The following is a 72,089-nucleotide window of genomic DNA, read 5'->3' on the forward strand; positions in this document are numbered from 1 at the left end:
CCATAACTTTTTAAATGGGTATAATTTAGTACTTTTTTATATTAATTTCAACATCACAATTTAAAATCATTTCGATTTGATCCCTCATCAATGTGTGTTGTTTAATATATTTAAATTTTTATTTGTAATTTCATATTTATTCAATTTAGTCCTCCAAATTTTATTTGCATCTGAAATTGACCTATACTTATTACTTATTTATATTTTTAAATTGGCCCATAACTTTTTAAATGGGTATAATTTAGTACTTTTTGTATTAATTTCAACATCACAATTTAAAATTATTTTGATTTGATCCCTCGTCAATGTGTGTTGTATAATTTATTTAAATTTTTATTTGTAATTTCATATTTGTTCAATTTAGTACTCCAAATTTTATTTGCATATGAAATTGATCCATACTTATTACTTAATTCTATTTTTTAATTGGCCCATAACTTTTTAAATAGATATAATTTAGTATTTTTTTGTATTAATTTCAATCTCACAATTTAAAATTATTTTGATTTGATCCCTAATCAATGTGTGTTGTTTAATTTTTTTTAAATTTTTATTTGTAATTTCATATTTGTTCAATTTAATTCTTAAATTTGTATTTTTCATAAAATTGAATCATGATTATTTATATTGTTAGTAATTTACTCTAAATCACATACAATTACAAATTGCAATTCAACGTTTGCGAAAGACGAAAATAATTAATCCAAAAATAAAAATTAACTCAATTTGAACTCAATCCGTATCTGATAGAGATCCTACCTGAATTTTATCTGCCAATGACGTGACCCGATCTGAACGAGATCCGCCTGAAGTCTATCAGAACCTAAATGAACCTGCTTCTTAACTGCTTCGGACCTGAATTGTTTTGACCTGAACTGTCAATGATCCGAACTGAAAATGACATGACCTGAACCCGATCTGGATCTGGTGTCAAATTTACCTGACTTGACCTGTATCCGATTTTACCCGACTTGCCAGGATCCGACTGAAACCTGATCGATTACCATATTTTACAACCCTACTAGGCCGAACATGGGTCCAACGGATGAGCTAAACAAAAAGTCAATCCGAAACACATGTTGAAAGATGACAGAAATACACTTAATTTCAATAACGACCCTTGACTTCATACATTAAAAGATAACCAACTACGGCAAATTAGCTCAATAATTTAGACCCAATAGTTATTTGTTTTAATACGATTAAAGTGTAATAATTTTGCAAGTAAAAATTGTTGGACCACGAAATATTACTTTGGGTAAATTATAAATTGTTATCACTAAACTTTACTATCTCTCTTATTTTGTTTACTGAACTTTAAAAATTTTCAACTCCCTCATTAAACTTAATACATTGAGGTTTTTTTGGTCATTTTCGCGTTAAAACACTGTCATTTTAGAAAAACAAATTTTTTACCAAAATGACATCATTTTGCATCTATATAAAAGCTCATTTATAATATCGTTAGTGAGGAAATGACTGAGTGACAAAAAAAACTCATATATTAAGTTCAGTGAGAAAATTAAAAAGATTAAAAGTATATTGAATGAAATAGGAGATAGAGTAAAGTTTAGTTACCAAACTTGTAATTTACCGTATTACTTTTTATCACAACGTATAACTTATAAACTAAAGGTTAATATAAAAATAAGTGTATAAATTATACTCAAAATTGACTTTTGGTACCTAAAGAATTTTTCATTAATAATGAAACGAATCAAAATTACAACGCATCAAAATATAGAGAGAAATTTAGAGACAATAATCACCAAAATACTCTACAAAACTAAAATATTAAACCTAAAGATATATACCTTCATAAAAACTCATTATATGTGTTGAATGAGATGATTTACGAAGTAAAAAATGAGTGGTGAGTGAACCAAACAATTTGATAGCATGCTTCGCTACACAATTCTGATTACATCGACAAACAACCTTTTTATCAAAAGAAGGGATTTGACTATGTGTCTACCGATAAATCAATCAGAAAATAAATATCGTGGTGGTTTTTATGCGAGAACCAAAATGACCTCAAGTGTATGCGAAAAACATACCAATTATAACCATAAGGATCGTGCCACAAGAGTAAAGAAAATACATGCCACAAGAGCAGAGGAAAAAAATGTGTCATAAGGACAAAGAATCTTTCATAATTAAAAAGACAAGAAAATAATTATAAAATACATAATATAAAAAAACAAGAGAACTAATAGTCATCGGTGGTCGGTAACCAACATTAAAATTAATATTGTCGTCGATTAAAAAAAAAGAAAAAAATGACACAAAAATATTGAAAGAAAATTAGGTTAAAAAATAGATAATCTTTAAAAGAAAACTTTCATATTATTGATTTTTAAAATGGTAAGGTGAATAATTTATTTATTCTATTAATTAAATAAAGATGTGTAATTAATAGGCTTCAAGTTGTATAATTCTTATAAACACATTAAAATGCAACTTGATAATGTGGATATTACTCGATAATCATAATTTTATAGTAAGCCTATAAGGCTCAATTTTCATCAACGAAAATGGTACTTGTAAAAGCAAATCACATCCTGTCCAGTTTTACACAATTTACCTCTTTCTTTGAATATAATCAGCTTTAAAAAAAAAGATGAATGAAGGATCATTCATGGTACTCCCATGGATGATTACGCTAACATTTCGACTGAAATCTGCAATAGCTGGCAACACATAATAATGCATGTGTAGAATCAGCAGTAATGAAACTAAAACAAGCGACATAATCATTGTGTTAATGAAGAAGTAAGGCCTTTTTCTCATGCCCTGATGCTCTTTCTGGGTTTCGAATTGAGGATTGAATAGTTCAGCTGGGTACCTGCAACTCTTTATCACACACCAGAAAGGAAGCTCATTCAGCTACAAGAAATGTGTGAAAAGCACACGTATAGAAGCAAACACACATGGTTCCCACCAACAAAAGCTATTCTTATGTCAGGCAGAGCAGCAAGAAAAAGAACGTGACATTTGCCAAATAAGTTGGTAATTTACTAGCTACATTTATGATACGCAACTTTGTAATGCTTAAAGGAATGAAAGCACTTGAATCAAAAAGAAATGTGTTCTTTGCCATATAATAAAATTGTTAAAGGAAAAATCAAATCAGTTCACTAGATTTGCCTCTTTTAAAAAAAATTCTAAAGTAGAAAATTCTTTCAGGCAATGAGTTCTGTGATTGGCCTAGTTGGTGTGACGTGAGATCACTTTTCCTCTACTTTTGCCATGGTGTAGTTCTCATCATCAAAATGCAATCACAGTGGCTCATTAAGATTAACAATTATTGGCACTCCAGAGAATCGAGAAAGCTCGTAGCAAGTTTCTGATTGGGATACTGTGAACAATTTACAGAAATCACCCTTAAGCTTCGGTCTTCGTTCCGGTTGTCAATCATTAACCAGACTTTCTGCTTTCTTTCTGGTTGAGAATCTGTTAGCTGACTCTGATAAGAGCTTGTTGAGAGACATTCCGGTTCCAGCAGTTTTTTTCTTTACTTCATACCTGTGCTTAATCCTGTCATCAAGCTTGTAACCGAGAAATGCAGGGAAAGTCAATAGCTCACTAACATCTCGGCCCATGTCCTTTGTCAAATACTCCATCTTCTCCTCCAAAGAACTAGGATTGTACTGCAGTATTTGAGGGTGTTTCTTGCTCATGTGAAAAATATCTTCATAAGAAAGACCGTAACTCAAGAAGAGGCCAATTACCTTCTGCATATTTTCACAACTAGTTCTGGTGACAGCACCCAAAGCGGCTGCAAACTCTTTTGTCCTATATTCATACCCAATCTTCACCAAAAACCCGAATTTATGAGCCAGGTTATCTTCAAAGGAAAGGGCCACAAACAAGGGGGCCCTTGTCAAGAACTTGAAAATGTCATTAGAATTAAGTCCACATTGCTTGAGAAACTCGATTCTAGGACGCAACTTCCTCTCTTTGCTGGCACTAATCACATTCGGAAACACGAGAATAATCTTGAATATTTCCCTGTCACTAAGACCAACATATAATCTCATGAAATCCACATGACCCTCCATATGCTCCAAACTATAACTCAAGATGGCGGGCAGTTTGCGCAACACTGTCCCAGTGGCATTTGCATCACCTCCACTAAGCTCTTCTAGAAACTGAATTTTTGGAATCAACTGAGAATCCAAATCATAGTTGAGAACTGAAGGACGCCTAACTATTATTTCAATGCCATGATAAGGTTTCAAGAAATTTATGGTTCTTTCAATTTCTTCAACAGACTTGCAACAAATGGCTTTGTTCAAGTTGACATTGTTGAGAACATGAGCTATCTTCTCCCTGGGAACTTCATGACGAATAAGCAGTTTAACCTTATGATCAAAACCAAGCAAGAATCTCGCATCCGTTGTAATAAAGAGGCGTTCAAGTTGTGCTGACTTGACCTTTCCTTCTAATTCATCACGCACAAAACTAATCACTGAATCAATTTCCTCAGCAATTAATACACTTGCACATTTAATGACCAACCGATAAAGACCAAACCCATTGATACCAACAGACTGTAAAGCAAGAAGCCGGGCACGTATTCTGTTCAAAGACGTCGATCTCAAAGTTGGGTTCTTGTCCAAAAGTAATTTGGTTTCCTTTTCGTTTAGTCCAATTTCTCTGAAGACCGAAAACAGTATACCTGACACAAATAACACAGTCAAATCTTGAAAGCAACAAGAATTTTGTCAGAACCTATTAAAAAAGCTTAGAAGAGTTGGGAGTACGATAAGTGTTTGACAAATTGCTTCAAAGAGATGGTAATACAAACCCTTTTCCCAGTGAAGAGAGATGACCGTGTCGACGCAGTTACATTGGATGAGAGAACGATTAGGCGGTTGGGGACACTTGAATGGCCAGAGTTCAGTACCCGAGGTCTTATTAACACTTACCAGAGAGAAGCATTGGCGTGAGCGGGCAGTTGGATTAGCACACAAAGAAACAGGGGATAGTAGTTTGGGTGGAGTAGTAAAGGTGTGATAGTTGGAGAAAACAGAAAAGGAGGAAAGCCAAAAGGAATCTGTAAACATGGTAATCGCGGTCACCATATTTGGATTGGATGAGCTCAATCTCAGCAAACGTTGGGGCTGAGAGTGCTTGAAAATAGATGGCAGGCCTTGGTCGTCACAATGGTCCTGCTCCCTCAAGATGATTCTTGTTAGCTGAAAGGGTGCACTGCTGAGCGTTGTCCGTGGCGAAAAGTATATCAGAAATAAAACCTCCACCGTGTAGAAAATGTAGTACCCTTTTTATATTAAATATTAATTAGGGGCAGGGAAGGGGATCCCGGTTCTAACTCAAGCATTCCGCATTATTAATTCAAGGGTAACATATGCAAATAATCCTTTTATTTTTTATTTGTCTGACTTTAGTCATCAATTTAAAAATTAAGGGTACATGGTCTTTAATATTATCGATCCGTTCGATTTTAGTCCCTCTCCGTCAACTCCCGTTAACCTTTTAACGGAAGTATTAAGTGACAATTAAAAAATTTAAAAAAATAATCTTTTATTACACGTCACTTGCAGCTAGTGACTTATGTATATTTATTTATTATTTTTTAATAGTCACGTAATATTTTTGTTACTTACAGCTTGTAGATTTATTTATTATTTTTTAATAGTCACGTAATACTTCCGTTAAAGGGTTAATGGATAAGGGACTAAAACCGAACGAACCAATAACGCTAGAGATTCAAAATGAATAGATCGATAACGTTAGGGACCATGTAACCTTAATTTTTAAATTAGTGATCAAAGTCGAACAAACCGAAAACAAAAGAAACTATTCACATAATTTACCCTTAATTCAAAGGGGAGTAAAACTCGATTTTTATTTAAAATAAATAAAACTTTAATTCAACCCCATGTTAGAAAATGTAACTCTTAAACTGATTCAATTTTTTAAGTTATACAAAACTTTAATTAATTAATTAATTTTGAAGTCTGAATTGAATCATTTAATTTTAAATGATAGATATGTATCGCATATGAAGAAAATATATGTATATCATATATAATTATATAAAAGTTGTTTAAATTGAAATCAATTAATATCACAACACTATAGATATTTACAATTAAATTTAAACAGAGATTCGAACAATTCGACTAAAAAAATTCAAATACAATTTAAGTTACAAAATAAAACTCTTTAACTAAACTCAATTGAATACTCCCCAATCAAATGAACTATCCCATTCGTATCAAGTTTGAAATGTTATTTTCCTATTCACAAATATTACTTTTTTTCATATTTATATTAATATTTTTAATTAAATATAAATTCGGTCCATCCCAAATAAAAAAAAAACCATAATTGATCAAATTTGCACAATGGTTCCAATCTCTCATCTTGTGCATTAGGTAATTCCATAATTGATTCTGTTTACAATGAGCTTCTGATTGGAACATCCAACATGACCATCTTCTCAAATCTAAATATAAATTTCCATATTATTTTTTATCAAGTAAATACCTGACCCACAGGCTTGAAGTTAGGGGCCAATTTTAGCCCCAAAACCTCAGACATAGCCATTTGAATCCCATCCATCCACCAATAGGAGCAAGGCATACTCAAAATAGAACCAATTGCTGGCTCAACTGCAGAATTGGGTATTTTACCAGACAGGCTTGATGGATTTATAACGTTTTATATTTCCTCTGTGAGTCCTTCAGGTTCATGGCAAGCTTTCCTCCATTTTTCTTGCCTGTAGGAATAGCCTTCATAAGGATAACAGAAGAACCTCCCTTTCCTGATTTCCGAGGTAATCTGGAGTAAGGAAACCTGGATGAATTAAATTTAAACCGAAGACAAATCAAGTAAATAAAAATGATTGATTAATGGAAGAAAATATGAAAGAATGAAAGAAAAAGAACTGTGGTAATTTGCTGCTCTGCTTGCCTATTTCTAAGAACTTGGGTAAGACCATCAGCTGCCTCATTGTGAACTTCTTCCCTTTTGTCATCTGGAGCATTCCGTCCCTTGCATAGAAGATGAATATATAAAAAAGTTAAAACCACTTTTCATTAACCTCATGCTGGTTTACTGACAATGGGGGCATTCTCTCCACTGTGTCAATCATCAAAAAGCTATCAACATACACATATAAATGACCGACCCATAAAAACCATATTCAACTGGCGTTTCAACTGAAGAACACATACATACATATATAACCAACATTTTCAGTGAATAACTAAAAGAGTTAACTTTTTTATAAGAAAACAAAATTTACTTCCAGCAAGGGGCAAACTGAAGATCAAACCAAATGTTTCAAGGAACTCAAAACAATAACTCAACAAGAAGGAACAACATTCAGGATAGTTGAATTCATATAATATATGATTTTCAAAACTGACTGAAAAAACTGATTATCGTTAGCCTCTAAATCGCGGGAAGCAAAATTGTAACTAGACACATTTATCATGACTGGCATAAATAGAAAAAGTGTTATACAGAACTGAAGGCATACTTGAAATTCAAAGGAAGCGTCTCCATATGAAAGAAGCATTTATAAGAAGCTCAATAACCAAATTGCTATGAGTGACTTTCAGAGTGCAGAAAACAATAAAAAAAACAGGTATTATATCTCTGTTGTCATTTCTCAAAACCAAAATTAAATCATTTGCACCTTAGAAAATTCGAACCTTCCTGTCACTTTGCATCATAAGTTTAATTAGTAACTACCTATATATTGAACTATGTTTTGATTTAATCACCAAACATCAAATTAGAATATCCCCGTAGAATTTAATAAAACTGAAACATAAAACTGAATACTACTATGTTACTAAAACTATTCATTTGTAAAGTACTCATGTCCAATACACATTTTGACATAGCTCTGTGCTATGACTTTCCAAAAATATACCCATATCAAACACATACACGTATCCAACATTGGCACAGCAGACTAAGTTACATGGGAATTCTATCCCCTCTTCAGCAGAAAAGAAAAAAAAAGCATCAAGAATAGCTGAAGTTAACAGCATGAACAACAGCCTACCGCTGTGGAAAGAATTAGAAAACAAGCATATAAGCTATCGAGCCCAGGGTTCTCAATGTTATAAGGTAACATGTTAAGATAAATAGAAAGCCAAAAATATCTTCAGTGTTTTGAATAGCTTAAAACAACATCATACTTAGACAGCTTCAATCAAACCCAGAAAGTGTACCAGGATTGTATCCACTAGTGTGCAACATTGTCATCACTCCCATTTAAGTAACCCAGAAAAGTTTACCGGAGTAGTGTGCTACATTATCATTATTCCCATCTAAGTAAAGTCATTAATTTACATAAACAACATAGAACATTGAGTCACAAATGCAATACTGAACTCTTCAATGAAAGACTGAACTTTTAGAAGCTCTCACAATGCATATCAATAGACAAAGCTGAATCCAAGTTAACAAAATAGCAGTGATCGATTTAAAAGAATTATTAGAAAGGGCATGTAACCTTAAATCTTACACGATTTATAGGCGATCCACATTGTGTTCTACTGGTTTCTATCAGCTCCAAACTCGAAATCTTTGGTTTCTTATTACAAACACAATTGTCTTGAGATGGAGGAGGTGGTTTCCTCTTCTTTCTACCAATGGCGCGTGACTTTCCTTTCTTGTCTTTAACTTTCCAGATATTTTTCCTCTTGAAGATAAGCTTGTCAGCTTTCCATTCCTTGCAGCTCGTGTCTATTACCGTAGCTTCACTTCTCGAGTACCCAACCAGTTCCCTCTCTGCTTCTCCTTTGTCTTCTCCTTCTTCTTCTTCTCCTTCCACGTTGTTATTTTGGCTCCTTTGTTCCGATTCCCTCTTCGCTTCTTCCCTTGAACTCAACGACCTCGTTGAAACGAGGACGTCCTTGTCTTTTCTCACGTTATCCGAACTGCTTTTCCGTTCCTCGGTAGAATTAACGTCGGGGGTATTGAAAATGCAAATTCTAGGGTTTGTTTGTTTCCTGGAAGATTTTTTCTTGGAAAACCTGGAGGTTGGGGCTTGTTCGCCCATGTTGAAGAGCTCCGACAGGACATTGGTCATTATACCAAACCATTTCTTGTCTCCGGATGGCTCGGCGGATGTCACCTCCGGAGGTGGTGGCGGCGGGTTGGGATTTTGGAGTTGTTTGTCGTTGGAGTGAGTTGACTCGGCGTTTGAATCCGGCGAATCGGAGGCATTGATGAGCGGAGAAGCGGGAGGGTTGGGATTCGAGAGGAAATGGTCGAGGTCAAGGTTGTCGGCGGCGGGGAACCCCTTGATCGAACGAAGCCGGTCCAGCCAGTTGGAACCGGACTTAGCGGTCGGGATAGAGCAGAGCATTGAGTAACGTCAGATTGAGGTGGTGTGAGAAACATAAAATAAAATAATATTGGGGGTTTTCTTACCAGGATAAGAAAGGCCTGGGGTGAGTATGTACTTGATTATTAGGTCCATTTCATAGCCCAATTTAAAGGGCCTCTTTTATTGCTATTTCTTATTCTGATATCCATTTTAAATTATCTTTTGAATTAATATTTACTTTTATCATAAATGATACTACCGCGTCACATGAAAAATATCTTTCAAAATACGTTTTGTAGGATGTGCCTGACGAATGCATATTAAACTAAAATAAAAAATCCGTCAACTTCAAAAATATGAAAGAAACTACAGATTTTATAATAGTAGATAATTTATTTTTTATCTAGTGTATATTAAATTAAATTTAAATTATTTTTAGAGGAGAAGGAAAAAGAAATTCTAGAAAAAGTAAAATAAATATCATTACTGGATCTAAAAGTTATACCTTAAAAGAATATAAAAACAATTTAATTATTTTTTATTAAGTTAAACAAAATAATATTTATTTTAAATAATATCAACTATTTTTCAATGAATGTCCAATCATATTGCTGTAGTTGTTGGAGCTTAAACCCATACTCTCTAAGAATAATGACAACTTTTTTATCCACTAGAATAAATTGATTTGTACTAATTTGGTTAAGTAGCTAAATGTGATTGCTCGAGTATATCATAATATTGGGAGTTTGCGAATAGGTAAGGAAATATATTAATAAACGGATGATCCTAAAAAGAGTAGTGTGATTGCAAAAGAATGGCTTCGCTCTCTCCCCAAAACCCTATTGCGCCGCCCATTAGTCAGCTAGTAACTATATACATATCACTGTTTAATTTAAAAATCATTTAAAACCAGTCATAATAATATTCATTCATAAATACGATTCTAACTAAAATTAACCAAAAATCAAAACAATTATAAATTAATATTACAAATTCCTTTTTAAAATAAATCTGATAAGGCAACCCAACGAATATAATGTACATGCCACTAAAAAGTCAAAGTTAGGATGTCTTACTGATACAGTCACTAAGTTCGATTTCCATAAGATGCTAGCAAACTACTCACTTCACGTCCTTTACTTTATTTGAACCTACGCATGAAAATCATCACGCGCTAAGTAAAACTTAGTGAGGTAGAAATATAACTAAAATATAAAATTTATAAAATATAAGCAATAAACTATAATTTAAATATTAAAACTTCAAACCGATCTTTTCAAGCCGTATTTTTCCTCATCAGAAACTTGAAAATCATGCTCTTATAATTTCATCAAAATCACAATAATCAACATAAAAAATAGTATACTTTGCATATACTTTCCATTCGGACACATTTCAAAACTTTCATATTATTCATTTTTATATTTTTTTTTCCTTTAAGTCACTTTCAAAACTTTCCTTATTTCATTTTCATAGCCCAATGTATATTTATGAGAATGCAAGGTACATGAGTCAGACGAGTGAGCGCAATAATCAATTCAGTGCTATCATCATAATCAGAATATATAAGCACACACAATGCTATTATATCAAAATCATAATGTGCACACAAAGTGCAATCAGATCAGAATATATATACTAGTGCACCCACTAATACACCACAATATATCAAAATCGGAACATATAAACACACACAATGCTATCATATCAGAATCGTAATATGTACACAAAGAGCAATCACATCAAAATATATATACTAGTGTACCTTCAGGTAACACCACAGTATAACAGAATCACTCCACCTCATGTACCCACGACTCTCAATGCAACATACAATGAACTTTATTTTGATTCATAACCACTTAATAAATATCATGCCAAACCAGAATTATTTTCAAATCATAACCGCAAAATATAACATGGGCAGTTCATACCTGAAATCATTCATGAAACTTGATAAAATATTATAGAAATAATTCCAAAATTAAAACACAAACTATACTTTTAAAATAAAACAATACGAGGTTGATTTACCACAAGTCGTCTTCAATCAGGATAATTAAATAATTAAGTTGCACTTACATTAATACTTTATATACAAATCAAAACATAAACCTCACCAAACTTTAATCTTAATTTCTTGCTACCAATTCACTTCTTCACGAATTTTTCCAATGGTCCATATTATTTTCCATCATTTTAACATTTGGAAATAATATTTCTAAGCTTAATTTAACGCCCTTCAAATTTTCCTGAAATTTCTATTCGATTCGATTTATCAAATTTTTAGCAAACTTTAACACTTTCTAGTTTTTAACATAAATTTCGGATCAAGATTCTAATTTCAATAAAACCCCACTCTCAAGAGTAAACTATCCATTTATGGAATAAGAATTCTTTTTGGTAAAATTACCAATTAGGTCCCTAAACTTTTCCTAATTTTATGCTTTGGCCATTAAACTTTCAAAGTTTACATTTTGGTCACTAACCAAAATTTTGGGTATTACAATTATTCTCCCTTATGAAAATTCATCCTCAAATTTTCAATACTTACCTGATGTAAATAGATGAAGCATTGTTTTTTTCATATATTTCTCCTTTGTAATTAGCTTTCCAACTTTGATTTGTTTTACAAGCTTTAATAAATATCGATTTCATATCATAAGTCAAATTCTGACTGCATCTTTATATCCTTCACCACTTTAAGAAACACTTTAATGAAATATCTCTTTTTCTTTTTAAATTCGAGTAAGACTTTTGTTGATCGACAACAATCTTGAGATTGTCTTAAATAATCTTTTCCAGTTACAAAGTCTATTGTAACTCGTTCTTATTCCAACTAAGGGATAGAAATCAATTATAATAATCCAGAAGGCACTTGATACTATACTTTAACTCGTTGACATGTCAACCCTTTAGAAACAAGCTTGGTGATAACTCTTTTCATACCTATTTCTAATATCAACTTTTTCCTCGATAATATAAATATCAGTAAGACTTAACCTTAACGTATTTGGTTTCACCTTTTTTTGCTTGTTCTATATTTGATAAGAACATTCCATCTTTTCTTTGAAGATGCTTTATTCGATCTAGCAACAGAAGCTTTAACTTTAGTTCTATAATGAGAGCACCATCTTTCCTTAAAATAATAACGTATTAAAAAATCTCATAACTGAAATGTCTTTTGGCTTTATCGTATCAATAACCTCATTAATATTTCCTGGTGGTAGTCGTGACGTACATCATCAATCTTTAAGGAATTTAATCCATTTCCTTTATTTTCACATATTTTGACTTTTGACTTTTGAGATTCACATAGATATAACGTCACTCGCCATATAGATTGTAGCATTAAATCAATGATGTAAACAAAACTGTTGCCAATTCAAGATCACGAGTCAACTAATTTCTTTCATGATTCTTTAGTTTCTTTGAAACATAAGCCCTAACGTTTCCTTTTGCACGAGTATGCATCCAAACCATTATGAGAAGCGTTACTATAAATCACACAGTCCTTCCAAATCCTGATTACATTGACTTTGGAGCTTATGTCAATATTTTTTTAACATCTTGAAGTTTTCTTATCATTTATCTGTCCAAATGAATAACACATATTTCCTCAATAGCTTGGTTAGAAGGAAGATAATCATCAAAATTTTTTGTATGAACCTTCGATAGTAACCAACAAGTCCCAAGAAACTTCGAAATTCGAAAACATTTTTTTGGACTTTATCATTTGACTATATCTCATTCTTCCTTTATATATATATATATATTCTTATCCTCTCGTCTGGGACCACATGGCCAAGGAACACAACCTTAGACAACCATTATAATGTTGGGACCGTCAGTGCCCCCATGCCGTAGAAAAAACAAAACGTGAAGGTCTCACCAACGATCCAAGTACGTTAAATCCAAAATTAGGAGGAATAGATGCGATTACTTACATTGGGTTCCTTGAAAATCAACAAATACAACACGACTAACGGAAGTCACGAATAGTTCGAATCCTAGACTCCATGAAATTTTGTCCTAGCCTCTACTTAGTTCACTAGGTTGAATAGCAATTAAGAGCAAAACCTTTCTAGGAATTTAGGGATTTTTCCAAAAAAAAAACATTCAAACGGCTATTAGACCAATATATCCCTTATATATGTGTCACGCTAGCTATTAGGAGTTTTAAAATTTCGAATTTAATTAGAAATACAATTACTTTAATTACATTATTAAATATGGTATTTATGTGTAATTAAAATTACTCACACATATATATATATATATATATATATATATATATATAATATATATATATATATATATATATATATATATATATATAAATATTACACATTTTATTCATGTGCAATCAAATTGTACATATGTGACACATTTATTAGTTGCTCTCTTTTTCAACCATTGGGTGCGACCCTTTAGGTTCCTGTAACGTTAGTAGTAATAATTAGAAGTATTCTAATATTAAAAATAATGAGTGATATCTAGCAATATGTCATTTTTACCTAAGTTATGGGAAGTCATTAATCTACATAACATATCCGTGACTAACTCTTTCAATGTATTATATCCTTTTGTCCTTTATATCTAGAATAAGCACAAGTCTTGGAATAGTCACACTTGTATAGCCCATCTATTATTCCTTGATATCTAGAGTAGACTATAATAAACGAATAATTTGTGATATCTCATATCAACTTATTCGAGCATGGCCATGCGTTTTTTGTCTCACTCAATCAAGTGGCCTGTGATATGTTTCCTATTATGTAAGAAGGACAAATCCTATCTCGATCATTCACACCCCTCTATGTATATCGTGATATATTCAATATGTTGTAACTTGTAGGTTCCTGTACTCTTCGTACATTTTAAATTTAGTAATCCTAATTTTGCTTTTATGAAATTAGGTAATTATTAAAATTGGAATATGTAGTTGGACATATTAAACTCTACTTCTCTATACCTAGGGTAGTGTTAATTCCATGTAATCAAATTATAACATTTTGATTTAACACAATCACTAAGTCGATTGAAAATTTTAAATCAAACACTTGTAGGAAGTCATTTTCACTTTCTTTTATAGACGATTAAGTTCCAAAGCCTTTAGGAGTACGAGATATACTTCAGAACTAAAAATAAATTATATGAACAAACAATTTTTATTAAGAAAATATTAAGTAAAGTTTTTTTAGGAGCTAAACATTATACATGTTTACAGTTATTTTGGATCATGTCCCGATTTAGTTCTAGAACACCCTTTTTTATGTAATATTGATAAAATACTTTTGTTTAATTTACATGATTCAAGTTTGTAAACAATCTAACCAAAAATTTAGCTAGCCATGCCATATGTATAAGAAAACACAAGCTAATCATAGAAAGTAAAGGATAAATTAAAAAATGCTTGATTGAAAATTTTGGTTGGTTGTAATTTTCCCAACCATCTCTATATATTCGAGACTAAACAAAAGGAAAAACCATTCCACCTTCAAGTGAATACAAAGTAAAAGAGATGCCAATAAATTTTAATGTTGTTTGTACAATGTATATAATATTAAATTTATTCCTTACAACCATGGAAGCTCAAGCAGGTTCTCTTGATGTCGTAGCTAAGTTTGGCGCAAAGGCAGACTTGAATGCAGATTTGAGTAAGGTAAGAAAAATTATAGCTCACTTTAATACTCTAACAGTGAAAAATATGTATAACTTTTTTATTAATCTATATTGTTATAGCCATTGTTGGATGCTTGGAAAGAAGCTTATGCTTCACCAACTCCAACAAAAATTGTGATTCCTGAAGGGACATATTTATTAAGTCAAGCAACCCTGGAAGATCTTTGCAAGGCTCCAATTGAGCTTCAAGTTCAGGGAAATATAAAAGCACCAACTGATCCTAAATATTTCAAGGAGCCTAAATGGGTTAGCTTTCTTCATGTTGAGAACTTTAAATTGTTTGGTGGAGGAGCTTTCGATGGACAAGGGACCACTGCTTATAAGAGAGAAGGTTGAGAAAAACACGACTTCTATAGTAACCTCCCCATCGTAAGGTTTCTTACATTTCACAAGAATTAGATATTATTTTTAATAGTTATAACTAATACATATTTTTTTCTCGTGACTCTTTTAACTCCAAAATTAAATAGAATATCAGGCTTGATTTTTTTGACCAATGCAATGATACAAGATATAACTATTAGAGATAGCAAACAGTTCCACGTAAATCTTTTGGGATGCAAAAACATTACTCTCGAACATGTCACTGTATCTGCCCCTAAAGATAGCCCAAACACGGATGGGATTCACATCGGAAGATCAGAAGGGGTTAAAATTATAAACATAGATATCAAAATTGGTGATGATTGTATTTCAATTGGGGATGGTTCCAAAAATCTGGTCATCACATGAGTAACTTGTGGACCCGGACACGGCATCATCGGTAGTCTTGGAAAGTTCTCAAATGAAGAACCAGTTGAAGGAATTAAAGTATCCAACTGCACCCTAACTAATACTTCAAATGGTGTTAGAATCAAGACTTGGGCAGGTCAATTTCCTGGCACTGCATCGGATATTTATTTCGAGGATATCACCGTGACGAATGTTAGTTGCCCCGTCCTAATTGACTAGAAATATTGCCCATGGAATAAATGCAAAATGAATGTATGTACATACTTATCAAATACCCAATACAATTAATATAGTTAATCAATCATTTAACTAGTAGATTGATCTTGTAGGAAGAATCAAATGTTAAACTAAGCAACATCAGCTTCAAGAACATTCATGGTACGGCTGCACTTCCAGAAGTTGTCAAACTTGTTTGCAGTGGTACTTTTCCTTGTGAAAATGTAGAACTCGCCGACATTGACATTACTTTTAGTGGACCGGATGGACCTGCAAAATCTGAATGTAAAAATGTTAAACCAAAAATTACTGGCAAACAAAATCCTGCTGCATGTTCTACTCCTGTACCAGAAAACCCTACCCCTACGGTTTAAGTGTTGGCTTGCAATAAAAAAGTGAACGTAACATATGTATCTTTTCATTTTATATAAATGCATCCATTTCATATTAATTCTAAGTTATTAAGAAATATTTATATTAATTTTTAAAGAAAAATAAACCTTAAATGAAAGAGTAACAACACGTATGTGGTAATATTTTAAGTATTTTGACTAATTCGTTTCGGATGTGTGCACTACACTTGAATGTAAACGATCTTTCAAATATATTTCAAATATATTATCTAATTTTGAATAAAATATTTTTTTTTACAAAATTGGCTCTTGTTTGACAACTTTTTAACTTCTAATGAAATTGGTTATATTTTGATTTATGTCTCTTCATTTAATTTCATAAATTAATATTTAATTTTTAGGACATCTTATAAATATTATTTGTTTATGAAAGTCATATATGAAATGTCTTATCATAAAATAAGTAGAAAAAAATGTGTCATAAAAACTTTTTCTAACAAATTTGTAGCTTTGATGACATCGTTGCCTTCAAAATGGATAATTATCAAGAATATATTTATTATGGAAAATGTTACAGTATGTTGTAACTTGTAAGTTCCTGTACTCTTTGTACATTTTAAATTTAGTCATCATAATTTTGCTTTTATGAAATTAGGTAATTGTTCAAATTGGAATATATAGTTGGACGTATTAAACTCTACTTCTCCATACATAGGGTAATGTCAATTCCATGTAATCAAATTATAACATTTTGATTTAACATAATCACTAAGTCGATAGAAAATTTTAAATCAAATACTTGTAGGAAGTCAATTTCACTTTCCTTTATAGATGATTAAGTTTCAAAGCCTTTAGGAGTACGAGATATACTTCAGAACTAAAAATTAATTATATGAACAAACAATTTTTATCAAGAAAATATTAAGATTTTTTAGGAGCTAAACATTATACATGTTTACGGTTATTTTGGATCATGTCCCGATTTAGTTTTTAGAACACCCTCTTTTAAGTAATTTTGATAAAATACTTTTGTTTAATTTCCATGATTTTTGCAAGCAAACTAACCAAAAATTTATCTAGCCATGCCATATGTATAAGAAAACATAAGCTAATCATAGAAAGTAAAGTCTAAACATATTATTTACACACGTCGGTTAAATTAGAAAAATGTTTGATTGAAAATTTTGGTTGGTTGTAATTTCCCCAACCATCTCTATATATTTAAGACTAAACAAAAGGAAACACCATCCCACCTTCAAGTGAATACAAAGTAATCGAGATGGCAATAATTTTTAATCTTGTTTGTGCAATGGGTATAATATTAAATTTTTTTGACCAATACAATGATACAATATATAACTATTAGAGATAGCAAACAGTTCCACATAAATCTTTTGGGATGCAAAAACATTACTCTTGAACGTGTCACTGTATCTGCACCTAAAGATAGCCCAAACACGGATGAGATTCAATCGGAAGATTAGAAGGGGTAAAATTATAAACACATATATCAAAATTGGTGATGATTGTATTTCAATTGGGGATGGTTCCAAAAATCTGGACGTCACAAGAGTAACTTGTGGACCCAGACACGACATCAATATCGGTAGTCTTGGAAAGTTCGCAAATGAAGAACCAGTTGAAGGAATTAAAGTATCCAACTGCACCCTGACTAATACTTCGAATGGTGTTAGAATCAAGACTTGGGCAGGTCAATTTCCCGGCACTGCATCGGATATTCATTTCGAGGATATCATCGTGACGAATGTTAGTTACCCCATCCTAATTGACTAGAAATACTGCCCATGGAATAAATGCAAAATGAATGTATGTACATACTTATCAAATACCCAATACAATTAAAATAGTTAATCAATCATCTAACTAGTAGATTGATATTACAGGAAGAATGAAATGTTAAACTAAGTAACATCAGCTTCAAGAACATTCATGGTACGGTTGCGCTTCCAGAAGTTGTTAAACTCGTTTGCAGTGGTACTTTTCCTTGTGAAAATGTAGAACTCTCCGACATTGACATTACGTTTAGTGGACCGGATGGACCTGCCTAATCCGAATGTAAAAATGTTAAACAAAAAATTATTGGCAAACAAAATCCTGTTGCATGCTCTACTCCTGTACCAGAAAACCCTACACCTACGGTTTAAGTGTTGGATGCAATAAAAAAAGTGAACTAACTTATGTATCTTTTCATTTTATATAAATGCATCCATTTCATATTAATTCCAAGTTATTAAGAAATATTTACATTAATATTTTAAAGAAAAATATACCTTAAAAGAAAGAGAAACAACACATATGTGGTAACATTTTATGTATTTTGACTTATTTGTTTCGGATGTGTGCACTGCACTTGAACATACATGATATTTATCTTTATTTCAAGTAAAAATGCTAAGCAATCGTCATTAAAGCTATATAAAACTACACGATGTGTCAAACATACAAAGTTTACTTATTCAAACTTTCTATTAGATCCGTTTCAAAATTCCAATAATATATTGAAGTCTCAAAGACATACTACTCTAACGCTTACTCCGGGTGCGAGTCTGATTTTTTTTGTTGAAAATTTATTAAACTATTTTGAAGATTAACCTTGAAAAAAATGAAATACATAATTTTGAGCCTTGAGGTTAGACTTTTGTTTACTTTACATGTGCAAGGCTATAAAACAAAATATTGTCTCAGTATGTTAAAATTTGTCAACTTAACTATTCATTTTTAATTAAATATCAAACAATTAATTCCAATTTTTAATATTATTTTAAAATATAGGTCTCGTTTGAATATATTTCAAATATATTATATAATTTTGAATAAAATATATTTTTACAAAATTGGCTCTTGTTTGCCAACTTTTTAACTTCTAATGAAATTGGTTATATTTTGATCTATGTCTCTTCATTTAATTTCATAAATTAATATTTAATTTTTTGGACTTCTTATAATATTTTGTTTATCATATCTGAAATGTCTTATCATAAAATAAGTAGAAAAAATGTGTCATAAAAACTTTTTCTAACAAATTTGTAGCTTTGATGATATCGTTACCTTCAAAATAGATAATTATCAAGAATATATTTATTATGGAAAAGGTTACAATATGTTGTAACTTGTAAGTTCCTGTACTCTTCGTACATTTTAAATTTAGTCATCCTAATTTTTCTTTTATGAAATTAGTTAATTATTCAAATTGGAATATGTAGTTGGACGTATTAAACTCAACTTTGCCATACCTAGGGTAATGTCAATTCCATGTAATCAAATTAAAACATTTTGATTTAACACAAGCACTAAGTTGATCGAAAATTTTAAATCAAACACTTGTATGAAGTCATTTTCACTTTGTTTTATAGATGATTAAGTTTCAAAGCCTTTTAGAGTACGAGATATACTTCAGAACTAAAAATTAATTATATGAACAAATAATTTTTATCCAGAAAATATTAAGTAATGTTTTTAGGAGCTAAACATTATACATGTTTACGATTATTTTGGATCATGTCCCAATTTAGTTCTAGAACACCTTTTTTTTAAGTAATATTGATAAAATACTTCTGTTTAAATTACATGATTCAAGTTTGCAAACAAACTAACCAAAATTTTATCTAGCCATGTCATATGTATAAGAAAACACAAGCTAATCATATAAAGTAAATTCTAGCCTTATAATTTACACACGTCGGTTAAATTAGAAAAATGTTTGATTGAAAATTTTGGTTGGTTGTAATTTTCCCTACCATCTCTATATATTTGAGACTAAACAAAAGGAAAAACCATCCCACCTTCAAGTGAATACAAAGTAAAAGAGATGTTAATAATTTTTAATGTTGTTTGTGCAATGTCTATAATATTAAATTTATTCCTTACAGCAATAGAAGCTCAAGCAGGTGTACTTGATGTCGTAGCTAAGTTTGGCACAAAGGCTAACTTGAATATATATTTGAGTACGGTAAGCAAAATTATAGCTCACTTTAATACTCTAACAGTGAAAAACATGTATAACTTTTTTATTAATCTAATTTGTTTTAGCCATTGTTGGATGCTTGGAAAGAGACTTGTGCTTCACCAACTACAACAACAATTGTGATTCCTGAAGGGACATATTTATTAAGTCAAGCAACCCTGGAAGGTCCTTGTAAGACTCCAATTGAGCTTCAAGTTCAGGGCAATATAAAAGCACCAGCTGATCCTAAAGCTTTTAAGGAGCCTAAATGGGTTAGCTTTCTTTATTTTGAGAACTTTAAATTGTTTTGTGGAGGATCTTTCGATGGATAAGGGACCGCTTCTTATAAGAGAGAAGGATGCGAAAAACACGACTTCTGTAGTAACCTCCCTATCGTATGGTTTCTTACATTTCACAAGAATTAGATATTATTTTTAATAGTTATAACTAATACATATTTTTTTTCTTCTTGTGACTCTTTTAACTCCGAAATTAAATAGAATACCAGGCTTGATTTTTTGACCAATGCAATGATACAAGATATAACTATTAGAGATAACAAATAGTTCCACGTAAATATTTTGGGATGCAAAAACATTACTCTCGAACGTGTCACTGTATCTGCACCCAAAGATAACCCAAACACGGATGGTATTCACATCGGAAGATCAGAAGGGGTAAAATTATAAACATATATATCAAAACTGGTGATGATTGTATTTCAATTGGGGATGGTTCCAAAAATTTGGACGTCACAGAAGTAACTTGTGGTATCTTAAAGACAATACACCCGCAAACCTAAGGGATGCATTGTACTTAATGCATGCAATAACAAAAGGAAAAGCAAAAACAAACAATAATTAAAAAAACAATAACTAAAACATGAAAAAGGGAAGAAAAAATTCCCTAAGTGGGCTTTTTGGGGCTCTTGCACGGACTGAGAACATTTGGACGGAGACGTTTTGCTGTTGTATTAGCTTTCACCGAGCTCTTCCTCTTCTGAATTATTGAAGTTGACGTGACTTTTGCCACAACAACATCAGAGATTGGAGTAGTAGATACAATAACATCTAACATATTCTTTGCTTCATCTTCTGGTTTCTTAGCACCGACGGTTGGTACAAAGAGATTGCTCTCAGGCGAGTTCACAATAATTGATTGCTCGACAACATCGATGAACTTACTAATCACCTTTTTTGTGTCTAATTCAGGATTCTCAACAACTATAACATCTTTTGCAGCTTCAGATTCATCAGGTCCAATAGTTTCACTGCAAATTTTTCTGCTGGAGCATATTCTCCTACAGTAACTTTCTCTTGTGGTAATTCTCTGCTTAAGGTCTCTTTTTCCTCCATAATCTCAACATCTACTGGTAAAAATTTAGTGGATTTTTTCCATTCCATCTTTTTTTCGACTTTCCCTTCATCTTCATCCTCTTCAACTCCCTTTTTAGCTTCTGATGATTTAGTATCCATAACCATGACATCTTTCTCACCAACCAGTTATTTAGCATTAGCACTTTATGTACTTGTCGAACTATGGCTAGCATCAAGCATGGCTGGTTGCATCAGATCTTCTAAAATCTTTGCTGAAAATATCATAAACAAGCCTTCGGCTTCCTTAAACAACTTGGCAAAAATACTCTTTGTGGGTAGATTCTTACTCTTGGCATACTCCCAATATTGGACTTGTGTGTTGTGCATTTGAGATTGTTTCCGAAGAGAGTGGCTCAGCAACGCCATAATATTATCCTACTTAGCACTGATGGATGCTATAGCATTTTTCAGGTTTTCCAGACTTTGATTCTCCAAAGGTGGGAATTACGATGTGGCTATGGATGTGGATGGCTTGCCACGAGCTTTACTGGGGTTAAGGCCATCCTTTTAAAAAGTTCACCTCACAGCTGTGGGGGTAATTGGACTACAATTCTATATGATGTGGTCAGAAGATAATGCAACCACTTGTGCTTGATAACTCAGTGCAATGATTAGTAATGGAAAATATAAATAGCTTAAGGTCTTTTGAGCACACGCAAACATCTCAACATATATAATCTTCCCAACATCAATTTTTCTTCCCGATAAAATAGAGGAATAAGTAAAATCATATCTTTATTATTTGTAGAGAAGTGCATAGAAGGCATTAAACGCATACGAAGAAAAATAAACCATACCCTAGTATCACGATGAATATCAAGTCGCTTAATGGTTTGAACACCTGTTGTTGATCTCATCCAAGAACGCCCAGGAAAACAAACGTCTCTTCCAATTTGCTCTGAATATTCTTCAGTCATATTATCAATGAATGTCAAATGCTCGTACGGCTCCTCATCGATACACAATAGAGCATTAATAGGCTTTGTCCACCAGTGAACCATTTGCTCGCAAACAAACACGAATCGTTTAGTTTGATCGGTGAGGTAGTTGTAGAACTCCCAAACCACTTGTTGGTTGATATCACCGGGGTGATCGAAAAACTTCTCCAAGCCGTGCTTTGTGACCATTTTGGAGATATAATCAAACATATAGGGCTCTTTCTCAGTGGATAAATTGAAACCTTACTCGAAGAAAAAATCTCAGCGAAAAAACTCTTCTTCATACCTTCGTTGTTACTCATCGTCCATAAATCTTGTCACTTCTTCAATCAGAGAAACTTTTTGTGAAGCAGCTGCTAACGACTGTGGAGTGGGTGTTCGGCCGAATGGCTTTGTGCTAGATTTTTTCCTTTGTGCCATGGAAGAATTCTAGTAAAGGTTGAAGTGGAGACTAGGGTTATCAAAAAGTCACAAAAAATGAAAGATAGTGGGAATGAAAGGGTAAAGTAAATAGGTTTTTATTAATGGCGTGAAAGAGGGGATAATTAAAATTCAAAATGTAAGGGTGAAAGGATAAAGTTTATTTTGAACGGACGTCTATGATTAGATATTGTGGTCGGTGAAAAATATAGGAGGAAAAAATAATGGTTTACATCTCAGTATTACCAAGGAGGGAATATTTACCGTCGGGTACTACTATAGCTTCAGGAACAACATTTAATGTACACTAATCATATAATAGATGTGCAGCGAAGACCAATTTACAGAGAGCGGTACCAAAAATAACAAAATCATGTACAAAGAAAACCAAGAATAATAAGCTGATAAAGAAAAATAAATGTCAAAGAAATTGACTTATTCAAAATGCAAAAAATACTAAAAAGGGGAAGGATCACTTAGTGTGATTGAAACAAAAATGCTAAGGTTTTTTTTTGCTGGCAATAATGCTTTAAATACTACCTATTGACTTTAAATGTGCTTTCATCCATCAAGTTCTTTAATAACACAACTCCATGAGGGAAATCCTCAAGGATTTTAAAGGGGCCTGACCAACGAGATTGCAACTTCCCAGGAAATAATTTCAATAAGGAATTAAATAGCAAAACTTGATGTCCAGTGATGAAGTGTCTTGGTAAAATATGTTGGTTATTCCACTTAATTCTCTTATCTTTGTAAATACGTGAACTCTCATAGATATTGTTTCAGAGCTCCTCTAGCTCATTAAGCTCTAGCATTCTTTTCTCACCCGCATCATCTAATTCAAAATTTAGCTTTTTAATGCCCACATAGCCTTATGCTTTAGCTCTACAGATGATCGACAAGCTTTTACATAAACAAGTTGATACGAGGACATCTCTAATGGTGTCTTGTAAGTGGTTCTATAAGCCCATAATGCTTCTTCCAAGTGTCGTGACCAATCCTTTTTAGAAGGATTCATAACCTTCTTAAGAATTAGCTTAATCTCTCAGTTAGATACCTTAGCTTCTCCATTGGACTATGGATGATATGTTGTAGCGATCTTGTACTTCACACCAAAGTGATTCAATGCTCTAGCAACCTGATTTCCAATGAATTAAGATCATTCATCACTAATAAATGCTTGGGGTGTTCTAAAGTGAGTGATTTTTTTTTGCAGAAAATGTAATACCGTTTTATTATTGCTATTTGGAAAAGAGAAAGCTTCCACCCATTTGGAGACATAGTCAACAACAACTAAAATGAAAAGTTTACCACATGAAGATGGGTAATGATACATAAAATCTAATCCGCAAATGTCAAAAAGTTCAATCTCCAGAATAGGTTGCAATGGCATTTCATTTCACCTTGAAATATTACTTGTTCACTGGCAACAATCGTAATGCTTTACAAACTCATTGGCATCTTTAAAAAATAATGGCCAATATTACTTGCATTGAATTATTTTTGCTGCTGTGTGCATAGCACGAAAATGACCTCTATAAGGGGCATTAAGACAATGTTATAGAATATTTTGATGTTCACACTCAGGGATACATCGCCTCATAAGTTGATAATTTCATTGTTTAAACAAGTACGAATCTTCCCAATGATATTGTCTTACATCCCTTATAAATTTCTTTAAACCTTAATAGTTAAGATCGGGTGGAATCATCCCATTAACTAGATAATTAGCAAAATCAGCATATCATGGCAATGTTGTAGAAACAAGTAGCGCTCATCAGGGAAATTACCTGGAGTTATTACAAATCTGCCAATCTCACTACCCGATTCTAACCTAGATAGGTGATCAGTTACCTGATTTTCAGATCCCTTCTTATCCCGAATCTCAATATCAAATTCTTGGAGTTAGAGAACCCATCGAATTAATCTGGGCTTAGTATCCTTCTTGGTAAATAAATGCTTCAACGGTGAATGGTTAATATAAACTATTACTTTCGTGCCCACCAAGTAAGAAGAAAACTTGTCGAAGGCAAACACCACAACAAGCTACTCTTTTTCAGTGGTGGTGTAATTAACCTGAGCATCATTTAATGTTCTACTTGTGTAATGTATGGCTTGAAACCTTTTTTCTTTTCGTTGCCCTAACACTACACCTACAACAAAGTCACTAGCATCACACATTAACTCAAAAGGTAGATTCCAATTTAATACTACAATAATAGGAGCATTTACTAGCTTCATCTTGATTGTCTTAAAGGATTTAATCACTTCATTGTCAACAAAAAACCTTTTGTTTTGCTTTAGTAATGAACAAAAGGGTTTAGTAATTTGAAAAAAATCCTTGATAAATCTCCTATAAAAACTAGCATGACCAAGAAAACTTCGATCTACTTTCACATTAGTTGGTGGAGGCAATTTCTCAATAACTTCTACTTTTTCTTTATCTAGTTCAATGCTTCAATTCCTTTTTCATCGCTAATGACACTTTCTGTGCTACAACATTTTCCCAATGCTCTTGTGCCAAAACATCAATCACGTCAAGTGAGAAACATTCAATATTATAATTTATAGAAGAAGCATTAATCAAAACATTAAAAGTGATATGCTCGTCATTTAAACGCATAGTAAACTCTTCTTTTTCAACATCAATTAATGCTCAGCTAGTGGAAAGGAATGGTCGTCCGAGAATAAGAGGAACATTTTTATCCACTTCATAATCCAAGATAATGAAGTCCGTAGGAAATATGAATTTATCTACTCTCATAATCATATTTTCTGCAATACCACTCGGATGCATGGTAGACTGATCAACAAGTTGTAAAATGATTGTAGTTGGTCTTGCTTAGCCCCTCCCAAATCTTCTAAAAATGGATAAAGGCATTAAATTGATACTTACACCTAAGTCACACAAAGCTTTACCAATAAATTTATCACCAATATTACAATGAATAGTAAAACTACTTGGATATTTAAGTTGGCGGAAACTGACTTGTAGCCATAGCGTTGCAGCCCTCAATAAGAGTAATAGTTTCAAATTCACCAAGTCTTATTTTCTTTGAGAGGATATCCGTCATGAATTTGTTGTAATTCAGGTTTTTTTCCTAAAGCATCAATTAACGAGATGTTGATAGTGAGTTAGCGAAATGGATCTATTAACGCTTTGTATTATTGATTTTTTTTAAATGTTGTGGAAATGGTGAGGGTGGCTTTGGCTGTAGTTGTTGAGGCATTGAAGTTGATGGAGTATCAGCAGTGGTTGGTGTTGCTATTGGCAAAGATTCTATGTAATACCCCAACCCGTATTCGGGTCAGATACGAGTCTGAGATGTCACATTGACATTTTAAAACCTTTACTTTTACAAAATAGCAGATCATTTAGACTTATATTAAGAAAATATGATAAAATATTGTTGAATTATGTTCATTATAACCAATTTAAGAAAATATACGTTTTTATGAACAATACTATACGGTATGAACAGTACCATGAACAGTACCGAGTGTTAAATTTTTTTCAGATTGCTTTAGGGGTATCGATACCCCTGCTACATGTACCGATACCCTGCTACAGTTCCTTTGGTTCAAATTCAACTATTCCATTTACATTTGTCTTATAACTGATCACTGATATACATATTCTTAAACCATTCCAAAACAATATTCTCCATTCCTTGGTCTTTTAATATTCTCTAATTAACATCCATCCCCTCTACTTTATCTTGTCCATGCTGTAAAGAAACTATTCTATTTCAAAACAATAAAGTTCCTTTAATACTATAATTTTCAATATGTCTGAACTAATTAGCTTTATTCTCTGGAGGAGAATACAACTAATTCATATCTGATTTAAAGTTGAAAACCATAATCTCTACCTTTCTTTGATGGTGCTTAACTTTATGAAGCACTAATTTTCTTAATCATCTGAGATTTTTGTTCTCCGATCCTTTCATTTTGAGCTCTCTCTAGAGCTTTAACGTGATTAACCATTTCTTGAAATGAGAACAAATTCAAAACCAGTAACATTCTTTAAATTTAAGGCGCAAGCCCTAAACATCAAATCACTTGAATCTCTTTTCAGTCTAAATTAACTCAGCAACACATATGCTTAACTTATTAAACTTACATTCATACACATGTACGTGTAATTCCCTTGCATCAAGCTCATATATTCTAGATTTGTTTGTCTTATAAACTGGTCATCGATTTACTTATTCTTGAATTCTTCTACAAACAATAACTACGTCACTTGATCTTTTAACACTCTTATGGTGACATTTGTCCACCATACTCTAGCTTGCCCATGTAGTAACGAATTACTCAATTTAACTTCTTCACTTTGGAGAAATGAAAACTTCTAACATTATCTTCATATCATTTAACTAAAGGTCTGTAACAACAGAACCTTCCTCAATTTCACCCTTGAGCTCGAGTGCTTTAAACTCTTTAAAGTATTTTGATACATTCATTCTATGAGTTAAAGAAGTGGAAAATAGAAAACACATCAAAATATCATTCCACATCATGAAAACATTCTCTAATCTTATATAGACACTCCCTGAGGTGTTCGCTCTTCTCCCTACCTGGACAGGGCAGGTGCATGCTATTACCTTCAGGTATATCGCCCTGTGCTTCACTTTGGAAGCTCTTATGATCATAAATCTAATATAACATAATAATTTAACTCATTAACAAGACATTACACTCCTTACACTATCAGATCAAATTTTTTCCCACTTTGTGTTGGCATGTATACTTTTTAAAACACTTTTAACTTCATTTTTAGCCTAGAATCGGCTAAATCGTAGCTCTGATACCATTAAATGTAACACTCCAACTCGTATCCGACCCGAATACGAGTCTGACATGTCACATTGACATTTCAAAACCTTTACTTTTACAAAATAACATATCATTTGGACTTTTATTAAGAAAATATGATAAAATATTGTTGAATTATGTTCATTATAACCAATTTAAGAAAATATACGTTTTTATGAACAATACTATATGGTATGAATAGTACTGTGAACAGTAGCGAATGTTAAAATTTTTTCAGATTACTTGAGGGGTATCGATACCCCTGCTATAGGTACCGATACCCTGCTACAATACTGCTACAGTACTTTCGTAAAATATGTATAAATTCACAAAAATCTAAGTTTTCATCCGTATAAAATTACCATTTACATATACACATTTAAAACATTTCAAAACTCAATCATATGATTTTACAAACCATTTATAGCATATCGGATTCAAATCTTTATTACATGCCAAACATTATCATTATTACAAAATACATACTATTTAATTATTTTCTGATATGATCTTTGGAAAGGAGGAACTGACCTGTCTTGCATAACTTTTATCAATCTTTCTCTTCTCGAAACCTACGTGTGAAACAATCACACGTTAAGTCTATGACTTAGTGAGGCATATAAACATATAATAGTAACTCTAACTTATAATCATGCATGAATAATTACTACTATCATATCATACACCAACATATTTCTATTCATATATAAAATCCATACATGTACATATATGATTATCTTCTTTCTTATCATTATCCTATTATTATGATTAATATCTTTTATCGTATAATCATATATTTATCATTTATACACATCATATAATTCATGTAATACATTTCATATAATTAAAAACATATATCCTTTCATATAACCAATACATGAATATGTAATTTATTCCATATAACAAATCACATATACATATCACATTTAGTATATTTGTTTAATCTCTTTATTAGCCCATGTACATTATTAAGAACTTTAAGGTATTCGAGTACATTGAGGTTGTGCACTATTGTTGTCACCACAGCTCGTTTAAGTCCCACTGAGTGGTATATGGAATTTTTCCCGAAAGACCTGTGAATATGTCCCGAAAGACCTATGGGTTGTCCATATTCACCGAAAGACCTATGAGTTGTCCCGAAGGACCGCGTAGACCCTCGACTCTTGGCATGCTAACTATACCTATAGCTCTCATATCATATGACATGGGCATTATCATTTATAATAGTTCATATCATTGCTCTTATGATCACATATTTCTTTTCTTCTGTCACATACCACATGTATTCGTAACCATCTATCTCTTATCATATAACATGTATCACATATTGCATATTTATATGCCACATATTTCATATCACTTGCATGGAATAACGTAAGTGGTTTCATATAGCTTATATCATTTCTCCTTTGTTCATATACATGTCATATATTATTCACATATATTCATATATACATCACATAGCACATAAGATAACATATCATGCATATCACATAATTGCTATCATATTTTTCATATATATTTATGTAATTCAATATCACATATTACATATAATAACATATGACACATATACACATTTTCATGTACTCATGCACACATAAAGATCACATAACATTTTAGAAATTACTCCTTACTATAATAACTCTGTCATTGGCTCATCGCAAGCCAATGTTTGTTGAATAACCTAAGTACAAATTAAATTGCACTCACCTTAGCCTTGCTTTGATTCGATTCTAATTCTTTGATTGTTTCGGAACTTTTTTAGGCTCAATATCTAAATAAACATAATTTTCTAGATGATATCATAAGCCTAAACCTTATAACTTGATGTTAATAACTCAAACTAGTTTAATGAACCAAAATTCCATTTTTTTCTTTAGGGGGTATCGATACCCTCCCTAAGGTATCGGTACCCTTATAGAAATCTGTAAATTTTGCCCAAATATCACTATTCATGCACAAAAATTCACTATTTCCAGCTTCAATTCTTCATGTTTCATTCCTTTTCATATTCTTAACTCAAATATACATACTTAACCAATTTCTAGTCATTTATCACAGTCAAACCTCAAAATCCTATTCTCCATATAAAAATCAATAATCATACCAAATTTTCAGTATACTCTAAATTCAATTCTATCACTTCATATCTCTTAATTAAGTTGATGACAAGTCAAATTTAGTTTCAAATTCAACTTATCAACTATATTTCAAGATTTCACTCAAGAACTCCAAATCTTTAATCTTCCCTAACTCCTTTATCTTTTGATTTTAAGATAACTTAAGCTTAATTATCATCTAATGATCAAAACCTAAACTTTAAATCAACAAATAATCAACCAAAAAAGAAACTCACCTTTGCCTTTAGGGGTTCACGATGAAGAGAAGAGAAGAAAGAAAGAATAAGAAGACAACTCTTCCCCCACGTGATTCATTCATATAAGGGGAAAAATATCTTTCTTGTCAAATGACCATTTTTCCCTTTAATTCCTTGAATAATTACTAACAACTTTTAAGAAATATTCCCCAATAAATCATTGAACTATTCAACTATTCTACTTTAATCACCAAATTCTAAAATTTTACAATTTAGTCACTAACCCGGTATTGAGGATGTTACAGTCTGAATTACTACACTGTCCTGGGTTGGATGTTGTAGTATGGCTCATTTGTGGCTATAACTCAACTTATTTGCCTTTTCCCTTTTAAGTTTCATCATCATTTTTCTATTTTTCAAATGGCTCCCCAATATGAATTCCACTTCTTGTGGTGATAGCCTTATAATGCTGCTTCAGATTCTCTATATCGCTAGGCAGTATTTCTTGTAACTGATTATTTAGAGCATTAGCCATTTGGTCTATTTAATTCTCTAGAGCTCTTAATGATTTTGACTGGCTCTCCATATACACTTTCATCAAACCTTCAAGAGATGATAAAGTGGAAGATTGTGTAAAATATATTGACCTATATATGATTGATTTTGTAGTGGCTGAGCAACTTGTTGTCGTGCTTGTAGTTGTGGTAATGGTTCCTATCTATTATAATGCCACTGCTGATAATGTTGTTGTTGCAGATTAGCAATGTTCTGAATTCTCTAGGAAATATTAGGGTAATTCTTGAGATTAACATTATATGTGTTGGAGAAAGTATTGCCATTCATTTGATAATTTTGCACATAATAAACAGACTCTGGATTTTGTGGGTATTCATCAAAGTTGTGATTATCGCCACAATAAACGCAAATGATGAGTGCTACAGTCTTAACTTCATACATTCATCTTGTTTTTTGCAATTTCTTTACCATATCCAGCAATGCTAAAATCTGTGATGCATAGAGTTAAAAGCTTCAAAATCTACTATTGCAGCATTCCTTTGTCAAAACATGCTCATTGTATTCAAATATTGACAATCATTAGTTGAGACCCTTTCCAAGAAGTCGTATCCTTCATTGTATGTCTTATCTAACAGAGGTTCATTCGCTGAAGCATCAACTACCATATGTGTGTGTAAATATTTATCCCGTTCTAAAATATCTCCATTTGAGTTCAATGTGGAAAACCATGCATAGGACATTTCTTAGCAACTCCTTAAATCGTTCCCAAGCCTTATATAAGCTTTCATCATCCATTTCCTTGAAAGACTTTAGCACATTTCTAAGCTGGGCATTCATATTCGATGAATTAAATCTTATTAAAAAATTTTGTGCTAGTTGATTCCAGGATGCTATAGAACCTAGAGGTAGTGAACTCAACCAAGTTCGTGCTCTATCACGTAGCGAATAAGGAAATAACTTCAGCTTTAGTGCCTTCTCCATAACACCTTACTAAATAAATGAATTGCAAACCTCCATGAAAACTCTCAGATGAGCTTTAGGATCTTCAACAATAGACCATCCATACTGTGCCATAGATTGTAACATTTGGAATATGATTGACTTTAATTCAAAGTTCGTAGCATTAATCACTGACCTCATGATGCCTTGATGCTTATCATCTAGTTTCAGGACTACATGTTCACGAATAGGTTAGTTTTTATCATCCATGTTATGAAATAGATGTCCTACTTCAATGCTAACAGGGAACTCCCGATCCTCTCCATGCTGGAGCATTAGCATAGCAACATTCCCTGGTCTAGCCATAATTGGTGTGTTTCTCGCAACTTCGCGGCGACATTGTTTAAAAGTCCTTTTAATTTCTAGATCAAACGGATCTAAATCATCGTTGGTTCTGGGCATAAACTAGTAAAAGTAAAAACTAACAAATACCTACAAAAAATAACAATGTAAGAAAAATACAGAAAACTCTAAATCAAAATGATGCTCCTCGGCAACGACACCAAAAACTTGATGCCTGGTTAATTGCTACAGCTTAAGTGCAAGTGTATACCAATGACCAAGTAATAAGTGGTAACTCAGAGAGCTACAAGTATCGAATCCACATAGAGAAAAATGATCTTCATTAGAGTTTAAAGCTTAATCAATATGAAAACATTTTCTAAATAGGATAATAAAATCAAGATAATAAACACCACATTATGCTACAACAACCAGAGAACACTAAGATATCTATCAAATCACAGAAAAATGATATATTCAACATCTTATATTAAGTAAATAATAAACACTACTCTTATGTGATTAACAATAATTAAGACCCCTTGATATACTTTAATAACTTTTTTAATCAAAGATATCAAAGTATTAACAAAACTCACTACTCTTCAGCAATACCAATGCTATCAAAAGTGTACAGTAAAGCAATCAAATCTATTTCTAGACAATAATCATAATACCATACATTTAATTAAAAGTATTTCTACTAATAATCATGAAGCAACAAGCACATAAAAAGTAGTATCAAAATAAACACAAGAATAGTCAATCCAAAATATCATCCACAAAGTTTAAAGAACATTCAAATCACTCTCTCTCAATAGAAAGCTTTGAATGGTGATTTGCTGGCTGTCGATGCTACTCAGATGAAACTACTCTTGTTGCAGTAATCCCTGTAAGAGAATTAAGCTTCCATGGATTGTAAAGAACCAATGTACAAAATGAGTACTTCCTAATAATTTCTCAATTGTCTCGTTCCAAGCATTCAAAGTACTCCTATTTATATATTTGAGGCAATTTTTATCCTCAATGAAATACATCCACGTTTCAGGTGGTATCCATCCCATTTATAGCTGCCCAAGTCAGGTGTCCAATCCACAACATTCACCTAACTATCTAGAGTTACATCAATTTTTGTAGCTTCCACTCAATATTTCTTGCGTGCAATACTACAACAACATCAGTGTATAGTTTTGTAGCAAAAATCAAATTTATCCCAGGTAGCCCAAAAAACCCTCAATATGTATAATGTGTTAATTTAACAAATATGCACCTAAAACGCTCAAGTTCAAACTAAACCTAGGTGAAAAAGGTTAAAAAAGATAATTCTTTCAGAGAGTTGTCATTAATCACAAAAATTTCAAGGAAGGCTCGCGTTGGAAGTACTAAAAGACTGTCTTCACTTCAATAAAAATTTCTGACTAAACTTTTTCCATTAACATATAGAACATTTAATCTATCCAATGATAATGTTGCTTTGATGGTTGATGCTCAAAATCAAAATTTAGAGTCTATTATAGAAATGTATGCCATATTTATTGAAGTGCTTGTGATTCGTGGTATGTCATTGTGCTCCCACTATGGTTTGGCTCATCAAGTTGATCAAGTTGAAATCCCAACTCAAATAATCTATAATGTTTTCACATTATTAATGGAAAATCAACCTTCTGGTAAAGTTACATCAAGTTCAATGGCGAGGCATTCATCAACAACTAGTTACGATCTTTATCGAGTTGGTTCCATGAATAATCCATATGGCAACAACCCTTATAGTTCAAGGGGAATGTATTCATCTACCAACTTCTCTAACCTCAATATAGAGATGCCTTCACAACACAATAATTTGTTCAATACCTATATGACACTGTCTTTAAGTTCCCCAGGGGAGGAATTTATCTACCAACTTCTTCAACCTTAATATGGAGATGCCTTCGATACATCAGTCAGTTCAAAACCCATATGACACAATGCCTTCCAATTTAAGAGGAAGGCACTCATATGAAAACTTGTTCAACTTAAACATCAAAATCAAAGAGAAACCCTCATCTCTACCAGAAGAACCTATTCATGAGCCAAGTGCAGATGACATTGACACTAAATTATTCGTTAAACCAGAATCACCATAATTCAACATGGACTCCAATGATTATATAGATGAAGTTCCCATAAATACTAAACAAATCGAGCCTCCAACACACATGTATGAAGCTGATTATGACGTAATGTATGAGTGTTAGGGACTATGGATTCAACTCATCAGTCAATGATGGTTAGTTATATATTGGAATGAAGTTCTGAACCAAAGACGAAACAATGATTGTAATTAAGAATTTCAATATTCATAATCCAGTTCATTCCAGAGTCAATCGATCCTCCATCGAAAATTATGTCTACCACTATGTCCAATATGATTATGTGATGTGATTCCAATCAGCCCCAATTTTATTTTTGATATGATCAAATCATTGAAGTTCACTAAGGTTAATTTTAAGGGATTTCTACCTTACTTCATCATATACTTGCTCGTTTATGCACTATATCTTATCATAAGTTTGCATTTGCCTCTTAGGATATGCTTATCATATGAAATCATTCATTGCATGATTTTTACTTGTGCATGAATTTGCATGAGTTTATTAGTTGCATGACATTAAATTGCATGAATAAATAAGCATGTTCTTCATTCAAGCATGTACTTTAATTAGTTCGTTTTAGCATTTAGTTCATTAAAGCATGTTGTCACACCCTAACTTAGGGCCCAAAAAGTTTCTTAAAAATCTTTTGAGAACTAAATTGAAATTTTAACTAAATTCAAGGGTCAAAGTGAAATTTTGATTAAATTCAGATCCAAATTCAAAAAGTATCAAAAACTAAAAGACTTATAGTATAATTTTACTAATTTTTGTTTTTAGGGAATATAACCCCAAATCTATAAAGTTTTCTCATTTAGAAACCCCATTATATCTCTTTAAGCTTTCTTTTTAGCAAGAAACTTCGTTCTTTGTTTCATTGTCGACCGTTGCTCCGTTTTTGAAACCTCTCACACCATCGTATTCCTTACGTCATCCCGAGTCCACCAGTGTCCATTTGCTGGCGTGTGAGGGAGTGAGAAAGGCCAAGTTTATGACGTTTCAAAATCTAGCTCTTCATCGTTCACCGCTGTGAACAAAGCTTGGTAAGTGTCTCAAAACCCCTTAAAATGAATTATAATTTTTTTTGTAATTTTTCAGACCCCGTAAGGCCCCGCACGTGCCCCCACATACTCCCCCACATGTATGGAAAAATTCCACCACCTGGTGGGCTGCTTGATGACCCGACCCATCTCGCCTTTCTGACCCGACTTATGTTCGACCCGACATGAACCAAACCAGCCAGCTGTTGACCGACTGTTGAATGTTGATCATTGACTGGCTTGAATTTTTTTGAAAACCTCTATCTTGACATTTTTTGACGTCCTGAGTCAGATTTTGTGATTCGTTTTGCCAAATTCTGGCCTGAAAGCCCTGAATCAATCTCATTAATCCAAAAATGCTTAGTATTTTTAGCATTTTTGCTTATTTATTTGAGATTTGGTTATGGAATTGATTAGAGAAAATATTTTTATGAGGTACTTGTGTTTTACCCAACCAAGGGTCGGTTAGATATGATGCTTCCCGTTCATCAGATTTGCTAGATTCACTTTCTTCGAGAGTTACTCATAGGTTTCTGTAAATTGTTTAAAAAGAGGTTATTGTTATTCATATTAGGATTCTAATATGGATTTTCTAATTTGTAGGATCTAGCATTACCGTTGATCGTGATCGGCAGACTCAGTAGTTGGCTTTCTTATCAAACTACTCATCCCAATATAAGTGTGTTTCTTGATGGTTTTACATTACTGTTTTAAACTATTCATCTGAATTGTTTTAGATTTATGATAATACTAAATATTTTTATGAAACAATACCTGATTTTCTGAATATTATTTATCTTATATCTTATTTACTGTACATTTTTTATATGATCTTTGATTTATGTATTTCTATATATGATTTCTGTATCTGGAATATTGTCATGTTTTAATGGATTAAACTACCATTTTCACTCAAATACATACAAGTTTATTACTGTCATTTGGGGTATTATTGGAGGAAGTATATTAGGCTTAGTCTATGACTTGTAAGACCTTAACACATGCTTATCTGCTTTGTGCTCAGGTTAAGTCCTTACCACATGCTCCTCTACTTTATGCTCAGGGTAAGTTCTTACCGTAGGTCCTTATACTATATTTATAAGGCCTTACCAGGAGTACATGTGGGTGTATAGTTCTGGGGAACCTACACATTCTGGTGATCATATTGAGGTAGTGGTCATATTTTTAAACATGTTTGATAAACTATTTTTTTACTGAAGTATTTTATTTGTATGTTTTATATACCATAAAGAGAACACTGGGCTTTTTAGCTTATTTTGTAAATTTTAACCTTTTTAGATAGTAGCAGACCATAGGCTAACAGACTTGGCATCAGGAGGACTGACTACTCCTATTATTTTACCACTGTATTTCTCTATATGCCTATTTATTATACTTTGGTGCCACGTGTTTTTACTATCATCTCGATATATTTGTATTACTGGTATCAGTGCTATTTGCTTTAAACACTTGGACTGTGGATGAGTCATAAAATCTGGATTTTCAAGATATTTTATATTTTCAAAAATCATGTCACTTTATTTTATAAGTTTAAATATATTTGAGATTCTTGTTGCTAGTCTAACTCAGGTTCAAATTCTTTCTGTAGAGCCTTGTATATTTATCCTATGAGTGCTGCTAGAGTTCGTAGGCCAGGCCATGGTCGAGTGCGAGTGACTCGACCTTCTTTTACTATAGATGATCCAATGTCACCGCAAGATCCTCTTGTTTCGCATGTAGATCCGCCTATTCCCAGAGATAATTCAGTGAAGACGAGGACTCTGATATGGATGAGGATGCCATTAATAGAGGTGTCTTTCGTATGTTCAGGAAACTTGCTTGAGTCCATAGTAATATGTTTATGATTGAGATTTTGAAGTCTTTGGTAGATGCTGGAGTAGTTTCGTTCGAGGGAATTACTGGTGGACCTCTGACTGACGCTGAGTATTGGTTGGAGGATACAAAGAGGATTATGGCTAAGATGGATCTAAGGCCTGAGGAAAAATTAAAGGGGGCCCTAGATATACTGAAGAAAGAGAGTTTTGGATAGTGGCAATCGATTTTCGGTAATAATCCAGGAAATCAATTGACTTGGAATCTTTTCAATGAACATTTTCGGAGTCGCTACATCAGAGAGAGATACTTGCATGAGCGGCGCCATGAGTTTCAGAATTTAGAGCAGGGTGATATGACTGTTATGGATTATAAGACTGAGTTTATCACGTTAAGCCACTATTCTACTGAACTTTTGAGACTAAATTAGATTGGTGTTTGAGGTTCGAGAATAGACTTAGGTATGAGATCCGTAGTTGAGTTTCTACCCACTGGGAGAGAAACTTTGAAGCATTGGTTGAGATAACCAAGACCGCTGAGGAGATAGAGCGAGTGGGTATAGAGCGCATGAGAGATAGAGATCGAGACTGACTGATTCAGAAGGCCTTCTGTTCTGTTGACTCTTCTGCATGCCCAACCAAGAGAGGCAGGGGTGAGTCTTTTTAGAGAGGCGGTACGAGTGCCAAGCCTGTGGCGTAAACTTCGTCAGCTATGATGCCTTCTATTCATGGTGGTTCTTCTGGATTGCAACCTTTACTGTCATATAAGCACTGTGGGAGACGTCATTTTGGTGAATGTAGGAAGAACTTGGGTACCTATTTTAGATTTGGTTCTGGTGACATCTCCTGAGAGATTGTTTAGAGTATGCTCATATAGTTCAGATACCAGCTCGTACTCAGAGTATAGTTTAGACTCTAGTAAGGGGATGTAATCTGGAGAGAACATCAGGATCGACTAGTAAAGGCTGAGCTTCTCAGAGTAGGGGTCTAGTCAGATTTGAGGCCAAACAACCTTCATTGGTTTACGCTACTAGATGTCGATAAAACCACGTTAAGCTTGATGTGATTGCAGGTACTATTACTATTTATTATGTTCCCTACTTTTCATTATTTGATAATGGTTATACCTATCCCTATATGTCGCATTCCATTTATGAGGGTCTTAATATCCTGATTGATAATACTGAGATTTCAGAGTCTCGTAGGTCAGTTCATAGAGTTAGATCATATTTATAGAGGGTGTCCTATAGAGATCTATAGGGAGATCTTTCTGGCTGATCTAATGGAGTTACCTTTGGAGGAGTTTGACTTGATTCTTGGCATGGATTGGTTGAGCAAACATTAAGTTAATCTCGATTATGAGACCAAGAGAGCTGTTCTGAAGACTCTAGATAACCGAAAGATTATGATGATTCGGGGAATGTCATGGATTCCTGAAAAATGTAGTGTCTGCCTTGGTAGATGAGAGGATGATTAGGAAGGGTTCCAAGGCATTTCTTGTTTATATTCTAGATACTAGGATTCCTGATATGACATTAAAGGCATCCAGAATATTAAGGAATTTCTCGATGTTTTCCCATAAGAGTTATCTGGATTACCACTTGATGTTGACTTTGAGATTGAAGTCTATTCCCGTTCCACCTCGGTTTCGATGACTCAGTACCATATGGCCCTAAAAGAGCTTAAGAAACTGAAAGTCCAACTCTAGAAGTTGTTGGATAGGGGATTTATTCGACCCAATGTTTCACCATGAGGAGCCCCAATTCTCTTTGTCAAAACAAAATATGGGACATTGAGACTCTATATTGATTATAGGAAACTGAATAAGCTCACGGTTAAAAACAAATATACTCTTCATAGGTTCAATGATTTGTTTGACCAGTTTCGAGGGGCTTCTATCTTTTCAAATATAGACTTATGATATGGTTATTACCAACTCAAGGTGAAGGATTTTGATGTTCCAAAAACTACTTTTTGTACTTCATATGTTCATTATGAGTTTTTAGTGATGTCATTCGGGTTAACTAATGCCGCTATACTTTTATGGATATGATGAATCAGGTGTTTCAACCTTATTTGGACCAATTTGTAGTTGTGTTCATCGATGACATACTGGTGCATTCTCGAACTAAAGCAGAACATGATGATCATTTAAGGATTGTTCTCTAGACTCTGAAGGAAAACAAGTTATACGCCAAGTTGAGCAACTGTGAGTTATGGCTTAGAGAAGTGGCTTTTATTGGGCATATCGTTTCTTCTAAGGGTATCAAGGTGGATCCGAGTAAAGTGGAGGATATTCTGAATTGGAAGCAACCCAATAACGTCTAAGAAATATATAGTTTCTTAGGCTTAGATGGTTATTACCTTCGCTTTATTGAGGGGTTCTCCATTATTGCAGCTCGTCTAACAAAACTGTTAAGGAAAGATGTTCCATGTGTCTGGTCAGAAGACCAACAAGCTAGCTTTGAGAAATTGAAGATTGTTTTGACTCAAGCTCTAATGTTGATTCAGTCTAAGTTTGTGAAGGATTTTTTGTCTACAGTGATGTTTCTCACTATGGATTAGGATATGTTTTTATGCAAGATGGGATGGTTGTCGCTTATGTGTCACGTCAATTAAAGAGGCATGAGTGCAAGTATTCCACTCACGATCTGGAGTTAGTGCTGTGGTTTTTGCTTTGAAGATCTGCAGACACTATCTCTACGGAGAAAAATGTTATATCTATATCGATCATAAGAGTTTGAAGTATCTACTTACTCAGAGAGAGTTGAATTTGAGGTAGCGTCGCTAATTGGAGCTTCTAAAGGATTATGATTATAAGATAGAGTATCATCCAGGGAAAGCTAATGTGGTGGCAGATTCCTTGAGCCTTAAGGCGATATCCGATCTGAGAGTCTTGTTTTCCAGTTTGAGTTTGTTTGATGATGGTAGCCTGTTAACAAAGTTACAGGTTAAACCCACTTTAGCCAATAAGATTAAGGCCAAACAACTCCTATACAGCTCCTTACTTCCCATTATTGAGCATGTTGAGCAGAGAACGAGTTCAGAGTATACTTTTGATCAGGATGGTATTATGTGCTTTCATGGTCGTTACTACATCCTTAAAGATGATGAGTTAAGACGGGCTATTATTCATGAGGCTCATAGTAGTCTTTATTCTATGCATCCTGGTGGGGACAAAATATACAAAAATATCAAAGAGCGATACTTTTAGAGTGGCATGAAGAAAGATATTTTAGATTTTGTGGTGAGATGTCTGACTTTTCAGCAGGTTAAGGCATAACACCAACATCTGTCGGGACTGTTGTAGTTTATTATGATTACTAAGTGGAAGTGGGTGCGTATTACGATGGACTTCATTATCAATTTTCCTCTGACTCCTTCCAAAAATGATTTTGTTTGGGTGATTGTGGATCAACTCACCAAGTCAGCTCATATTATTCATGTTCAGTTTATTTATTCTTTGGACAAGTTGTCTAAATTGTATATATATGAGATTTTAGACTCCATGGTGTTCCATTTTCCATCATCTTTGACCGAGATCTGAGGTTTATTTCTAGGTTCTAGAAGGATTTGCACGAGGCTCTGGGTACTCATTTGAATTTCAATATAACTTTCCACTCACAAACTGATGGTCAGTCTGAGTGAGTGATTCAGGTGCTGGAGGATATGCTATGGGGTTGTGTGATTGATTTTTCATGGTAGTTGAGAAGATTTTTTGCCTTTATTCGAGTTCACTTACAATAACGGTTACCAGACAAGTATTCACATGACACCATATGAGGCTCTGTATGGACGTCAATGTCGTACTCCTATCTGTTGGATAAAGTTGCATGATAAGGAGACTTTGGGTTCAGAGCTAGTTAAAGAAATTAAAAATATTATTAGATTGATTCGCGATCGCCTGAGAGAGGTGTTTGATAGGCATAAATATTATGTATATCAACAATGGAAGAATATCTAGTTTGAGATTGGGGATCAGGTCTTTCTAAAGGTATCTCCATGGAAGAAAGTATTGAGATTTAGAAGTAAGGGTAAATTGGGCCCGATATTTATTGGACCGTATCATATTATGAAGAAAGTAGTACCTGTTGCTTATCATCTTGATTTACCTCCCCATCACAGTCACATGCATGATGTTTTCCATGTATCCATATTGAGACGATATCATCCAAATCCAGGTCACATCATTCAGATTGCAGAGGTAGAGTTGAGACTTGATTTGTCCTATGAGGAAGAGCCCGTTAAGATTTTATATCAAAATGAGAGAGTTATTCAGAATAGACATATTCCAATTGTCAAAGTTCAATGGAGTAACCATGGACCCTCAAAAGCTACTTGGGAGACATTAAAGTTGATAGAGGCTCAGTTTCCACATCTATTTCTATCAGGTAAATTTCGAGGATGAAATTTCTTTTAAGGGGAGAGAGTTGTCACACCTCAACTTAGGGCCTACAAATTTTCTTAAAATTCTTTCGAGGACTAAATTAAAATTTTAATTAAATTCATGTGCCAAAGTGAAATTTTAATTAAATTTATATCTAAATTTAAAAAGTATAAAAATTAGAGGATGTATAGTGTAATTTTACCATTTTTATTTTTACGGAATAAATAACCCCTAAATCTGGAAACTTTCCTCATTTAGAAACCCAATTCTCTTTCTTTAAGCTTTCTTATTTTTAGAAAGAAACTTCAATCATTGTTTCATCGCTGACCGTTCATCCATTTTTGACACCTCCTGCACTATCGTGTTCCTTGCGTCGTCTCGAGTCCACCAATGTCCATTTTGTCTCCATTGGCACCAGCGTGTGAGGGGGTGAGAAAGGCCATGTTTATGACATTTCAAAATCGAGCTCTCCACCGTTCATTGCTATGAACCAAGCTTGGCAAGTGTCTCAAAACCCCTTAAAATGCATTACAAATTTTTTTTCATAATTTTTCTGATCTCGTAAGGCCCCGTACACGTCGTCACTGCGTGTGGGGAAATTCCACCACCTGGTGGGCTGCCTGATAATGGGCCAACCCGACCTGACTTGCCTGCCCGACCCGACCCGTGTCAGACCCAACCTGAACGAAATTGGTCAACCATTAATCGTTGATCGTTGACCATTGACCGACCTTGACTTTTTTTGAAAACCTCCATTTTGACATTTTTCTATGTCTTGAGTTTGATTTTGCGTTATGTTTTTTCAAATTCTGACCCAAAAGCCCTGAATCAAGCCCGTTAATCTAAAAATGCTTAGTATTTTTAACATTTTTACTTGTTATTTGAGATTTGGTTATGGATTTGATTCGAGAAAATATTTTTATGAAAGTACTCGTGTTTCACCCGACTGAGGGTCAGTTAGATCTAGTGCTTCTCATCCGTCAGATCTCTTAATCCGCGTTCTTTGAGTGTTACTCGTGGGTTTCTGTAAATTATTTAAATATAGGTCATTATTATTTATATTTGAATTTCGATATGGATTTTCTAATTCGTAGGATCTAGCGTTGCCGTTGATTGTGATCGACAGACTCAGTAGTAGGCTTTCTTATCAGACTACTCATACCGGTACAGGTGTGTTTCCTTATGGTGTTACATTACTGTTATAAACTATTCATCTGAACTATTTAGATTTTTTATAATACTAAATATTTTTACAACACGATACATGATTTTCTAAATATTGTTTACCTAATATTTGTTTTACTGTATATTTCTGATATGATCTCTGATTTTTGTATTTCTATATCTGATTTATGATTCTAGAATATTTTCATGTTTTAATAGATTAAACTACTATTTTCACTAGAATACATACATGTTTATTATTGTCATTGGGGGTATTATTAGAGGAAATATATCAGGCCTAGTCTATGACTTGTAAGACCTTACCGCAAGCTCGTCTGCTTTGTGCTCAAGGTAAATCCTTACCGTAGGCTCCTATGCTTTGTGCTCAGGGTAAGTCCTTACCGTAGATACTTATGCTATATGTATAAGGCCTTACCGGGTGTACATGTGAGTGTATGGTTCTGGGGAACCTACACATTCTGGTGATCGAATAGGGGTAGTGGTCATATTTTAAACATGTTTGATAAACTGTTTTTATTGAAATATTTGATCTGTATGTTTTTATAGACAATAAGGAGCACACTGGCTGTTTAGCTCATTCTGTAAATTTTAACATTTTTAGATAGTAGCTGATTTGGCATCAGGAGGACCGTCTACTCTTATTTTGTACCAATATATATCTCTATATGTTTTTTTGTTATACTTTGGTGCCACGTGTTTTTCTACCATCTCGATATATTTGTATTATCGATATTTTGTTTTGTATGTGTTTTATAAGGTTTTTCTGATATATATATATATATTTCTTTTCATATTTAAAACAACGTTAAAATCTATATAACATTATAATATGAAATTAGTCATAAGAAAGGTTTATACGATAACATATATATATATATATGTGTGTGTGTGTGTGTATCGTATAAACCTTTCTTATGACTAATTTCATATTATAATGTTATATAGATTTTAACGTTGTTTTAAATATGAAAATAATTTTTTTAATACGATATGTAGCCGCTTAGATTTGGGCATAACGTCCATACCGGGTCTAAGGGGTTATACATGTAGTTTTTTTTAATACAATCATGTAGTTCATTAAGACATTAGTTGTTTTAAGCAAACTACTTCATTTAAGTATGTTGGATCATTCAATAAAGCTAGTCCACTAATTAAACTATTTCATTCATTAAAGTATCTACTTTAATGTTTGCATGACATGTTTAATTCTCATTTCATTTTAGCATGAACAATTTCTAATTTTGTGTCTAGGTGCATGATGGGACTTGAACAGTTATAATAAATGAAAGAATATCAATCATAATGTATTCCATTTTTTATACGATACAAATGTGTTTGGGTCCAAAAATCAATTGGATATTATTCCTCTATCTCTTAGCTTTCCAACTCCTTTTGAATCACTTGAATATGATATCGAGACCTTGAGATATGATTAATTTATCGAAGACAATGCAATCTAAAATTTTCATTATAGGAATTTTTTGCATGGATGATTTGGATGAGTTTGAGCCAAGGAAAAAACCTTTAAAATTTATCAAAGAGACAAGCTATTAAGGCCCTCTTTATTTATGCATTCAAGGTAATCTTATCAAGGCATTCAAGGTATTTTTATCATCCCATCGAGAGGCCATTTGACTTCCGAAAGAGACATGCAATGAAGGCTATTTTAAACCAACAGTTATGAAATTCAAGAAGGATGAATGCTTTGTGAATTAGCTTAAAATACCAAGATACTCTCTTCTTTGGACTTGCAGGGTGTCTACATTCATCAAGGTGTCCACATTCATCCTTTACTATTTCAAAAGGAAGCAAGCCATGGAATTTCAGGAGCATTCCTTCTTTTGGGCGAAAATAAGGACATATTCATCCTTAATTAAGTCCAAATTCCTAAGAACACTATGATAATCGACCACATAAACATAGAAGAGAAGACAAGCTAATAAAGTGCATTCATCACCTTTAAGGTGAAGCATTCAACACCATTTGTAAGACTCTTTAGATGGTATCTATCAACACTATAAATAGGCACATCCATTGCCTTTGTAATCACACAATGTTCTTATATATAAAACATCTTTGTGAGTGCTTTCATTCTAGTTCTTTTGAAGAACTATATCGACTTCAAGTTAGTCTTGTGGTCTTCAACCATTCATTTGTTTATAGCTTTGGTTCTTAGCTCTTCTATAGCAAGTGGGTCATATTCCACCCTCTTTCACTTCTATTTTCCATCACTTTATATTGCTAGTTCTTAACTCCATATAACTAACGGGTCACAATTTGCCTTCATTTCAATCTATTTTACACATCCACACCAATAACAATCCATACCTTCACCATATTTCTATTTCATCCAAACTACAACTTTCATCATCTTCCATACTTTAACAAATCATAAAAATCATTTCCCACTACTAGAAAAATCCCCTTTAATGATGCGCATTGCGCGTCATCTTTGGGTACGGATGACACATAAATGCCTGTCATTGAAGCCACCGACATAAATCTCAGATGGCATGCAATTGTGCGTCATAAATTTATGACGCACATTTATGACACGCATTTATGACACGCATTTATGACGCGCATTTATGACGCTCATTGCGCGTCATTGAAGCCCCCGTCATAAATGAAGAGGACACATATTTGTGTGTCATAAATTTATGACACGCATTATGACTACTTACATGTCATTGAAGCACACTCATTAGAAAAGATGACACACATTCGTGTCGTGTTGAAAATATCACGACATAATAAAGTTTTTCATATAAGATTCCTTAAAACCCTATAAAATATAACAAGATTATGTTCTGTTCTGTCATATAGATGGAACCTTCAAAATATTTGATAATTTGACCACTAAACATACAATGTCAGTAGGCGTTTCATGATTCTGAGCACAAGAAAATCCTGACTTGGCCTATTTATATAACTAATCCTCCTGCACATAAGATAAATGCAATATTTGCAAACACATCAGTGTTGATCCTATGAACGTGTCTATATACGTGGTTTAAAATAGAGGAAAATTTGAAGAAACTTACAAGTCAGTTAGATTTCTTAGTAAACTAAATGTCACTAGCAAATTCTGAGTTAACTTATTGGAGGAGAGCATCCTGAAATTACAATGAGCATGAAAACAAATCATTTGATCAAGGCTAATTTAACAAGAAATTAAGAGAATCGTAAAATATTAAACAAAGAAGAAGAAGGTACTGAGTTTTTCCTTACAAAGTTTCCAAGTTCACTAAATCCCCAAGTGCAGATGGTACAGGGCCCGAAAATTGGTTTGCTTCAAGATTCCTGTCATTTGAAGAATAAAACTATATGAGTTACTTGAAAGAACAAATTGACATAATGAAGTAAATATAAATGCAAGCGATCCATGGCAGATGAAGCTGACACAATCTACAGAAATGATCTGATTAGTGTTCTGAAGTGAAAATAATCATAAACTTAGCACATTATACTTAACAACCGATATGGAAGGTTCATTGCAGTTAGCTTGTTAAATATGTATCCCCCATTTCATTTGATCAAAGGTAAAAGCCGATTGAGATCCTAAAAGACTGACCTAATCCGGGGAAGGAATACATTGTACAACTGCGAGAGAGGTTTTCAGACAGTCTCTTTTGCAGAGTTAGGTTATATGAACCCAAAAATAATGACAACTTAAATTTCCAGCTATGATCCTTTTGTAAGAGAAGATAAAAAGGCTAGTTTTACATTATTTATGTTATTCATTCCAATGTTTCAAAGAAACTTGTCATAAAGAATCTTGACTAGTTATGGCATGAAAATCTAGAACAAGAAGCAAGCTGGTTAAGCTGCTAATGAAGCTAAACAAAACTTGAAATGGGTGGCGAATTTTCTAATGAAGCATACCTTGGCAGTGTTCAAAACCACATTCTTGCAGTCTGATAAGATAATGACATACCACGCAGGCAAAAGGTATGAATTACCATTGAATTTAACAGTTGCATCAGATTTGGTGTCCACATTGGCAAGAAAAGCATAACATAATGATCATGTTTTATATACAACATGTTGAAAACATTTTGATATTTCGATATAACAAATTAAGTTAAAAGAATTTTAAAGATTTTCCAAATGATTTTCTAAGTATATTCGATAGAATTATTCGAATATCAAAACATTACTCCAAATCTTTCAAAGATCATTTTTAATCCTTAATCAAAGTGTAAAATTAAGTTTTAAACTTAAAAAAATTTCAAAATAATTTTACAAAGTATTTCGAACCATTTCAAAGCCAAAAATTCCAGATTGCTCAGAGGGAACCGATTCCCCCCTGAATAGTTTGGCTCGAAGAATTCCAGTATGCTCGGAGGGAACCGATTCCCCCCCAGGGGGTACCGATTCCCCTCTTGTATAATGGTCGAAATATTTGAATTTTACACTTAGGGAATCGATTCCCCATAGGGGGTACCGATTCCCCCCACGCTCCAAACTGTTTTATTAATTGTTTTCACACTAAAACGGCTATATTATTTTCTCTAATCATCCCCAACGTTCAGAAGTGATTCAAGGTGTATTTAAGCAAGCTTAGAAGCCATTGATCAATAACAAGAAACATCAAGCAATTAGAATCAAGAGAGAATCAAAGAGAAAGCATCAAACCTCAAGTTTGAGCATTTCAAGCCTATTTTTCATTCAATATTCATTTTGCTTTCAAGAACACTTATTGTGCTCAATTGTATTTATTCTTGAGTGTTCTTTCTTTGTTCTAGAATTGTGCAAACATATTTTCCTTGTGAGGTTTTTCTTGTAAGTTTGCAAATTTGTATTTCTCTTTGAGAAAAGAGTGTTCTCAAGAATTGGGGTATATTCTTGAGGGAGTTGTAAGGTTATCTCTTTGGCCTCAAAAGAAAGAACAAATTAGTGAATTTGTTGGAAAATCCTTAGTGTGGATAGCTAAGGTAGTGGACGTAGACTTTGGTTGATAAAGTCAAACCACTCTAAATCGCTGTGCAATTTCTTTCAATTTTCTGCAAAAGCTTCCACAAAAATTTTTATTGCCAATTCACCCCCCCCTCTTGGCCGATTCGGTCAATCGATTAACTCAACAATTTGCATCAGAGCCTAAATTATTTGAAGGTTTAATCACCTCTTGAGTCGATTCGAGAAGAGTTATATCGATAATCAAAGTCATCAATGGCCTCCGCTTCAAACTTCGACTCCGGTCTCGATTCTATGCCTGTCAACAAGCCTCCTTTCTTCAATGGAGCTAACTATGCCTATTGGAAGAATAAAATGATGTACTTCATTCAAGCAAGTGACATGGGAGCATGGAATGCTGTAGAAGAAGGATACATCAAACCTCTCACTCATCCAAGGTTGTGGAGTGAAGGAGAGACAAGAATGTTCCAGCTCAACTCCAAAGCCATCCATATCATTTTTTGTGCTCTTGGACCAGATGAATACGGAAGAGTTTCATCGTGTACAACCACCAAAGAAATATGGGACAAACTTCAAGTCACTCATGAAGGTACCGATGAGGTAAAGAAATCTAAAAATTAGTATTCTAACACATAGCTATGAAAATTTCAGGATAAAACCAAATGAAGATATCAAAGCTATGACGGATAGATTTTCAACGATTGTCAATGGTCTCAAATCATATGGAGAGATCATTTCAAATGAAAAGCTTGTGAGGAAGTTAGTCTACTCCCTCCTAAAATTATGGCAATCAAAGAAGACGTCAATCATCGAGTCTAAGGACTTAACGTCCTTAACTCTTGAAGAGCTAATTGGGTCACTCCTGACTCATGAAATGATGCTCGAAGATGAGGTTGACCTCGACAAGATTGACGAGACACCAAAGGAGAAGGAGAAGAAGAAAAAACATTAGAGTTGCTCTCAAATCCACAAAAGATGAGAGTGATTCGAATAACGATGACGATGACGAGGAAATGACATTGTTTGCCAAACGGTTCAGAAAAATGATGAGACCTTATCGAGAAAGAAAATTCAAACGAAATGAAGGCCTAAAAAATGAACCGAAAGAGAATGACCCAATCATTTGCTACGAATGCAAAAAGCCTGGGCATGTCAAATATGATTGCCCACAATTGAAGAAAAAGGGTCAATCAAAGAATAAGCACAGGGCTCATGTGGCTACATGGAGCGATGAAGAAAGTTTCGATGAAGAGGAACAAGAAGTAGCTAACTTGTGCTTGATGGCATTTGGGGAAGATTCTAAGGTAACCTCTAAGTCATCCGATTTGATGATTTATCCTATGATGAGTTATTAGGAATATAATGGGTTGGCTTCGGATTATGATAAATTATTTTTAAAATATAAAAATGATGTTTCAAAATTGAAAAATGAAACACAACTCATATCCAAAACCAACAACGATCTTGAAAGTAAAATCAAAGATTTGCAAATCAAACTAGAAGAGTTTGAAAAGAAAAATTTAGATTTGCAAAATTTACTTTCAAAGATCAATGATGATCATCAAAAGAAAATTGATGATCTTAAAACTTCTTTTGATAAAGTTGGAACAAAACATTTTGAAAAAGGTGGAAATTCAAAATCCAACTTTGTTAGAAAAAGTTTTAGAAACTACAATCATAGAGGTCCCCAAGAACCTCTAATGGAAAAATCGTTAGAAGTATGTGGGTTCCTAAAGAACTCATTACTACTAAAGATAAAAATATCCTACACAAATGAATACCTAAGGGGACTAGGATTTTGGAAACTAATGAATATGGACCCAAAAGAATTTGGGTATCAAAAATCAAAAATTAATCTATGTAGGGAAAGGAGCATTGCTACAAGGCACGGAAACAAATTCAAATTCATGGTACCTTGATAGTGGATGCTCAAGACATGACCGGAGACAAAAGCCGGTTCATTGAGCTTAACGCCAAAAATGGAGGAGAAGTGACTTTTGGAGATAATTCAAAAGGTCACATTGAAGGTATTGATACAATAGGTAATACCTCTTCCATACAAATTAAAAATGTTTATGTGAATGGATTAAAGCATAATCTATTGAGTATTAGTCAATTATGCAATAAGGGTTCAATGTCTATTTGAAATTAATGGTTGTAAAGTCATTGATATTGCATCTAATCGGATTATGCTGTTGGTCATAGAATAGGAAACATATACATGGTGCATTAGATTCTTTGATATGACTAATTTATGCCTAGTTGCTAAGGATGAACATGATAGTTGGTTATGGCATAGGAGACTAGGACATGCTAGTATGAGTGTTTTGCAACGGTTAATTCAAGGAGACCTAGTAAGAGGGTTGCCTAAGCTTAAATTGATAATGATAAAATCTGTGATGCTTGTGCTAAAGGAAAACAAAGCGAGTTCTTTTAAATCCATTAATTATGTATCAACTAGTAGAGTTTTACAATTGATCCATTTAGATCTTTTTGGGCCAACTAGAACTACTAGCTTGGGTGGAAAACAATATGCATTTGTCTTGGTAGATGACTATTCTAGATATACTTGGGTTCTATTTTTAAGTACTAAAGATAAAGCATTAGAACAATTCATCACGTTTTCAAAAGTAATCCAAAATGAAAAAGGTTACTATAACTAGTGTTAGGAGTGATCATGGAACTGAATTTGAAAATCTGGATTTACTGAATTTTGTAACTCTAACGGTATTAGCCATAATTTTTCAGCACCTAGAACCCCTCAACAAAATGGAGTTGTTGAGAGAAAAAATCGAACTTTAGAATAAATGGCTAGAACCATGCTTTGTGAAAATAATTTGCCAAAATATTTTGGGCGGAAGCCACAAATACCGCTTGTACATTAGTTATTTTCATCCTTTTGGATGTAAATGTTTTGTTTTAAACAACGGTAAAGAAAACCTTGGCAAATTTGATGCTAAAAGTGATGAAAGAATTTTTCTGGGTTATTCCTTAAATTCTAAACCCTATCGTGTATTTAATAAAAGAACTTTAGTTGTAGAAGAGTCTATACATGTTGTTTTCGATGATAACCCCCTTCCGAGGAAGGATTCTTGTGTGAATGATGATGTAGGTGTTATAAATACAAATGATGTTAGACATGACATTGGAGAACCATCATCAAAGGAAGAAACGAAAAATGAGGAAACTCATGATCATCTTGAGAATCCAACCATTGAAGAAAGGGAAGTATCTTATCCAAGAGAGTACAACTATGTCAAGGATGGTGAAATTATAGGTGATCCATCCAAAGGGGTAATAACTCGATCTTCTCTTAGAAATATTTGTAATTATGTTGCATTTATCTCATGCATAGAGCCTAAGAATATTAAAGAAGAATTAAATGATGAACATTGGATTATGGCTATGCAAGAAGAGTTAAATCAATTTGAGAGAAGTAAAGTATGGACATTAGTTGAAAGGCCTAGTAATAAATCTACTGTAGGTACTAGATGAGTATTTAGGAATAAACTTGATGAGAGTGGTAATATAGTGAGAAACAAGGCTAGACTTGTTGCTCAAGGGTATACTCAAGAAGAGGGCATAGACTATGATGAAACATACGCTCCCGTAGCTAGGATGGAAGCAATTAGAATGTTATTAGCGTTTGCATGTTTCAATGAATTTAAATTATATCAAATGGATGTTAAAAGTGCATTTTTAAATGGTTTTGAAATTGACAAAAGCTCTTTATGGTTTAAAGCAAGCTCCTAGAGCTTGGTATGAAAGATTGTCAAATTTTTTTAATTGAAAAAGGTTTTTCAAAAGGGAAGGTTGACACTACATTGTTTTTTGAAGCATAAAGGTAAAGATTTATTAGTAGTTCAAATTTATGTTGATGATATAATATTTGGTTCTACTAATGATGTTCTTTTCCAAGAATTTTCTAAGCTAATGCAAAGTGAGTTTGAGATGAGCATGATGGGGAGCTCTCATTTTTCTTGGGACTCCAAATCAAGCAAAGAAAAGATGGCATCTTCATCAATCAAGCTAAGTACGTCAAAGATATGCTCAAGAAGTTTGGACTGTAAAATGGGAAACCTCATGACACTCCAATGAGCTCTTCAACAGAGCTTGACTTAGATGAAGGAGGTAAATGTGTAGATGTTAAATTATATAGGTCAATGATTGGATCTCTACTTTATCTAACTGCAAGTAGACCGAACATTATGTTTAGTGTTTGCTTATGTGCTAGATTTCAATCATGTCCTAAGGAATCACATTTACTAGCTGTTAAGAGAATCTTCAGATACCTTAAGGACACTCCTAGTTTAGGACTTTGGTATCCTAGAGACTCTAGCTTTAGCTTGCATGCTTTTTCTGATGCGGATTATGAAGGATGCAAATTAGATAGGAAAACCATATTTTTTAAAAGTTTTTTTTTTAAAAAAAACTTTGCCCATTAGGATTGATTTAGAGAACCTTGAAATATTGAGGACTCAATTGAGTTTTGGGATTGATTAAATTGCATACATGTGTTTTCTAAATTGCAGGTTATCAATTCTATTCCGATTTCCTAAACCATGTCAAATCCTAAACGTGTTAGGTCATCATCTAGTCGCTCACACCGTCAACCAAATCCACCTCCAAATCCTCCTCCTATTCCAATTTCTAATCCTAATCCCATTGATCCTAATTTGACTATCCAAAATTCATGTTTCAATCATCCTGGTCCTAGAAATCATCGTTTTTGGTATTATCAATATTTCGACTCTTACAAAATCCGGGAAGAACGTATTCCTTCTCGTCAAGCTATGTTAGCTATAAATTTTAAATATCTTCCTCTTTTACAAGAGTGGAAATTTGATAAACTCTTTGACCTTGAACCCATCGTTACCATCAACTTGTTCGTATTTCTATTTTAATGTTTGTGTTAAAAACCAAACTGAAACCGAAACCATAGGAATTCGTTCCTACCTCCTAGGACAATTCTTATATATTGAGTCGGCTTACATAGCCAATACATTCGGACTAGATAATGATGGTATTTCAAATGAAAAACAGGTTTTAGGATCTCGTTATAAAAGAAGGGATAGTGCAAGTGTCTTAGACCTTCATGAACGTTTTCTTCATCTAATGATTTCTTGGTGGTTTCGACCATCCGGAGGTCGTTATTCTACTCTTAGAGCCTTAGATCTTTGGTGGTTACATTGTTTCGAAAACAATATTAAAATTAACTTACCTCAGATTATTTTTGCTACAATTGTTGAAACCGTAAATCTTGTTCCTAGCAAGAAACTCTGTTCATCTCTTGTTTACAGTTGCATTTTGAGTAATCTGTTTTCCAAAGCTGGGCTTAGAGTCGGTCTAGATGTTGTTTTTCCCCTTAAGAAACAAATTAACCTTCTTTCCTTAACGAGAGCGGGATGGATTAAGGATAAGGAAACCGGTGAATGGGTTCGATCTTCTGCAAATACTCCGGGAGCTAGTTCTTCACAAGCTCCACCCGAAGCTGACGAAGATCTCGAGCTTGAGCAATTAATGTGAGACATCGATGAAGCCGAAGATGAGCCTGAGCAGCTCGAGGAGCAGCCCGAAGAGCAAGCACAACAAACGCATCAAATGCCTCCATATTTCCAATCCTTTATGGAGACAGTCGATTTTTGATACGCTACCATGGATTCACGCTTTTCTTCTATAGAGTCCCACTTATCTACAATGGGAGCTCAATAATTAGAAATTCTTTGGGAGATGCGTGCAAACAATGAAGCAACCAACGCGCGTATTAATGACCTCACTAACGAAATGGCCGCTATGCGAGCTCGTTTTCCTCCTCCTGATCCTGATATGTGATTCTATGTTTTGCTTTGAACTCCAAACTTATTGTTTTAACATTTTGAATATTTTGGAATGTTTGAATTTGTGGATTGATTGACTTTGAATTTGTTTGGATTTATGAATGGTTAGAAATTATCTATTTGGTGTGATTAAATTTATTCATTACTGCATCATTTACTTCATGATTAGATATATGACCAATTTTGCCATTTCACATTAATTATGAATATTGATTATGAAACTAATGGCTAACATTTCTCTTGCTTGTGATCTTAGCAGCTTATATTATATATAATCAATTGGCTAAATGATTTCAAAACCTTGTTTAAATTCTTTAAAATGTCTTTTTGATTTAACAAAAAGGGGGAGAAGTGTTAAATGTGTTTTTAAATGATAAATGGGAGAAGTGTTTTTAAATGATTTCTTAAAATTACTAAAATGTTTTGTTATATATAAAAGGGGGAGATTGTTGAAAACATTTTGATATTTTGATATATCAAATTAAGTTAAATGAATTTTAAGATTTTCCAAATGATTTTCTAAGTATATTCAATAGAATTATTCGAATATCAAAACATTATTCCAAATCTTTCAAAGATCATTTTTAATCCTTACTCAAAGTGTAAAATTAAGTTTTAAACTTAAAACAATTTCAAAATAATTTTACAAAGTATTTCGAACCATTTCAAAGCCAAAAATTCCAGATTGCTCAGAGGGAACCGATTCCCCCCCAAGAGGGTACTGATTCCCCCTGAATGGTTTGGCTCCGAGATTTCCAGTATGCTCGGAGGGAACCGATTCCCCCCCAGGGGGTACCGATTCCCCCCCTTGTATAACGGTCGAAATATTTGAATTTTACACTTAGGTAACCGATTCCCCATAGGGGGTATCGATTCCCCCCACGCTCTAAACTGTTTTATTAATTATTTTCACACTATAACAGCTATATTATTTTCTCTAATCATCCCCAATGTTCAGAAGTGATTCAAGGTGTATTTAAGCAAGCTTAGAAGCCATTGATCAATAACAAGAAACATCAAGCAATTAGAATCAAGAGAGAATCAAAGAGAAAGCATCAAACCTCAAGTTTGAGCATTTCAAGCCTATTTTTCATTCAATATTCATTTTGCTTTCAAGAACACTTATTGTGCTCAATTGTATTTATTCTTGAGTGTTCTTTCTTTGTTCTAGAATTGTGCAAACATATTTTCCTTGTGAGGTTTTTCTTGTAAGTTTGCAAATTTGTATTTCTCTTTGAGAAAAGAGTGTTCTCAAGAATTGGGGTATATTCTTGAGGGAGTTGTAAGGTTATCTCTTTGGCCTCAAAAGAAAGAACAAATTAGTGAATTTGTTGGAAAATCCTTAGTGTGGATAGCTAAGGTAGTGGATGTAGACTTTGGTTGATAAAGTCGAACCACTCTAAATCGCTATGCAATTTCTTTCAATTTTCTGCAAAAGCTTCCACAAAAATATTTATTGCCAATTCACCCCCCCTCTTGGCCGATTCAGTCAATCGATTAACTCAACACAACAACCTGGGAAGAAGAAGGAAATACATTAATGAACAGATTAATTTGAACAAGATCTGGCAGAAGAAACTGTTGGGCCACTGTTAATTGATTTTCAACTATATCTTTCAATAATAGCCTGAGCACATTTTGTTCTCGAGAAAATTCTTAAGAAGTGTTTATGATCAGAAAAAAAGTGATTTATCTTTTTTTTCATTTATGTGTATAAAATATTATGATCCTTGAGATTTCAACGGGACCCTTGCTCACCAATCAGACAATGAAGTAATAAAGAAGCAACCCTCCTTGAGTTCTTATTCATAACCGACATAGAAGCAAAGAAGTAATATTCTCTTTTAAAATGAGAAAGGAAGAGAAATAAATATGGAAAATACCTCCAAGTTTGGACCCAAGGAGGAAATGGTAGGATCAGTGGCTATCAGTTCTTCTTCACAAAGCTTTATAGCCTTATGAACATCTCTTAGGTGACCCCACTTAGGTTGTCTAACAAGTCCTGAAAAAAATCAATGAATTGGAAGACAGGTGAAACTTAGAAGATGTCGTTTATGAAATTATAAACCGAATAATCATGGTTTTACATTACTCATTCTATTGTAATAACCACTAATATGAGTTAAGTTGCATACAAGATGATAACCTCAAGTATGTTACAGGAGGCCAAGTAAATGCTTAGAAGTGCTAACAATTTTTATTAGATTGACTGAAGACATACCGTACTCATCAATTGGAGCATCATAATCATAACTAGTAGCAATGAAGGGTCCACCTGTAGTCTTTCCAAAGTTCATTCCACCATGATACTGTTTTAAGAAAAACAAAAACATTTGACCCATAAGTTCCGTTTGAAATGAGACTGCATACTAGATTCTAGGATTAAATTTTATTACTATAAAAGCCAATGTACAAACACATTTGAAACTCCAATTATGATTACCATATAATAGTTTTAGAAAGTTCCACCTCTTTGGTAAAACCGTGCAACTGCAAATGCTAGGTCTTCTACAGGTCTGTAGGGAACGACACCACCAAATGAACGGAACCTAGCATTTGAAATATATTGGGAAGTAATGAATAAGAAATACTTTTTGATAAAAAGTTGAATAAGAGAAGCAAAGAATCAACATTATGATGGAGACATTTAATCTATATCATTAAAACATCTACTAAGTAGAAGTCAGATTGTAAATTATATTGACAAGTTGGACTTGGACACCATACCATCCAGACCAATTCTCGGTCCACATTTTCGGTTTCTTATTAGAATTTGGAGTGAATTGATCACAGTAGAATCCATTGCAGGTGTTAATCGGTCATTGCCCAGATAAAAGAATAAATTACGTGTCAAAAACCAACCAATGCCTTGATTTTCAAAACAAACAAGAAACATATTGAAACCTCTTTTGAATAAAACATGCAAATTCCAAGTGAAACAATTAACTATGATTGAAATTGCAAGTAAAAAACCTAAATCTTGAAACCTTAAACTTATAATGGGATCAAGAGCATCAGATTGTTGGCACATAACCCAGGGAACTCTAGTATCCAATGAGACAGCCATATCAGTTGTTCATTTAATATATGGTTTTGCACCTGCCCCATATGCTGAATCAATGTTTCCATATTCATTTTCAATCTGTATAAGAAAACCCAGAAAACCATTAGGGGAAATATTATAGCACTGACAACAACAACAGGAATTGTTCATAAGAAAATTGGAGAAGAAAAGAGCAAACACAAAACGTATACCTGTGACAAAATAATGGGTTCTCCTTGTGATGCATACAATTTCTCTTGCTTCATCATGTCCACAATTTTGGCAGTGAACCTCTGCATTTCTGCCTAAAAAACATTTTTACACTTGTTTTTAATCATTTCAGCTAACAGTCCTTCCAACAATTTCAGTGAACTTTACGAAACATAAGAGAATGATGAATAAAGAAGAGATTAATTTATATAAATAATAAAGTAATACTATTTTTATGGATAAATATATTACCTTAAATGGTTCATTATCAGTTCGAAACTTGATCCCGGTTATAAAATGTAACCAAAGTGGAAATCCACTGCAAATATTTATTAACAAATAAAAGAAAATTAAACATACCCAAAAATAAATAAATAAATAAATAAAATTTTACCCATAATTCCATTCAGCACAAACATATGGTCTGATGCGCTGATGAACATAAAGACCAGTTGCTGCAAATAACTTCACAAATTTAACCAAATCGTTTCTTACTTCAAAATTATACTATAAACATCGATAATCAAAACTCAGGGAAATAATCAATGGGATTAATTTTTAGTGCATAAGTTCATAACAGTTTTAACACACTAACTGAAGATGAAAAAAGAAGGCAGAACCTGGTTTCGAACTGGTTTGTGCAGATTCCAAAAATCGTAAGTTTCGATCATATATAATCCTCCGTCTTTGGATTTTTGTATAAGGTCCGACCACATCTGAAAACATGAAACACATTTTTTCCTCTTCCAAAAATAGGTAAAGGGAAAACAAGGGGAAAATGACAGAAAATTAAAGCTTACATCAGTGGTGTTACGAGGGTAGTGAATAGAGCCGGATACTAAAACGCGATGTTTCCCGTCAATGACAATTGCTCGGCTATCGTACGTGACGGTGGATGCAAAAGTCAAATTCATTGAAGCACATTCACTTGGAATGGTCCCTTCAAGGTAGTTGTATGAAAAATCAGTGTAACAAAAAGATAACATAATCCCTTCGAGAAGATGGAGTTTGGGACAAAAGGAAAAAGGGATAAAGAGAAAAAGGGGAAGCATGTGGAGTGAACTGATAATTATCGAGGGGGAAGAAGTGGGAAATGATGAAAATAATGGGGGGGGGAATTAAAAGAAGACTTTTATAGATGACATACATTTAAAAAGTGTACTCCGTGTTTTGTAATTTTTTTGGATTATGACTATTAAATATGACACACATTATTGTAAGTTATAAATCGTTCATATTTTAAGAAACATAACCTTTTTTATGACACACAGTTTTTGCAAGTCATAAATTAGCGTGTGTCATTGTTCGTGTGGCATTAAAGTTATATTTTCTTGTAGTGTCCATAATTAATCATTAATTTCTATTACATTTCTATCTTTCTTTAACATCTTACAATTCACAATTTCATGTTCAAAGCAAGCAATTCAAACTCTTACTAGAATCACGATCGGGCAACAACATATATGATTTAGAATCGTAACCGGGATCATAACATTTAGTATCAAAGCCACAATGATTCAGTAAGAAAATAGTTTTCTCTCTCTCGAGTTAGTAAAAAATAATAAAAATATAAAGAAAAATTTTAAGTGGGAGGGAGAAATCTTTTCCTCTTTGAAAAAAAATCAAGAATGTTACATTTACATCATTTTCTTATTTGCCAATTTACAATTTATTTGCCTATTCTCACCATTTTATTTATTTGTAGCCATTTTCTTATTTACTTACTTCAAATCTCCTACCTAGCCAAGTTTGTTTCAGTCAAATACCATGAGACACCTTGCAAGCCTTGAGGGAGTTACAAAAGGACTTGAAAAGGGAGAAAGAGTGGTAAAAGGAAAGAGAGCACATCATGAGAGTGACTTTCCATTGGAGTGAATTTGATGAGGTTTTGTGTCAGTGAGATTTCTTTCTTTATTTTATTAATTATGTTTCATCATTCTAGAGACAATTCTAATGTTTCAAGACAAGGTGACATCCAAAATAATGGTGGTGTACCAAATTTACAAATGTAAGAAATGGTTCATTAGTTAACAATATTGCGAAGGAAAAAATTGAGAACCATTTCAAGCGAAAGGAATACTCCAAAGCACTATTCGGGTTCAATCTCTAATTCGAGTTAATGTCCAAGAAGGGATGTTGTAGTTTCTCAATCGAGGGAGCACGTGCCAAAAAAGAATACTACTTCAATTAAAAAAAAACTTACATTCCCGATTTTAGATGCTACCGTTGTTTGGAAAAAGGACACACACCTAGCCAATGTCCTAATCGGAGTGCTACAAAGTCAAAAGGAATATATAAAGTTGTCACCAACTATAAAACAAATAATAAATCAAATTAGAGGCGATTGAACAAGTTAATCCGAGACAAGATAAGAGAAAAGTAGCAATCAACGTAGATCTTAGAAATGATATCTCTTTGGAGACATGTAAGTCCGATATTCCTTTACTTTACACCACCAATGTTGGAATTATTAATATTTCAAGTAAAGGTTGAAATGAGTTTACATCCTAGGAAGAATCAACATCAAAGAGTCAAGCAAAGTAGAGCCTTCAACCGAATGATAATCCTTAATAGGTTAATCCATGACCATTTGCAACGTCAACGATAAAAATGATTGTTGTGTACCTAAAGGCAAAGATAAAGATATTTCAATAGTTGTTCTTGAAATTATTTTCACCAATGAACAAATAAAAAAACAAGGGTGTTTGAATGAAATAAAAAGAGTGGAAAATGAAAAGAATGAAAATGAGAGAGTGGAAAAAGGAAATGTTGGAGTTGAAAATGAGTGTAGAAAAGAAAATGAGATTGGAGAATAGATTTTACCTAACAAATCTTCTTCTACTATTCTTTCTTTTGTTTTGCAGGACAATCCAAGAGATGCATCTTTTCAATGAGATGATTCAAGAATCGTGACTTATGGAGAACTAAAGGATCTATTATTTGAGCCACCAATAGGCTTGAATTTTGGACATTCACGAGACGAGTCCCTTGATGTTTCAAGAGTTATGCCATTTGATATTTTAAATATTATGTCAATTGATGTTCCAATAGTTATGAGCATTGATATTCCAAGTGCAATGAAAATATTAAAGAAGATTCAACAACCAATGCCAATTAAACATCCACCCTGGTTTGCTATGTCCATTATCCAACATTGTTTCATTTTGCAGAAAATTGATTCACTTACATGGAGCAATTGGTAATGACGAGTTCCATTTTATTTTTGAGATTATTTGGTGCATTAAAGTCATGGATATGAAGAAAAAACTATCCACATACTCAAAGAAAGTCATTCGAAAAACTACAAGAGCAAGAAGGATTGTTGTGAATCATAAGGAACTATTCATGAGAAAATTTGAAGTAATGAGGAAGGATCATGGTTCTTCCAATCATCATGATGATTCAAGGAGTTTTTTCATCATCAAACAACCAATGCCCATCAAGATCACCAAGCATCCTCCATGGTTTGATATTTGCGAGTATAAGGTTTTTTACAATCTTGAGATGACTTTGGGACAAAGGCTTGAAGGAGTTTAAAGAACATATGCCTATTCTGATGAATAAGATGGAAGAGAGGTGTACAAGTAAGAAAAACTTAATCTCAATGAATGATGTTTGTGCAAAACAAGAATGAAGAAGTTCCATGTTAAACGAAAGTCGAGATTGTTTTTTTTGTAGCAAGTGTCAATTTGGGGACAAATTGCTTCAAAGAGGGAGGGAATGATGTGATCTTAATCAGCCCTAACTTTCATTTTGATCTGATCAAATCATTGCAGTTCATCAAGGTTCATCCTCTACTTGATCATTTATACACTATATCTTATCATAAGTTTGCATTCGCCTCTTAGGATATGATTATCATATGATATTATTGATTGCATGATTTTTATTTTTTTTTCATGAATTTGCATGAGTTTATTAGTTGTATGACATCCAATTGCATGAAAAAAACATGTTACTTCATTCAAGCATGTACTTGAATTAGGTTCATTTTAGCATTTAGTTCATTAAAGCATGTAGTTTCTTTAATGTAATCATATAGTTAATTAAGGCATTAGTTATTTTAAGCTAACTACTTAATTTAAGTATGTTGGATCATTCAATAAAGCTAGTCCATTAATTAAACTAGTTCATTAATTAAACTAGCTACTTTTAATGTTTGTATGACATTTTTAATTTTCATTTCATTTTAGTATGAGTGTTTTCTATTTTTGTGCATAGGTGCATGAGGGGAGTTGAATAGTCACAATAAATGCAAGAATATCAGTCAGAATGTCTGTAATTTTTGGATGCGATATAGATGTGTTTGGGTCCAGAAATCAATTGGATATTATTCCTCTATCTCTTAGCTTTCCAACGCCTTTTATAAAAAAAATGGAAGGAAAAACAAAATGCCATTATAAAACTACAGAAAAGCATGGAAGGCAAAATAGAATACCATTATAAAACTACACGATGAGTGAGATTCATCTTACAATGAGCTACCTAGTTGGTTTAAAGTAATGGAAAGACTTAATCATGGGATGATAATTGAGTCTGAAACTCTCCATGCATACCAAAATGATCAAGTGCTTCAAAGATCGATGCCGATTCTACCGTGTGTTTTGGACTTACCACAATGCATAATGCAGTGAAATAATGCAAACCCATGGTCCAAATTGATGGAACATTCTTGTATGGAAAATACAAAAAAAATTATTATTGACAACTATCCAAGATGGTAATCATAACATTCTTCATGTGGCTTTTGCCCTTGTTGAGGGAGAAAATATAGAGTCTTGGGGTTTTTTCTTGAAAAATATATGGTTACATGTTATCACCAGGGAACACATTTGCATCATTTTAGACCTAGGAGTTAGGATCAAAGCAACAATGGACTCTTTGGGTCTAATGTAGAAACCCCCACATGTCCAACATTGTCTCTGTATCTGACATATTGTTGCAAACTATTATGGAAAATATAAGAAGAATGATGAACACCAATTAATTATACTCATGGGTATGTTACGTTTTTCAATTTTGTTTCTCTTTCATTTTTATTTTACCTATTTTTGGTCACACTAACTAGTACATATGGCTTAGGTTACGAACTCTTAGATCAAAGGTTCGAGTTTATGCTTCAAGAGTTGCAACGAAAAAAATGATGAAGGATACAATTACATTAGATCCATCAATAAAGAAATATGGATAAATTCATATGATGGCAAATATTGATATGGACATATGACAACCAACTTAGCTTAGGCTATTAATTCAACCTTAAAGGGAGCATGCCATTTACCATTAATTACTTTGGTTAAAATAACGTATTTTTGTTTGGGTAAGCTTTTCGCCAAGCTTAGGGGACAATCTCTTACTTGGTTGTAAAACGAGCATGTTTATCACCCAATATTAGTAGTAAATCTACATGAAAAAGTTGCAACATCAAATGGAATGTTGGTAACAAGTTTTTCTTGCACCCACAAATTATTTCGTGTCTCAGAAATGTCACAACCTCTTCACGGGATTGAATCTAACTCTTTCAGAGTTAATCTTCAAGAAATATGACTGTTCTTTTTTTTTCAAGCTCTGAAGTATCCATACTCCCATGCCATAGCAACTTGCTCACATTCTTATTTGGACTATAAAAGACACGTTGATCCCATATACCAACTTTCACAAGTATTCAATGTATATGAATTTAAGATTCCCCCCTTAGGTAATGAAAAAGACCCAAATAAGATTCAGATTGGGCTTACAATTACACCAGATCTATTCTTATTAAGGTTGTCAAGTAATCCAAAATCTACTCAAATTCATTGTGATATGGATATTCGAGAGAAGTCAAAAGAAAATAAAATATATGGATATTGCAGAAACCTAGGCCACAATAGGAAACTTTTCCATGTAACACCCTAATCTGATTTGACACAAAGATCGATGACCACAGAGCATCACACAGAAACACCGAAGTGGCTAACCCAAAATGTTTCCTTTAAAATGTGTTTAATCAAAACATACTACATGTTATCAAATAGACCCACACGACAATTATAAAAAACTTTTTTAAATCGATGCTCTATGGTACAATTTAAAAAAATAATACAAATCGAGATTGACAACCCAAATAACTTAAGTAAGGTCCTATTAAAACTCATGCCTAATAAATCTACATTACAATACTTGGGAAGAGATGTTGGAAATCTAGCTGAGACAGTGCTCCTCAAAAAGCTCAACTACTAACATGTGAACAGAAACATCTGAATATTGAGCTTTGAAAGCCTAGTAGTATAATCTCTAATCTAGAACAACATATGAATCTCAAAAACATAAGCATGCCAGAAGATAGGATAATACGCAATAGGTACATGTATGATCATAATGAAGTGCTACCTACTTAATGTTCAATAATTTTATCCCTATAGTTCGAGCCTAATGCTTCCTTTAGTCTTATACTAAAGGGCCACACCATGAGATTACATATATTGAGTCTCTAATCACAATATCATATAATAACAAAATGAATCAAGCATACAAACACAACAAATACATCATAGTGTAGTACATGTTGTAAAATATTATAGTAATGCCAACTAGCATCTGAAGTGCCTTAGAACTGTACAAAAGTGCCTCAGCATTGATATACTAAAGTGACTTAGCACTGATTCACTAAAGTGGATTAGCACTGAACTGAAGTGTAATTAGCAATATACGAAGCATATCTGCATATTTCATAAACACATGTGTAGATGACCGTCATATATTCAAGTGACTTAGGTATCCTCATTGTTTACCGAGTATCAAACAAAGGCATTGTCTTATGGAATCTTACCTCTTACGGTTCTTTTGGTTATCACACAAATAACATTATCAACCCATGGTTATCTTATTATTATTACAAATTACAACACACGTAGGTGAGATCGTTCCCTCACTTACTACTATCTCGCTTGTTCTCTCTCTTATAATGTTATGCAAGGGTTTATTAGACTTTTAGTGTTTAATGTCTGTAAAGAAATTCATATTCCATTGTTACTCACATGGTATCTTATAACTAGCCCAACCCTCGATTCTGGGATAGTTCATTAACTAGGACTCTCAAGTCGTTCCCATCACACTTCTCATCGGTTCACCATTGAACAAGTAGGGTAACTTAATCACTCCTGATTGTGAGTGTTCATGTTGTATTCGATTCCATCTAAATCATGTGCCAGATCATTCATTGTTTTACTCACTAACACGTCTTTTGCAACGATCTTTTATTTGAGATTACTCAATACGTGTTCGATTGAAGATACTTAAAGTATTACGCTTAATGTGATTACCTTGGTCGTAACTCACATGTGAAGACCTTCCTTAACACTTATTCTTATATTTCTACACATGTTCGATCCCATTTATGATCATACTATGTTTAGGGCCTTCCTGGTAACGTTTCATGTCAAAATAACCATTTTTACGGGGTTTCGAAAACATTACTGCATATTACCTTGTTTTTAACGAGAAAAGCTTTCCAATCACTCTCAAAACCCCTCCAAAGTCCCCAAATGTTATATAATTTTATGGAAGTTACTTAGGGTCATTTAGCACCCTAAAACACAATCTTTACAACAACAAAATTAATCTAGTGGAAGAATCAAACAAAACCCCCAAATATGCTCAAATAGCAAAATCCCCAAAAAACATCATGTTTAGGAATTTCATAACACACACAAATGATTAAAAATACACTAATTTGGTTAAAGAATCCCAAAATGAAGATCCTTTCTCAACTAAACCTTCTTCTTCATTCTCCTTTTGAAATGAGATGCTCATCAACCACTTCCACTTTCCTTAACATGAAACCAAAGCTTTTGCATTAGCAACCAAGTTTGTGGGAAGACATAGGATCTACTTAAAAGCTACATGGAACCTAGAAGAAATCCTTACTATCATTTTAAATCTTAAAAAAGAGGATAAAAGGAGAAGATGTAGAATACAGAAGGAAGAGAATAGAGTATGCTCATCTTTTCTTTCCTCTACAAACCCACGTCCAACACTCTTTTAAAACCCTAGGAGTTGGCTTCATTTTTTCAAATGTTCTTATTGTACTTTTGATCCTTCACGGTTTGCATTATTTTTATCAACCGGGCCTAATTCCAACCCAATTAAGCCCAACTCGACCCAACGACTTTAATTATAAATTCCATGAGGCCCACATACCTCTCGGGAACACCTAAAACTAATAACCCAGAATTTAGGGTGTTATAGCTCTCCCCTCCTTGAAGGAAATTCCATCCTCGAAATTTATTTGGATCGAATAACGATTTACCCTTAGGTCAATACTTATAAGTCACGAAGCACCTAAACTCCTGTCGAGTCTGATTTTATAGGAAGAAGTTCCCACAACACGACAGGAAACTTGTAACCCTTTAAAATTGATCTATAATATTTCCCATGGGAGTTCCCTATGTGAAACCTTAAGCAAAGACCTTCAAGACGAACAAAACCATCGAGTCTCATTTTGGTCATTCTAAAACAGAACACTTGGAACGTTTCACAAGGGCAACACTACTCGATGATTTTAACTGTTATCACTAAACCCATTTTTTATATATAACTCAAGACAATTGATACATCTACTATTTTAAATCTATAACTCTCTCTTACTGAACATAGGTAACTCACCATACTACACGTCGAGAACTTACGGATGCTTTCCAACTACGGTCTCTATGTTGTCCACTGAAGGTATGATGGCAAATCTCAAATTCCTAAGCATCGATCTATACGCTTCCAATGTGCAACTATGATTCAATATTCATACATGCAACCCTATGGACACCCATTTTCCTTGCAGTTCACCAACACGCCAATCACTAGATTGACTTCTAAGGTAACTACAGTTGAGAATCGATTACTTGCTTAGTGAACTAGCTACATTTGGCCTTCCTAAGGAGCACGCCACACAGAGCATATATCTCTTACAATTACACTGACTTAAGGATCTTGAGACTCTATGTCTTATGCTCACTATTGCTTACCACCATTGAGCTATCCGATGATGACTAACGCTAGTCGAACAATGATTAACATACTTGATTTCCTTTTATCCCAAACACTAAAATCCATGGTACTATATAATGTTGCATATTGTTATGTGTTGTATATATCGCGCTTATATACCAACACGAAGATAACAAGGACGAAGTTTAGTTTTGGAAATTCAAATTCATAATTAACCATACAAGTGGACTTTACGGTGTAGTCGAGGATCACACGGTATCGCAAGACTTATACCTATAAGTCTACTAATAAGGTTATTTGAATGGGATCTAGATACACTCCAGTTAGGAATGTCCATCCAATAATCTTTACACGGTTAGCACCTCAACTCGACTCTTATAAGTTTCGACTAATCCATCACACATGATCCATGATCGCAATGCGCTTTCCTCGATGTCCCTAATATTTTCTTGGGTAAAAATAAACTTCTAAATCCATACTTAGGATTGCTCAAGCCCTACAGAGATGGTCTTACAAACCATCAACTCTTGAGGAAGATACACAGTCTCACAACCTTAGTCATATCCTTGAATAGCCACCTAGATGCTCTCTCTCATGGAACAGCTTGGGTGAATGATCCTACCAATAATGTCTCATTAGAGTCAACCCTCAACTCAAAAAGAAATAATCAAGAGTTCTCTACACCTTGAGACTTGCAACTCACTATCTTACCCAAAATACCCTTAGTACATGAGGTGTGATGCAAAATTGTTGCATAAAAACATACACCCAACTAACTTACTCCTCGCGAGTACAAGGGGTATATGTGTCTAATTAGAAAATGAAGTTCCTTGACACTAGTTGATTTATATCCTGATTTTTTTGGAAAACACAATGATCGCTATACTGGCTAAAGAAACATGGGCATTCTTAACACTCTCACAGAGATCTCTACCTCCAAGTCTGAACCTAGTAATCAGACACATAAACCCTCAACTAACAATACGAAAACTTCCTCATAGTCTCACATTTAACTTAACAAACCACAAGGATGCTCCCCTAGGGAACACACAAAGGTGAAAGATTTTGAAACTAAACATTTCTTAGAGTTGACCTTCAACTCAACAAGGGACATTCACCTAATCACATACCTCTAGACCTACAACCTTGAGGTCCAAGCAACTCTTGTGTTAACAACTTTATTTAGGTCGGTTATCAAGCCTAATCCAATCACTCGAAGAATATCCAAGATAACCTTGTCTATTTCACTAAGGTCTGCCAGCTGGGCACTTACATCCTGACGCTAGGATCTTTTATATGAATACTCTTTTGCTTCATTCACATAGATACCACGAATGATGTAGGAACTCACTCCTACTAAAGTAAAATTATTAACTAGTATTGCCCAAAACATATATGGCATCCTTCTACATCCTTCAAATACCTCACCAATATGATAAGTTAGGGTGTACGTAACTATACTATAAACAAGTTGATCTATTCCATTAACATGTTCTAATATTCTTAAGTATTTCCCTCAATTCTTTGTTCCCTAATGTTTTGTTCCCTAATGCACATACTTCGGATATGATAATACTCTATCGGAACCTCTCCTGCATGCCACAAGTGATGAAATTAGTGATCTCCAATGAGACCCTACTTCAGGCCCCCAACTCGATTGGTTCTATTTAACTGATGTCATCCACCTTTTCTCATGAGAATTTCTGGCTCTCATGGCCATTCGACTAAAATATGTTTATCAATATTGAATTCCTCCTACTTAGCCTATTATTACCATCTACTAAAATATGGTTTGAATTTGTATATGTTTGGTAATGATGTTCATTTAGACTGAGTGCTTGAAATAAAGATCAAATATTATTAAATCTAAGAATAAGCTTAAGGATAAAATGGGAAATTCCAAGGAAGGTTACAAGTTAAGGACACCAGGTGAGCGCAAATTTAATTTGTACTTATGTTATCAAACAAACATTGGCTTGCGATGATCCAGTTACGAAGTTACTATGGTAAGGAATGACTCCTGAAATTTTATTTGATTTGTGATGCATGCATATATGTGCATTTGTTGAGCTAATAGAATTAGTGAACAAGGTGAAAAATGCAAATTGGTGAAATCTTCTTACAATTTATGTTTTTGACAGTAATTTTAGAAATCGCTATAAATTCTACAAAAATGATTAAAGGATGATTTTTGTATCGTTGGATTATTATACCAGTCTACTTCTTTTTAGAACAAATGGAAACTAATTTTGAGTTGTATACAAAAAGATATGAATTTTTAATCGAGGATATGTCAGAAAACGGGGCAGTAGATTCTGCTCAAAACAGATTCTGTCGGTCAACTTTGAAAATTCACCATAAATTGTACAAATTTAAATGTAAGGAGTGCCTTGTATGGATAGATTCTTATTTGAATCGAGTTTCCATTTGTATAAATGGAATAATTTTTAAAGGTGTATATTAATACATAATAATATTTCTTTAAAGGTAATGTAAATTGCCAGAATATGAAATTATGTCCAATTTTGGGATTTAACCGAATTAGAAACAAAGGATCAAGGGCATATATTTTTACTTGTATATAATTTCAAAGTGATTACATTGGATGCATAACATTATACATGGATGTTTTATACATCATTGGGTAGCACTTGCATTAAATCTACCTTATTTATGTTGGCATGATATTTATGTCATAAATCACATATTTGACATATTCTAAATATATCAAAGGTTGAATATAAAATGCATTGATCACTGGTTATTATATATATGATTTTTATCATAAATATATATAATGTTTATTACGAATATTACTTTGGGTATGAATTGCCCAATGTTAAAATTTTATTGATATACATTGCCATTGATGGAATAAAAAAAAAGACTATATGTCCAAGTAAGTCATTGAGGGACAGGGTATAGTTGGCATGCCATAGAGTATAGCAACTGCAGGTTTATATTAGCACTAGTGTGTAAGGACACTAAGTGCAGGTGGAGGGCACAACCTTACGTGTCATATCCGAATTATCAATAGAGTGTAAACCTAGTGTAGGTGGTGAGCACGAACTGATGTGTCATATATTGATTAACGCTAGAGGGTAAGCTTAGTGCAAGTTTAGCACTATGGTGCATATATTTGACTCGAATGCTCAGGGTCCTCATGGTTTAAATTGGGCTATGGTTTATTGGTTAATAAATGGTAAACATACAAATAAGCTTACGAGCTTATGGAATGAATGGCAAGTATATTGGTAAGAAACTTGATATCCGGTTATATCATGTTAATATATGCTAACATGGTTGGAATACAAGTAAAATGATCATATTGCATTGAATATGGTTATTCATTTAAATTTATTTGTTGCATTGCTTTAATATTCATATGATTGCCTCACTAAGTGTATACTTAGCGTGTGATGATTTTCACGCGTAAGAAAAATAAAGGAAATGAGTAAGGAATTGAGCTTGTCATCAATCACCAAGAAAATGTTTTCAGGTAACAATGATGACATCCTACTGTGTTCTAAAAGTTCTAGCTGGCATGTATTTGAGTATGAATGTCTGAAATTTCTTAATATAGTTAGTATTAAATATAATTAATAGTATGAATAAATATAATCATATTAAACTATGCTTAAAAATTTATTTGGGTTTAAAATCAAACATATTAGACAGTCTTATTTATTTTATGAAACAGAACAAAATTGTTTATCACTGCTTGAAATTGGTTTTGAATTAGTAACCAAAAATATTATATTGCGATTCTTCTCTGAATAATTATTTTATAATAATTGTTCAAGTTATGAAACTGATGATCTTTGAATGAAACAAAATTTTACTCAGTTCAATTAAAGAAATATTTTGAATTTCTAATGTGATATCAGTAACTCATATTGATTCACGTGTAGGGTTTTGGGTGTTACATTACTATAATTAACCATTGAGTCCTAGGACTGACTCAACCTAACGCTCTAATACCACTAAATGTAAATACCTTAATCCAACCTACCTGGAGATCGATGGACTAAAGTATCACATGAGACCAACGAAGTGGCTAACCCAAAATTTTTCCTTTAAAATGCGTTTAATCAAAACATATTATATGGTATCAAATAGACCCACAAGATAATTATAAAACACTTTTATAAATCAGAGCTCCATGACACAATTTAAATCAAATAATACAAATTGAGATTGACAATCCAAAAACTTAAGTAAGGCCCTATGAATACACATGCCCACTAAATCTAAAGAACAATACTCTGGAAGAGATGCTGTAAATCTTGCTACAACGGTACTTCTTGAAAGCTCAACTACGAACCTGTAAACGGAAACATCTGAACATTGAGTTGGAAAACCCATAGTATAATCATTAATCTAGAGTAGTATATAGATATCATAAACATAATCATGCTAGAAGATAGGATAATATGAAGTAGGTACATTCATGATCATAATCAAGTGCTACCTACTTAAGGTTCAACAATTCTATCCATATAGTTCGAGCCTTGTGCTTCCCTTAGTCTTCTACTAAAGGGCCTCTCCATGATAATACATATATCGAGTCTCTAATCATAATATCATACGATAAAAAATACATCAAGCATACAATCACAATAAATACATCATAATGTAGTTCGAGGAACAAAATATTACGACAATGCCAGCTAGTATCTGAAGTGCCTTAACACTGTATGGAAGTGCCTTAGCACTGATATACTAAAGTATCTTAGCATTGATTCACTCAAGTGCCTTAGCACTATATGGAGCATATCTGAACATTTCATAAACACATATATCAACAATTGTCGTACATTCAAGTGACTAAGGTGTCCTCATCGTTTCCTGATTATCAAACATAGGCATAGTCTTATGGAATCTTATCTTATTCTTATAACACAAATAACATTATCAACCCTTGGTTATCTTGTTATTATTACCAATTACAACACAAGTAGATAAGATCGTTCCCTCACTTACTACTAACTCACTTGTTCTCTCTCCTATAATGTTATGTAAGGGTTTATTAGTCTTTTAGTGTTTAATACTCGTAAGGAAATTCATTGCTACTCATATGGTATCTTATAACTAGCCCAACCCTTGATTCGGGGATAGTTTATTAACCATGACTCTCTAGTCGTTCTTATCACACTTCTCATCGGTTCACCCTTGAACTGGTAGGGTAACTTAATCCTCCTTTACCGTGGGTGTTCATGTGGTATTCGATTCCCATCTAACTCGTGTGCCAGGCCATTCCTTGTTTTACTCACTGACAAATCTTTATAATAATCCTTTATTTGCGAGTACTCGATATGCGTTCGATTGATGATACATGGAGTATTACGCTTAATGCGATTACTTCGGTCGTAAGCCAGCTCTAAATACCTTCCTTAACACTTATTTTAGTTTGTTTACACATGTTTGATCCTATTTATGATTATACTATTGGTTGAAGGCTTTCATATAACGTGTTAGGTTAAAATGGCCATTTTTATGGGGTTTTGAAACCACCTTAGGGGGTATAGAAACCACAGTGAAAATTTTGTATTCTGGACAAGAGGTTTCAAAACCAACTAGGGAGGTTTCGAAACCACTACTACAGATTGCCTCGTTTCTCACATGAAAAGCTCTTCAATCACTCCTAAGACCCTTCCAAGGTCCTTAAATGTTATCTAAAGTTTATGGAAGTTACTTAGGGTTATAGCACCCTAAAAATAGAACTTTTACAAAAAAAAAATCATCTAATGGAAGAATCAAACAAACCCCCAAATATGCTCGAATATCGAAATCCCCAACAAGCATCTTGTTTAGGAATTTCATAACACAATCAAAGGATTAGAAATACACTACCTTGGTCAAATAATCCCAAAATGAAGATCTTTTCTCAACTACACTTACATCATCCTTATCCTCTTGAAATGAGATGCTCACCAACCACTCCCTCTTTCCATAACATGAAACCAAAGCTTTTGCATTACCAACCAAGTTTATGGGAAGACATAAGATCTAATTAACAGCTAAATTTTACCTAGAAGAAATCCTTACCTCCATCTTAAATCTTAAAGAAGAAGATGAAAGGAGAATATGTAGAATACAAAAGGAAGAGAAGAGAGTATGCTCATCTTTTCTTTCCTCTCCAAACCCACGTCCAACACTCTTTTAAAATCCTAGGAGTTGGCCTTATTTTCTCAAATGATCTTATTCAACTTTTGGTCCTTCATGGTTTGCCTTATATTTAAAAATATTTTTTATCAATCGGGCTCAATTCTAGCCCAATAAAGCCCAACTCAACCAAACGACTTTAATTATAAATTTCACGAGGCCCACATACCTCTCGGGAACACCCGAAACTACGAACCCAAAATTTTGGGTGTTACAATTCATTTGTTTTATCATCACTTAACCGTTGACCACCATTTATGTAATTGTATTTTTTAATATTTCAATTTATGTTATTTTATGTAATCTTCTTTCTTTCTTCTCTTCTATTTTATGTAGTTTAATTTATTATTTTATCTTATAAATACTATTAATGATTCTATATATATTTTTTCAAATTCAGGTTTAATATTTTTTGTTTTTCTAA

At 33.3% G+C, this 72,089-nt stretch overlaps 3 protein-coding genes, 1 long non-coding RNA gene, 1 other non-coding gene and 1 pseudogene across 10 annotated transcripts; 3 read left to right on the top strand and 3 right to left on the bottom strand.

The window, feature by feature from the left end:
• Positions 1 to 3,164: 3,164 nt before the first annotated feature.
• LOC120158531 (transcription termination factor MTERF8, chloroplastic-like) lies at positions 3,165 to 5,102 on the bottom strand. The gene is made up of 2 exons (XM_039169351.1): positions 4,811 to 5,102; positions 3,165 to 4,681 (listed from the first exon to the last, which is right to left on the bottom strand). Exons 1-2 carry the CDS (start codon positions 5,085 to 5,087, stop codon positions 3,411 to 3,413), a joined length of 1,548 nt encoding a protein of 515 aa, XP_039025282.1. The 5' UTR covers positions 5,088 to 5,102; the 3' UTR covers positions 3,165 to 3,410.
• A 1,322-nt stretch (positions 5,103 to 6,424) lies between these two features.
• LOC120158554 lies at positions 6,425 to 32,628 on the bottom strand. 5 transcript variants are annotated; one of them, XM_039169372.1, is made up of 6 exons: positions 32,618 to 32,628; positions 29,660 to 29,664; positions 22,914 to 22,921; positions 8,513 to 9,377; positions 6,943 to 7,022; positions 6,425 to 6,825 (listed from the first exon to the last, which is right to left on the bottom strand). In XM_039169372.1, exons 4-6 carry the CDS (start codon positions 9,356 to 9,358, stop codon positions 6,681 to 6,683), a joined length of 1,071 nt encoding a protein of 356 aa, XP_039025303.1. In that variant the 5' UTR covers positions 9,359 to 9,377; positions 22,914 to 22,921; positions 29,660 to 29,664; positions 32,618 to 32,628; the 3' UTR covers positions 6,425 to 6,680. The 5 variants fall into 5 exon arrangements, with proteins under 5 accessions (XP_039025303.1, XP_039025302.1, XP_039025304.1 ...); XM_039169371.1 differs by having other exon boundaries at positions 8,501 to 9,377; XM_039169373.1 differs by having other exon boundaries at positions 6,427 to 6,810; positions 8,501 to 9,377.
• Positions 14,934 to 45,543, top strand: LOC120158556. Of its 2 annotated transcripts, XR_005519244.1 has the most exons (6): positions 14,934 to 14,984; positions 20,423 to 20,541; positions 21,315 to 21,320; positions 31,366 to 31,371; positions 41,015 to 41,020; positions 45,533 to 45,543. It is a non-coding gene; the product is annotated as an uncharacterized LOC120158556 (long non-coding RNA). The 2 variants fall into 2 exon arrangements; XR_005519243.1 differs by lacking the exon at positions 14,934 to 14,984 and having other exon boundaries at positions 20,360 to 20,541.
• On the top strand, positions 15,775 to 16,339 carry LOC120158555 (polygalacturonase-like). The gene is made up of 2 exons (XM_039169376.1): positions 15,775 to 15,988; positions 16,066 to 16,339. The coding sequence occupies exons 1-2, from the start codon at positions 15,983 to 15,985 to the stop codon at positions 16,324 to 16,326; spliced, it is 267 nt and encodes an 88-aa protein (XP_039025307.1). The 5' UTR covers positions 15,775 to 15,982; the 3' UTR covers positions 16,327 to 16,339.
• LOC120158844 lies at positions 31,377 to 31,481 on the top strand. Its single transcript, XR_005519287.1, has one exon. It is a non-coding gene; the product is annotated as a small nucleolar RNA R71 (small nucleolar RNA).
• A 63-nt stretch (positions 45,544 to 45,606) lies between the features above and the next one.
• Positions 45,607 to 57,429, bottom strand: LOC120158773 (annotated as a pseudogene).
• Positions 57,430 to 72,089: the final 14,660 nt, after the last annotated feature.

The sequence above is a fragment of the Hibiscus syriacus genome, unplaced genomic scaffold (genome assembly GCF_006381635.1).
Source record: "Hibiscus syriacus cultivar Baekdansim isolate YM2019G1 unplaced genomic scaffold, ASM638163v2 tig00111330_pilon, whole genome shotgun sequence".
Classification (NCBI taxonomy): Eukaryota; Viridiplantae; Streptophyta; class Magnoliopsida; order Malvales; family Malvaceae; genus Hibiscus; species Hibiscus syriacus.

Coding starts and splice junctions, on each gene's coding strand:
- LOC120158554 (XM_039169371.1), bottom strand. CDS start 9,358: ATGCTCTGCTCTATCCCGACCGCTAAGTCCGGTTCCAACTGGCTGGAC. Junction 7,023..8,500: donor TAAATCGTGTAAGATTTAAG/GTTACATGCCCT, acceptor CTTCTATGCAAG/GGACGGAATGCTCCAGATGA. Junction 6,826..6,942: donor ACCCAAGTTCTTAGAAATAG/GCAAGCAGAGCA, acceptor TAATTCATCCAG/GTTTCCTTACTCCAGATTAC.
- LOC120158531 (XM_039169351.1), bottom strand. CDS start 5,087: ATGGTGACCGCGATTACCATGTTTACAGATTCCTTTTGGCTTTCCTCC. Junction 4,682..4,810: donor CTCTCTTCACTGGGAAAAGG/GTTTGTATTACC, acceptor TATTTGTGTCAG/GTATACTGTTTTCGGTCTTC.